General features: G+C 38.2%; 2 protein-coding genes, 1 long non-coding RNA gene and 3 other non-coding genes across 6 annotated transcripts; 3 read left to right on the forward strand and 3 right to left on the reverse strand.

The window, feature by feature from the left end:
* Positions 1-1835: 1835 nt before the first annotated feature.
* On the reverse strand, positions 1836-3231 carry LOC125491913 (serine/threonine-protein kinase ppk23-like). Its single transcript, XM_048633989.2, has 4 exons — positions 3116-3231; positions 2555-2689; positions 2351-2411; positions 1836-2035 (listed from the first exon to the last, which is right to left on the reverse strand). The coding sequence occupies exons 1-4, from the start codon at positions 3217-3219 to the stop codon at positions 1955-1957; spliced, it is 381 nt and encodes a 126-aa protein (XP_048489946.2). The 5' UTR covers positions 3220-3231; the 3' UTR covers positions 1836-1954.
* Positions 3232-14892: 11661 nt separating this feature from the next.
* On the reverse strand, positions 14893-15782 carry LOC130589533 (uncharacterized). Its single transcript, XM_057390807.1, has 2 exons — positions 15439-15782; positions 14893-15352 (listed from the first exon to the last, which is right to left on the reverse strand). The coding sequence occupies exons 1-2, from the start codon at positions 15780-15782 to the stop codon at positions 14893-14895; spliced, it is 804 nt and encodes a 267-aa protein (XP_057246790.1).
* Positions 15783-16458: 676 nt separating this feature from the next.
* LOC125492203 (small nucleolar RNA R71) lies at positions 16459-16564 on the forward strand. The gene has a single exon (XR_007268647.2). It is a non-coding gene; the product is annotated as a small nucleolar RNA R71 (small nucleolar RNA).
* A 5424-nt stretch (positions 16565-21988) lies between these two features.
* LOC104899201 (uncharacterized) lies at positions 21989-24478 on the reverse strand. Its single transcript, XR_790920.3, has 2 exons — positions 23439-24478; positions 21989-22275 (listed from the first exon to the last, which is right to left on the reverse strand). It is a non-coding gene; the product is annotated as an uncharacterized LOC104899201 (long non-coding RNA).
* A 24722-nt stretch (positions 24479-49200) lies between these two features.
* On the forward strand, positions 49201-49307 carry LOC125492147 (small nucleolar RNA R71). Its single transcript, XR_007268592.1, has one exon. It is a non-coding gene; the product is annotated as a small nucleolar RNA R71 (small nucleolar RNA).
* A 21704-nt stretch (positions 49308-71011) lies between these two features.
* LOC125492196 (small nucleolar RNA R71) lies at positions 71012-71117 on the forward strand. Its single transcript, XR_007268640.1, has one exon. It is a non-coding gene; the product is annotated as a small nucleolar RNA R71 (small nucleolar RNA).
* Positions 71118-72089: the final 972 nt, after the last annotated feature.

The raw sequence follows: 72089 nt of genomic DNA on the forward strand, positions 1-72089 counted from the left end.
GGAGATTTTTGTCTTTCTATGTAAAGTGCATCATTGATGCTTTGTTTTTGGTTAAATATGTATACGATTATTCTGTATTACAATACATCGTTCAAAGTTTATTAATTTAATATGGTATAGGGGTTAAACTCATTTGAGTTTCGAGTAGTTATAAGCCTATATTAAATCGAGTTGACGTAGAGAACCTTTTGTATGCTTTTACTGTAGTTGGTATATAAACATGCTAATTAAACAAAAAAGTTCCCGTGCATTTTTGCACGGGTCCAAAAACTATATGTCGCTATTTCCCGAGTCACGAGCAAAAAAGAACTTAAAATTCTTATTTGTGATAAAGAGAATAATGTGTGCAAAACAACCACAAATGTTGTTTATAAGGAAGTGTTCCAAAATGTATAATTTCATACACATTTTTGTAATATTTGTTAATATAACTTTTACTTATTCTTACATTAGAAAATTAGTTATCTGCTATTCGTTTAATTGAAAATTTTGTCTTATTAAGCAAATCACTTCCCGTGCATTTTTGCACGGGTCCTAACACTATGACTCTGTACCACTATTTTTAACCTCTTGATAATTTTCTTTTCTTTTCTTGCATTCACAAACCACTAATTTATATTGAATGTCAATGTGTCATTTTGTGAATCAGGAGGAGATTTTGCAGAAACAAGAGTACCTATAGCATAAACAACTTGAAAATATAAACTTCTGATTATTTATTTTTTTTGGTGTTTTTTGGATCAAAGCTGCTATTTCTAATTTTTGGAAATGAAGATGTTGATACTTAGGCTATGTTCAGTTCACCTTATTTTTGCTTATTTCAGATCTAATCAGATCAGATCAGAAAAAATAAGTTCAGATCAGATCAGACCAGACCAGATCAGATCAGATTAGTTTAGAACATATCATACTTATATTTAAAAACCCATTATTATTAAATATCTTTCACTACATATTAATAAAAATTATAATAATTGAATATTAATAAAGTACTCATTGAGACGAATCAAACAAGACCCCACATGACTATATTTTTTCTTATATATTGAGAAAAATCTAACAAATTATCTCTAATTGTAAATAGTGTCAAGATTCGAAGTGAGAAAGATAAAAAAATACAAAGGGAGTATTATTATTTACTAGTACATTTGTTCAAAAGAATTATTGTTGTTGTTGTTGTTGTTGTACTTATTAATTATTAATATTGGTAATTATTATTAATCTTGTTGTTACCATTATACATGTCATTGTTATTATTATATTAAGTTATTTTGTTGTTATTAAATCTACTAGAAAAAGAGTGTTTTCTCAACGCTTTTCCTCAATATTCTAGACGGAAAAAAGTGTTGAGAAATTGATTCTCAACGCAATGTAAAAGCGTCGAGATTTCACGCGTGGAGAATTCTCGACGCTTTCTTGCGTTGATATTCTCAACGCGAAAACGCGTCAAGTTATGACTTATGACGCTATTTTGTGTTGAGTTTCTCAACGCTTTTCTGCGTGTCGAAATATGCTTATGACTTGTGATGTTGTTTTGTGTTGAGTTTCTCAACGCTTTTCTGCGTCTCACAATATGCTCTAGACACATTCCAGTGTCAAGATTATTTTACCTCCACAAATAAATTTTTGGAGCCAAAAGAACTCTTAACACGAAAAAGTGTAGAGATTTTAGCCTAGAAAAAACATCTAATAATAATAGCCACTATTTAATTGTATGGATCAAATATAATATATTATAAGCAATTTTCCAATAAAAAAATATTTAGGTAGAACTGACCAATATATAATAATATTAATATCTGCCTTAATTAACAAATGATTAATTAAATACACAGTAAAATATTGAGTTCGATCACAAATAAAATAAGTCAATTAGATAATGTCTACTATCAACTTCTTCAAACCTTACAAAACAAAAAAATAACAAAAGAAATATATCTTTTACAGGGCATTTTCAAAGCATTAATAGCTTTATGAGTTGTACTAATTTGATGGATCCTTGGCTTCGTTCTTTTCCTTCACCATCATCTTGAACCTTGAAAAAAAAACAAAGAATAATGACATAAGTAATCTTAATTATATAATTGATGTGATATATTATAGTGTGAGAGCCAATTATAAAAGATGTAAAAAAGTTAGTTAATGACAAAAGATATAATTAATGTTATATATTATAGTGATATATTATAGTGAGAGCCAATTATAAAATTAATTATAAACTTGATTTTAAGCTGCTCGTGCCGCTTTTCCAAGTTGAGACACTTGCTACACTCGCAATGGAAGTTTTAGTTAATATTGTAGAAGTAAGATGTCTCACACGTTATAATATTGAATTGAAAATGAGAAGTACCTGTCCTTTGAGTGGGAACCGATACTGAACCAATGGTTTCCATTCAGAACGAGTATGTCCACTAGGCACAATATCATAAGAAAATCCATAACTAAATGAGATACAGGAGCAATTAACAACTAGAACTAGCCCTATCTGTATGAAATTTATCAAACAGTTCTGATCATATTTTGAAGTACATAACTTCTTGATGGATGGATGTACCTTGTCAAGCTGATCAAATTCCGATTTTCCATTAAAGAGAGGCTCCTTTGATAGAAGCTCAACCATAATGCAACCAAGTGACCACATATCAATGGCGGTTGAATACTCTTTTGCCCCAACAAAAGCTCCGGCGCTCTGCAAAGTAATATAAGAGGAATAAATGAAGTGTTAACCCTTGGACAAATCGATTATCACCCATCCCTGAACATCTAAAAAGCGCACAAATTTACTGAATTGGACATAAACAATATGCTCGGAGCACAAAACAAATTCTCAGAAAAATGGCTGAGTTAACAGTTTTAAGAGAGTGACAATATAAATTGTATCATAATCAATGGACACAGATACTAGAGAACAAAAATCGGGATACTACAGTCCAATGCAAGTTTTCCATAGACAGGTCAGCTAAATAAGAGAAATAGGACATGCATAGGAAATTCCAAAATTCAAAAGATAGAACATGAAACAAACAAAAATAAAAGAATAATTAACTAAATAAAAGATAAGCTATACAAATTGACAAATATAAGTACTCACAAGAAGTGGAATTTTGCTGCTCACCTGTACCAAAGTGTGACAACCAAATGAGTATATGGCTTCAATGGACTTCCATATTGACGAGCCAACCCAAATTCACATATCTTCAACTTACCCTGGTTGTTCATAAGCAAATTTGATGTCTTTAAATCACGATCAAGAACCCAATTATCAGGTATAACAAAAGTACCTACAAAATGAATGAGGAAACGGAGTCCATCAGAATAGCTAGTGACTGCAAGTATGCTATGATGTAATCAAACAAAAGGAGATGATCAATCACAACTAACAATATAATTGCAATGCAATGCAGGGATCTCCTAGGATAGTTGTCAACAAACCAGCTAATGCTTTAGTTTGACTAGAAAGAAAAGATGAGGAATGCACAACAAGAATTCACCCTTTTAGTCCTGTTTAACTGCATTAGAGAAACAACATAAACATTTGAGTTGATGAAGCAACATTATTGCAAGCCAAATATCATTAGTTATAATGCAGTTATTGATGCCTATGGTTCAAATGGCTGTTTAGCTGGGGCTGTAGAAGTGTTACGTGAAATGGAATGGGAAGGAATTCAGCCTAATGTTGTCTCAATATCTACTCTTCTGGCAGCTTGCGACCGTTGTTGTGAAAAAGTGAAAATTAATTCAATACTTTCAGTGGCTGACAAGCGAGGCATTGAATTGAATCTGGTTGCATATAACACGACAATTGGAAGCTATATGAATGTTGGGGAATTTGATGAGGCATTAGTTCTGTATAAAGCTATGAAGAAAAAGAATGTCAAAGCTGATTCTGTTACATACAACGTATTGATAACTGGCTGTTGTAAGATGTCCAAGTATGACCAGGCTATTGATTTTCTTGACGAAATGACGAATTTGAACATTCCTGTCACCAAAGAGGTGTACTCTTCTGCTATCACAGCCTATAGTATGCAGGCAAGGGCCTACTTGTTATCTTCTGTTTGCATTTGGTTTGTCAGGATTATTTTAACACCTTCTCAACCCCCCCTCCCCAACCCTTGCTCTATGTGTTCCTTTCAGGGACGAGTAGTAGAGGCAGGTTAACCAAACAGATATTAAATGAACTACAATACTCACTAGCATTTGAACCAAAAGAAGTCATGGAAGCACATATGGCAAACATTTCAGTTTGGGCAGATTCAAGTTCAGTCAATATGATTAAGGAATAGTGAATATGCTAAGAAGGATATGTAGTAACAATTAAGAGTAGTTCCACCAAACTCTTCAACTTTGTTCCCCCCTTGAATTTCTATTCCCTAACCAAATGAAATTGATTTATCTGGTTTTAAAAGCTATTCAGTTAAAATGGCATGGTTACAACTGATTTATCTTTCCTCTCTTTTCGTTTTCAGTTCCACCAAGCTATTTGATGGTTGAACTAGACCATCTGTTCAGTCGTCAATTTCCCAAACAAAACTGATTTATCTGGTTTTAGAAGCAAATTAATAAGGAACGCTGCAACACCTAGGAAAAAGCTTGAAAGAAGTTTGTTTACTCATTAAGATCATACATTCGTTTTTGACAGCACCCTAATCCATCAATACATCCAATACTGACACCAATACATCCATGCACCCTAATATTTATTCACTGTCTCATGTCCCTGCCATTCTTTTCCCTATAATTCCATAGGCTCCACATCTTTGAATCTATCTCTTAGACTTGTCCTTCATCTCCCTCATCCTTTTCTCCTTTGGCTTTTTGTTACTTTCTATTTGATTATTAGAACGAATCACACTTCTACCCAGTACATTGCACTCGTTACAGTTGGAAGGATATCGAAATAAAACTTTTGCTGTATATTCTATCGGTTGTGACCAAGACAAGATTGTAAAATTTATCATTAAATTTACGGCATTGATGTTATTGGTAGGAGGATTCAATAATATACGAAAAGATGGTAGTATATAACTAATAAGTGATCTATTTCTTTTTTGAAATTTATTTGAAACTAATATATGAAAGCAACTATTTCAGGATATACTATTTTAACTACACATATAGATGATAGGTGCTCACAAAAACCCGACCTGCTGGCCTGTATTAAAAAATCCAGGTAATATAACTTTTTTTCCATTTTTAGCGCACCGGGTACCTAACCTAGATAAAAGTAGTGTAAACCGGGTTGGGCCGATTTCTAAAATATACGGTACCCGAGAACCTGATTTTAGATTTTATTTGCTTTAGGATCTTTTTTCCCAGTTTGCTTCATCTAATACAATGAGTCAGTGGTACATGTATCCTCACAGTTCACAGTTGACACTTTTTGAGTTATATGTATCTTCACACAATACTTAAACATCAAATTCTTTTGGGGTTTCGAGGTTCAGTTAGTAACTCTACAGGATCTGATCATCACATTCCAAATCAATCAGTAGCAATGTGCAGCCTGAATTATGAGTTAAAAAAAGAACTCAAAGGTAAATCTTACACAGACCTATGACAGACATAGAACCAGATACAAAGAATCAATCTTTGATAGGCTTTTAAATGTGCAACAGAGCAATGTGAGATAACAAAGAAACAACTGACTGTGGACAAACTTAACTACACTTGAAATTACAGTATGCTTAGTAGCTTACACTCTAAAACTCTTCCTTTGCTTCACAGATATAGAATGATCATTATGCTGCTCTACAGTGAAGTTTGACAAGAGCTCTTTGATAAGTGGACTTTAGGTTCACTTATTTGCATTTAGTTTAGATCATTTAGATTCATTTTAGGCCATTTAGTTTCCTTTTTTCTTTCCCTTTTCCATCTTTTCTCTTACTCTCATGTTTAGCATTTAGTTTTAGTTCATTTGCATACTATTAGGTTGCATATAGGTCATTTCATTTGCATGTGCATTCTACCCCCCTCCCCCCCTAATGTGTTTTTGGAGTGCTTTGAAGCAGAGATATGCAAGGAAGAAGCTCCAAACAGAGGAGCGGGCGCTCCTGAGGAATAGGAGCGGGCGCTCCGTCGTCGTATGAGGCTGGCAGAAAGTTGGAGCGGCCCTGGAGCGGTGCAGGAGCGGGCGCTCCAAGCACTGGAGCGGGCGCTCCGTATTGTCAGGAGCGGGCGCTCCAATGCCCAGATCCCGATTCTTTTTGTTTCGTGTTTTACAACTTTGCCCTTATTTCTACGGGGTATGAAACCAATTTTTGGGAGAATTCTTAAGAGAGTTTTACTTTTGTAAAAAATTAATTAGTTCTAATGAGGGAGAGTTTCTAGAGAGAGAAGTAGAACCTAGAGAGAGAAACTATATCTAAACTTTTGAATGTGGGTTATTTAAGCTATTTCAATGGAGTTTTTGCATTTGAATATCATCCATCTTTGAGTATTCCTTCTATCTTTTCTCTTATCTGCTTTTATGTTTGTTTTATCTTGCTTTGGTATTGATTAGTAGTAATTAGTTGATGATTAGCTTATTAGATATGATTTTCACCATTATTGTTTCACCATTGTTGCTTCAAGCTTTTTATTTATCCCTTTCTATGGCTAGTGAGTAGATTAGTAGCTAGGGGAAGGGGATGACCTTGCTAACCATGAGTTGGCCTTAAAAGTCAAGCTTGGGGGTGTACTTTTGGTGAGATTGTGTTGTCTAACTAATTTGATTGCCTTGTTTATTTGATTGATCACCATTTGAACTTGTTGTGGAAATCTAAGGTGAAGGATTGAGAAATGAAATCTTAGATAGACCTTTAGCTAGATTATAGGTTGGCTTCACCATGAGAATAGGTGTTTGACTCCCTAGGACCTCGTTTGGATCGCTATGAGTTGTGGAAATACTTGATTAATCGATTTTACCTATTCTTATGGTAAAATCGGTTAATCAAGTATTTCCACAACTCATAGCGATCCAAACGAGGTCCTAGGGAGTCAAACACCTATTCTCATGGTGAAGCCAACCTATAATCTAGCTAAAGGTCTATCTAAGATTTCATTTCTCAATCCTTCACCTTAGATTTCCACAACAAGTTCAAATGGTGATCAATCAAATAAACAAGGCAATCAAATTAGTTAGACAACACAATCTCACCAAAAGTACACCCCCAAGCTTGACTTTTAAGGCCAACTCATGGTTAGCAAGGTCATCCCCTTCCCCTAGCTACTAATCTACTCACTAGCCATAGAAAGGGATAAATAAAAAGCTTGAAGCAACAATGGTGAAACAATAATGGTGAAAATCATATCTAATAAGCTAATCATCAACTAATTACTACTAATCAATACCAAAGCAAGATAAAACAAACATAAAAGCAGATAAGAGAAAAGATAGAAGGAATACTCAAAGATGGATGATATTCAAATGCAAAAACTCCATTGAAATAGCTTAAATAACCCACATTCAAAAGTTTAGATATAGTTTCTCTCTCTAGGTTCTACTTCTCTCTCTAGAAACTCTCCCTCATTAGAACTAATTAATTTTTTACAAAAGTAAAACTCTCTTAAGAATTCTCCAAAATTGGTTTCATACCCCGTAGAAATAAGGGCAAAGTTGTAAAACACGAAACAAAAAGAATCGGGATCTGGGCATTGGAGCGCCCGCTCCTGACAATACGGAGCGCCCGCTCCAGTGCTTGGAGCGCCGCTCCTGCACCGCTCCAGGGCCGCTCCAACTTTCTGCCAGCCTCATTCGACGACGGAGCGCCCGCTCCTATTCCTCAGGAGCGCCCGCTCCTCTGTTTGGAGCTTCTTCCTTGCATATCTCTGCTTCAAAGCACTCCAAAAACACATTAGGTGGGGGGAGGGGGGTAGAATGCACATGCAAATGAAATGACCTATATGCAACCTAATAGTATGCAAATGAACTAAAACTAAATGCTAAACATGAGAGTAAGAGAAAAGATGGAAAAGGGAAAGAAAAAGGAAACTAAATGGCCTAAAATGAATCTAAATGATCTAAACTAAATGCAAATAAGTGAACCTAAAGTCCACTTATCAAATTCCCCCAAGCTTGCCAATTGCTTGTCCTCAAGCAATCAATAATCTCAAGGAAACCAATGCATGAATGAAAACTATAAAGGGCATCACAAAATTAAGGTTCTCGTCTTATAAGAGGTGTCAAGGCAAAGGGAAATCTCGACCAATTTTCGAAGCTTTTAGCCGTCCTTCCTTATCCACAAGTTAGGGGTCAAAGAGGTGGTCTAAGCTAGCGTGCAAAGAAAATGATTGTCTTAGATGACCCTCAACTACCACACAAGCCTTGATTGATTTTAAGTGAAACCTTTCCCTACAAAATGGAAAAACTCACTCAACCTTGTACCAATCGCGCCCCCAAGCTCACAAGATCCCCCAAGCTAGCCTATTTATTCACTTGAATTTTTTTTTTTTTTTTTTTTTTCTTTTTTTTTTTTTTGTTTTTTTTTTTTTTGTTGCAAGGGCCCTAGACTACCTCCTCACGCGGTCTACCTCCACTCGATAGTCATGTTTCTGAGGCACGGTACCGAGCACTTCGATAAGAGACGCGATAAGAGGGTAAGGTAGCTCATACCCAAGGCATTGGAGCATCTCTAGGGCCAAAGCATGATATAGGCTACTAGCCTTGTGGGCTCTTATGCACCACTTATTGATCCAATTGGCCAAAGGGCTCTTTTTTTTTTTTTTTTTTTCTTTTTAAGGCTACTAGCCTTCCATTTGATTGAGCTAGAAAGGTTCTCAAGGTAGCCAAAAGGCGCATCCAAGGTCAAAGGAGAGAGTAAAGACTTTTTATAGGGAAAAAGTGGCATTAATTCACACTAAGGCGAGTCTCGGACAATCGAGGGTCTATTAGTACCAAGACCTAGGCATCCAAGCTTAAAGCACCCCTAATACTCCTAACGAGCACATAAGACACTCAAACTAAATCACCTCTACTCAAAAGTCAAGTTCCCAACCTCTTACCTCTAGATTCATATCATAGAGTTATTCCTTAATTAGGTGATGCAAAAAAAATCTTTTTGATGTTCTCTTTTTCCCTTATAAGCTACATGTAAGGCTATCATGCCATGCAACTATACTACATGCAAGTCTAAGACCTAAAGAAAGTGAGAAGAAAATAAAAAACGTAAAGTAAAAAGATATGTACCAAGCAACCAAGAGAGTAGAAAAAGGAAAAAGTTATATACATGTAATATACAAGAAGATCAGTCAACCATGGTCGTTCTCATCGAATTCCTCAAGGCAATAAACATTGAAGCACACTCTCCTATCATGCCTCGTAAACCCGACCTAGCAATGCATCCTCTCTAAGACGTGCACCCAAAAAGACACCCCAAACCCTTAAAAAGAAGCCACATCCCGCGAGCATAATTAAATAAAAACACCCCCAAACAATTAAGGCACCGTCCTCGGTGCAATCATTCAAAAGAAGTAAAGGGGGAGCGGGGCAAAAGGAACTAGTCCTCGTCCATGTGAGATGGACCGGCTTCCGGAGGGGGGCCATGAGGCTCCCAACCGCCCGTGTAGCCCGGCGGCCAAGCGCCGTAGGGGTGGGGATAGGCGGGATCACCCATGGGGTTGGAACCCCCGGGTGCTCGCCAATCATAGGGTGGGGCGCGTTGGGGCCAATACGGGTATGTGGGTTGGCGTTCATTCCATCCCGGTATTGGCCCATGCTGAGGAGGCCAATTTGGAAAGTTGACATAAGGGTCAACATTTCCACTCTGCACATGGTGATGGTACATAGCATCAGTTTGTACCATCATACCACTCAAGTCTTCTCGCATGCCTTGGATCGTATTCATCATACGATCCTGGTTGAGAGCAAGACTGTGGTAGGCCCCCTCATAGTCAAAAGAGCAGGATGACACTGAGGCACGCCGGCTGGAACTCGGCTCCTCTTGATGGGGAGGAGGGCCTAAGTTGCCGCGCGCGGGCTGGGCGTCCGCGACGGGGGGCTCGAAAGGGATGAGAAGAATCTCACCATCCTCCCCCTCGCGATCAAGGGTGGTCACCGCTGGGTTTGGGAGGTAACAGTGATGACGACCCCTTACCTTCCAAACAAACCGCTCGGGATCGGGGGTAAAGTCAATCCACCCGGCGGCTCTAATATAGTGCAAATCAAGAAAGGGGTTGTCATCAACTGGAGTCAACAAAGAGAGTTGCTCCCCAAACCCAAGAGCGGAGGCAATGATAGTAATCATCCCCCCACAGTGAATATCGGATTTGAATAATTCCCCACGGCGTATAGCAAGACACCGTTGGAGAAATAGAAATCCGAAATTCAGCTTGCCCCCACTTTCGTCAGGGTGATGGGAGGCAATGTAGAGTGCACTCACCTCCTCCGATGCTACCTTACTTGGTTCTTTTTTTGAGTAAATGGAGGTAACAAGGAGGCGGTGAATGTATCTAAGAATGGGGGAATGCATATGAGAGGAATATCCCGTCTTCGGATCAAAAGGGGCGTATCCAGCAATGTCACGCCAAAATACGTCCCTTTGATAGAAGGTGGGGAATTGCCAAGTCTCGGGATTGCGAATGGCGTTTGAGGCATCACATTGGAAAATTTCATTAAGCCTCGCCAAAGAGATGCATTGGGGTTGATTGAACAATTGGAAGGAGATTTCATACTCCCCCTCATGTCCCTCAACCTCACGTCTCTCGAGAGAGGCTAAGAATTCCAATGTGAGGCGCTCATACGTCAAGGCGCTAAAAGTGTGAAAGCGTTCCATGCCTAAAGCAAACAAGGCACGCCTTACGTCAATTCTTATCCCTAGACTTTCAAGGGTGTCGATGTGGAAAAACTTGGAAGCCTTGATCTTCCGGTGCTTAAGTTCGTCATAACAACGTTTATGTTCGGGTTTGACGAACTTAAGAGCCGGAAGGGTGCCCTTGGTGCTCGCTTGGGAGGTTGAGCCATGATCTTTTTTACTTTTTTTACGCGAACGAAACATACTTGGAGTTTAAGGAGAATAGCTCAACCAAGTGATAGTTTCTTTTAAAAAATCAAAAGACACGAGCTCGACCCAACAAGTGAACACAAAAATAAGGGCACCGATGAAGACAAGAATCAAAGTAAAAATAAAAAAAAATGAAAAGAGACTATATAAATAAAATAAAATAAAAATTGATATAAAAACAAAAGGAACTAGAAAGATGAAAGGAGTAAGTAACTACCACACAAAAATTTGAAAAAAAATCCAAAAATCAGAGAAAAAAAAACAAAATCTATCTAAATCTACCAGCTAAATCCACAAGAAACACCACAATCATCATATATATTCTATGTATTGTCAAATCTAGAAGAAAAATGAAGGTTAGGGTTAAGATTTACCTCCCTCTTTAAGAGGGGTGAAGAAACTCCCAATTGCGAGCAATGTAGGCGATTTCAAGCTTCAAATTGTGCTCCTTACCCTTTTTTCTTCAAGAATTCTTCCCCAAACTTCAACTTTTAAGTGATGAATAAGTTTCGAGTTTGGGGCTTTTTGACGAAAATGGGTTTCTTGTGTAGAGGAGAAGAAAATATGAAGGTTTTGTGAAGGAGGTGAGTGAAAATATTGAGAGATGAAAGAGATATGGAGATTTGAAGTTGGAGTTTTAATGGAGGTTGGAGAGAGAAAATAGGGGTTGAGTGAAATGTGAGTGAGAGAGAGAAGGGAAATGTGAGTGAGAGGGAAGGGGTAGGGCCCGATGGAAAACAAGGGGAGCCGGAAAAAAAATTCGGGCTCAATGGAGCGCCCGCTCCGGCTAAAATGGAGCGCCCGCTCCGAGCCTGGAGCGGGACGCTCTTACACCGCTCCATGCGGGAACACCGTTTTTACCTCAAACGGTCCACTCCACCTAGACTTAAGTTTCCCCGGAAAGAGTCTTAGCCTAGAGTTGAAGAGAAGGACCTTGTCTCCTACCTTGAACTCTCTCTTCATTATCCTTCGATCATGCCAAGCCTTAGTTCTCTCCTTGTAAATCCTAGCATTTTCATAGGCATCCCGCCTAAGCTCTTCGAGCTCATGAACATCCAAAAGTCTTCTTTCCCCGGATGACTTGAGATCAAAATTCAAAAGCTTGATGGCCCAATATGCTTTATGCTCTAACTCAACTGGCAAGTGGCATGATTTGCCATACACAAGCTTGTAAGGGGTTGTGCCAATTGGCGTCTTAAAAGCTGTCCTATAGGCCCATAAAGCATCATCGAGCTTTAATGACCAATCCTTGCGAGATCGGTTCACGGTTTTCTCCAAGATGAGCTTCACCTCCCTATTTGACACTTCCGTTTGGCCACTACATTGTGGATGATAGGAGAGTCCCATTTTATGATGCACCCCATATTTGGAGAGGAGTGCTTGGAAACTCTTTTTGACGAAATGGGATCCCCTATCACTAATCACGGCCCTTGGAACCCCAAACCTCGGGAATATCACGGACTTGAAAAGCTTGGTAACTACCTTAGCATCGTTGGTGGGAGAGGCGATTGCTTCCACCCATTTGGAGACATAATCAACCGCCACTAAAATATAGGAGTTACCAAGTGAAGAAGGGAAAGGTCCCATGAAATCCACCCCCCAAACATCAAAGATCTCCAACTCTAGAATGTTAGTGAGGGCAATTCATGCCTTTTTGAGATGTTGCCAACCCTTTGACACCGATCGCAAGCTTTAACAAAGCTCCAAACATCCTTGAACATTGTGGGCCACCACAATCCACATGATAAGATCTTGGCAACGGTCTTGTCGGAGCCCATATGTCCTCCAAAAGGGGATGAATGACATTTCTCCATCACACTTGCTATCTCATCATCGGGAAGGCATCTCCGGTATAAACCGTCCTCCCCCCGTTTGAACAAAAGTGGGTCCTCCCACGCATAAAACTTAGAATCATGGAGAAACCGCCTTCGTTGTTGATATGTAAACTCAAAAGGAATAATCCCACAAGCCAAGTAATTCGCCATGTCGGCAAACCATGGAGTATCAAGAGCTTTGATGGAGTATAGATATCATCTTTAAACTATCATCAATGGGAAGCTCATGGTAGGGGAGTCTTCAACAAAGGTAAGCGTGAAAGGTGGTCGGCCACCAAGTTTTCCGTTCCCTTCTTATCCTTAATCTCAATATCAAATTCTTGGAGGAGCAAGATCCATCTAATCAATCGCGGCTTCGCATCTTTCTTGGACATAAGATATTTGATTGCCGAGTGGTCCGTGTACACTACCACTTTGGAGCACACAAGATAAGGCCGAAACTTATCGAAGGCAAACACAACCGCTAACAACTCTTTCTCCGTTGTGGCGTAGTTCTTTTGAGCCGAATCAAGTGTCTTGCTCGCATAGTGGACACATGAAGCTTCCCTCTTTTCGTTGCCCTAAAACGGCTCCCACTGCATAATCACTAGCATCACACATTAGTTCAAAAGGCAAGCTCCAATCCGGAGCTTGCACAATGGGGGCGGAAATAAGGGCATGCTTTAAAGTCTCAAAAGCGTTCATGCAAGCATCATCAAAAACAAACTCGTTATCTTTTTGCAAGAGGCTAGATAGGGGCCTAGCAATCTTAGAGAAGTCTTTTATGAACCGGCGATAGAAACCGGCATGACCTAAAAAAGAACGCACTCCCTTCACCGTAGTAGGTTGGGGTAACTTCTCTATGACCTCAATCTTGGCCCTATCTACCTCAATTCCCTTGTGGGAGATCTTGTGTCCCAACACGATGCCATCCTCAACCATGAAGTGACATTTCTCCCAAATTAAGCACTAGATCATCTTTTGACATCTTTGAAGCACATTTTTCAAGTTCTTGAGACAATCGTCAAAAGATGAACCTACCACGGAGAAGTCATCCATGAATACCTCAATGGTATCTTCCAACATGTCCGAAAAGATGGCGGCCATACATCTTTGGAATGTAGAGGGCGCATTGCACAAGCCAAATGGCATCCTTCGATAAGCAAAGGTACCAAATGGACAAGTGAATGTAGTCCTTTCTTGGTCATCGGGGTGGATGGGAATTTGAAAGAACCCCGAATAACCATCAAGGAAACAAAAATGGGAATGACCCGCCAACCTTTCCAACATTTGATCTATAAAAGGGATGGGGAAATGATCTTTCCGGGTGGCCTTATTCAATCTCCGTAATCAATGCACATACGCCACCCGGTCACCGATCTAGTAGAGATTAGTCTCCCTTTTCATTGGTGATGACGGTCATGCCTCCCTTTTTAGGGACCACATGGACGGGACTAACCCACCGGCTATCGGAGATAGGGTAGATTATTCCCGCCTCAAGGAGTTTCAAGACCTCCTTTTCACTCCTTTTTGGAATTCAACCTTCTTTGAGGCTCAATAGAAGAAGCATGATCGTCATCAAGATGAATTCTATGCATGCACAAGGTAGGACTTAGCCCCTTGAGATCTTCAATGCTATACCAATGGCACTTCTATGTTCCCGAAGGACATCAAGAAGTTGAGTAAGTTGAGTGCCTTCAAGCATAGCATTGACCATCACCGGGTAAGTCTCACCCTCACCAAGAAATGCATATTTTAAAGAAGGGGGAAGGGGTTTCAACTCTACCTTGGGAGGAGGCTTAGAACTCTCCTCCTTAGGTGAAGGCACCTCAAGGGCTTCGATCTTCTCCTTGGTACAATAGGTTGGAGAGGTATCCATGGCAAGCTTGAAGTTCTTCCCTTCCTCATTATCCTCCAAATCCTCGCCCAAAAGTACATCTTCCAAAGGGTCCTTCTTATTCCTCATACCCTTCAAACTCAAGACCTCCTCATCAAAACTATCTACTCTCTTCACTTCTTCCATGATTGGAGACTTCATTGATGCTTGAAAGCAAACTCCATGCTTTCATCTCCTACCCTTAATGTAAGCACATCACGTTTCATATCAACAAGAACCCCAGCCGTTTTAAGAAAGGCCTCCCAAGTATAAGAGGGACTTGGGAGTCTTCCTCCATCTCCATAACCACAAAGTCACATGGGATGAAGACCCTTCCAACTTGGACCGGCACATCCTCCAACTCTCCAATAGGAACCTTCACCGATCTATCGGCGAGTTGAATGACCCTCCTTGTAGGCTTGAGTTCAAAATTAAGTTGCTTAGCTATGGACAAGGGCATCAAACTACACTCGCCCCAAATCCGCCAAGGCCCTCTTGGGCTCCAAGTCCCAATCTTCAAAGGAATAGAAAATGACCCCGGATCTTCAAGCTTCTTGGGGAGCTTGTTTTGAAGTACGGCACTAACTTCGGCGGTCAAAGCAATAGTAGCACTTTCCTCGAGCTTGGTCTTATTGGAGAGGAGCTCCTTAAGAAACTTGGCATAAGTGGCATTTGAGACATGGCTTGGAGGAAAGGGATATGCACTTGAAGTCCTTTCATGACTTCCAAGAACTTCATGAATTTGTCATTGAGTTGTTTCTTAGCTAACCTTTGAGGAAAAGGAACCGGAGGCACATAAGTCTTGGGTGTCGCTTGACTAGCCTCGTTGCGTTGCTCATGAACTTCTTTCTCTTGACTCGGTACAACATCACTTTCATCCTCTACTATTACCTCTTCAAGAAGCTTCTCAACCTCACCTTCACTCCCTTCTTTCTCAACTTCCGGGCTTTCATTCACCTCACTAGGCATCTTAGGCCCCTCATAATTTGCTCCGGATCTCAAAGTAATGGCCTTGGCATGCTCGTGAATCACGGGTTGGCTTGGAAATTTAGTAGAGGGGGAAGTGGTGTTGCTTACTTGTTGGGCAATTTGAGCAAGTTGGGTCTCAATCATTTTGTTATGAGCTTGCATTTGTTGTAAGGAAGAGTGAATATCCCCAAATTTCTTATCATTATCGGTATTGGTCTTGGTTTGTTGGGCAAGGAAAAGTTGAAGTGTAGACTCAAGTGATGAAGGCTTTGGTTGGTTAGGCTCAAAGGGTGGTCTTTGTTGTGGTTGGTTGAAACGCGGGTGGTCGGAAGTTGGATGTGTAGTTGTTGTGATTTTGTGGTGGAGGGTGTTTCCATGATCCTTGAGAGGGGTTGTTCCACCTCCCTTGGTTGTTGAAGTTTGTAGGCCCCTTGCCTTGCACCAACCCATGCAACATGTTCCGTAGATCCTCCACAATAAGAGCTTGCATGATCGGTACCCCCACAAATTTCACAAGAGAAAGCTTGGGAAGGTGGTTGGCTTGGGGATGCCAAGTTCACCTTCTCGAGTTTCTTAGCTAGAGTGTCTAGCTTGGCATGGATATGATCCATAGCATCTACATCATACTTCCCTTTGCCACTAGCCTTCTTGCTTGTAGACCTTGTGTTTCCCCAAGAGTAATGCCTCACAACCTCCTCTATGGTGGGCTCAATGTTATCAACCGGAGTTTGGTGAGTTGACCCCCCGCTCCGGAATCAAGACTAGCTCTAGTCATAGGAAGCAACCCATCATAGAAGCTTTGCATCAACATCCATTGACTATACCATGGTGCGGACACGATCTTCGGAGGTCTTTGAACCTATCCCATGCCTCATTCAAACTCTCATCCTCATCTTGTATGAAATTAGAGATCTTCCTCCTAGCCTCGGAAGTCTTCTCTTGAGAATAAAACTCATCAACAAAAGCCGCCGTCACTTGCGCCCAAGTAGTCAAGGAATCGGGAGGAAGAGATTGTAACCACTTCTTGGCCTTCCCCGTGAGAGAGAAGTGAAAAAGATTAAGTCTCACGAACTCTTGATTAACATTATTTTGCTTGACCGTGGCACAAAGCTCAAGAAAGTTCGCTAAATGGTCAAGTGGACACTCATGAGAAAATCCTCCATAAGGCTCTTGCTTGATCATTCTAATCAAATGTGGAGAGAACTCAAAGTTAGCGGTAGTTGCCGGCCTTCGTATCCCACTTTTGAGCTCAAATGCTTCGGGGTGACCATAGTCCCTCAAAGCTCTTGGAGGGGGTGGACCCTCCGCCATGATACTAGAAGTAGAAGAACTAGATTGATCTTCCTCAAATACCTCCCCCGGTTGCTCCTCACTAGTAGCTAGCACCCTTGGTTCCCGAAAAATCCTCCTCAACGCCCGTAGAGTGCCCTCAAGATTGTGGTCGATTGGAAGCAAATGATCACTTCGTAACCTTCTTGACATGCAAACACAAAAGCTAAAGGGAGATATTAGCAACACAAAGGTTTACCACCAAGTAGCAAGCAACCAATCGGTAACCAAAGAAATATAAAAATGGAAAAAGGGAGGGGAGTAGAGTTAACTTAGACTCAAAAATCACAATTCAATGCAATGTAATCCGTTGCTTCCCCGGCAACGGCGCCAAATTTGACACGGTCGTTGCACGTGCCAAATTAAATACTTGGCACGTGCAACGACCGTGTCACTCTTTCACATCCTTGGCAATCACAGCAATGATTGAGACACAATAAGGGTACGCGGAGCTAAGGTCGAAATTTTGGCTTAATTTCGTTCTAAAATTTCTTTTCAAATGAAAATTTCAGGTCCAATCATCCCTCGTGCCAATAGCTGCATCTAGAGAAGATAGAAGAGTTTGATGTCTATCATCCAACCTTCACAATTGGACTATAGAACATAACTTTAGCTTCTTTCTACCAATAACGACTCAAAATGTCTTTAAATCAAAGCTATACATGCTACTGCAGCATTAATTTTTCAATGCAGAACAACGTGAGATAATTAACAAAGAAACAAAAGAACTGACTGTGGACAAACTTAACTACAATTGAAATTATAGGTTAGTGTTTTCTTTACAGAAAATTGTAAGAACTTCAGGAATCCCAAATTTATATATATATTTATATGAAATTGGAGGATTTTGACCTCCTTTTAGCAAATTCGATGAAATAACACAACCCCAAATACAAATCTAGTGCAAATACAACCTAGAAAACAAAAAGTAGCATAAATTCACAGAAAGCCCATTGAATGTCAACGAAATTCCCAAGAATTTCACTAAGGTGGTTAGTGGACAAAAGAAGATATTGAAATTAGGGAATTTACGACTTCGTCGGAACTAATTGAATGAGAGTTGGGATTAATCTGGAACTTTTTTCGTTTCATAAACAACAAAATATGAAGAATTTGCTCAAAAGCACTGACCTTGAGTAATTTGCAGAAGAAAATCAACCGAGTATGGAGTTTGCGTCAATTAGCCGCTTGAATTTACGGAATGTGTCACCTGTAATTTGCAGAATTTGCTCAAAACATTAACCTTGAATATGAAGAATTCGCTCAAAATTAAAAGCATTAACCTTGAATATGAAGATCAATTTGCTCACCCTATTTAGCAAATTCAAGCACGGTGCGAACTGAGATTACGGTTGAGAATTGCTTGCTCACACTCGAGTATTCCAGTACTTAGGTGGTTACTGGTTTCCGCCTAATACGCGGTTAAGAGAGATAATGTTTTCAATAAAAAAATTAAAAATAGAGCGGTTTAGATTGACATGCATGTGATGGGCACGTGGTAATCAATTCTCGACGCTTTTATGTGATGAGAAATACCGCAACACACAAAAGCGTTGAGAAAATGCGCAATTATTAATTATATTTAACGCTTAAGTAAAGTGTTGAGACAATTGTGTTGAGAAAGTACTCTATTTCTAGTAGTTAGCCACGTGTTAAGAACATAAGATTGACGCAAAAATAAGAAATATATAAAATATGATATCTCAAATTCATGACAACGAAACTACTAAGTTTGGATTACATTTCAAAATAAGCTAAGTGTGAGATACAAATTATAAATTTAGATTCGGTATACCTATTCCTACCGAATTCCAAATCTCTCTAGCTATTTGAAGTTGCACGATATTTTATTTATTTTTTGCTCAAGTCATAGTTGTTTGTATATCTTATTTTATTTTATATGGAAAAAAAGAGTTGAATTTGCCGACTTCTCAAGTGTGAAACTTTTTTTAAGGGAAAATGTGAAACATTGTATAAGTGCTCTTATAAAATAATGACTTGAGTTATATAATTATTTTTAGTAATAATAATTATGATTATAATAATTATTGTTGTTCTTATAATAATGATAATAATTATTAATAATAAAAGTTGTGTAAAAGTTGTAATAGAAATAAAATGATAATAATAGTAATACTATAAAGAAGATCTTATAATGTACTCCATCTGTTTATTTTTATCATTCTCACTTTCCTATGTGCGTCTCCCAATGCACCTCTTTGACCTTAAATATCTTTCATTATATATTAGTAAAAATTGTAACGATTGAATATTAATAATGTACTAATTGAGACGAATCAAATAAGACTCCACATGACTATGTTTTTTCTTATAAATTGTGAAACAATTAGAAGATTCTCTTCAGGTATGAATAGTGTCAAGATTCTAAGTGAGAAAGATAAAAAAAAACCAGAGGGAGTATTGCATAATAATGATTTACAAAGTAATAATATAATAGTAATAATATATTTTATAAAAGATAAGATCTTGTAAATCAGATCAGATCAGATCAGTTCAGATCAAATCAGATCAGATCAGTTCAGATCAGATCAGATCAGATCAGATCAGAAAAAATAAGTTCAGATCAGATCAGAAAAAATAAGTTCAGATCAGATCAGATCAGATAAGTTCAGATCAGAAAATTTCAGGTGAACTAAACATAGCCTAAAGTTACATTTAATTTTACATTGATATTGTAAAATGCTTTATATTTTGAAATAACTTTTTGTATCTAAAACGCCTTGTAATTTGTAAAAGAGAGAGTAACAAAACTCAAATATTTTTTTATACTTGCCATGTTAAGATGTACACAAATATCAAGGAGATGAAAGATGAAAGGATCATTTGTACAAATATACTAAGGCTATGTTCAGTTCACCTTATTTTTGCTTATTTTAGATCTAATCAGATCAGATCAGAAAAAATAAGTTCAGATCAGATCAGAAAAAATAAGGTCAGATCAGATCAGATCAGACCAGATCAGATCAAATCAGATCATGCTTATATTTAAAAACTCATTGTTATTATTAAATATCTTTCATTATATATTAGTAAAAATTATAATAATTGAATATTAATAAAGTAGTCATTGAGACGAATCAAACAAGACCCCACATGACTATATTTTTTCTTATATATTGAGAAAAATCTAAAAGATTCTCTCTAATTGTGAATAGTTTCAAGATTTTAAGTGAGAAAGATAAAAAAATACAAAGAGAGTATTATTATTTACTATTACATTTGTTCAAAAGAATTATTATTGTTGTTGTTGTTGTACTCATTAATTATTAATATTGGTAATTATTATTAATTTTGTTGTTACCATTATAAATGTTATTGTTATCATTATATTAGTTATTTTGTTGTTATTAAATAATAGAAAATTAAAAGCCACGTGTTAAGAACATAAGATTGACGCAAAAATAAGAAATATATAAAATATGATATCTCAAATTCATGACAACGAAACTATTAAGTTCGTATTATATTTCAAAATAAGCTAAGTGTGAGATACAAATTATAAATTTAGATTCAGTATACCTCTTCCTACCGAATTCCAAATCTCTATAGCTATTTGAAGTTGCACGATATTTATTTCTTTTTTGCTCAAGTCATAGTCGTTTGCATATCTTATTTTATTTTATATAGAAAAAAAGTGTGGAGTTTGCCGACTTCTCAAGTGTGAAACATTTTTTTTAAGGAAAAGTGTGAAACATTGTGTAAGTGCTCTTATGAATTAATGACTTGAGTTATATAATTATTTTTAGTAATAATAATAATTATTATGATTATAATTATTATTGTTGTTCTTATAATAATGATAATAATAAGAATTATTATTATTAATAATAAAAGTTGTATAAAAATTGTCATAGAAATAAAATGATAATAATAGTAATAATATAAAGAAGATCTTATAATGTATTGCATAATAACGATTTACAAAGTCATAATATAATAGTAATGATATATTTTATAAAAGATAAGATATTGTAAATCAGATCAGATCAGAAAAAATAAGTTCAGATCAGATCAGATCAGATCAGATCAGAAAAAATAAGTTCAGATCAGATCAGATAAGTTCAGATCAGAAAATTTCAGGTGAACTAAACATAGCCTTAACTATGCGTTGATTGGAATATGCAACATCTGTATCTTCATCTTTTGGAAAATATTTTAATTATTGCCCTTTTTAAGTGGGTGATTTATATTTTGCTTTAGTTGTTGACTTTTTTATCTAATAAAATATGATTGTTAACTATAATATTATATATAACGTCTGTTAATTTCAGGTCCTAATTAATAACTTTTTAAAGTTTAGATCCTTAATAATAATATATACTAATATATTAAAAGGCGTGTCTAAACCAGAAACGGTGCCACGTGGCACTCTTCCTAAAGGAGTTTTACTCCATGTAATCCATAACAATAAAAAAATTAAAAATTGCATAATGTAAAATTTGATCCCGAAACCTCAAGAACATACACTAAAAATTTTAACCACTAGCAAATAATAATTAGTGTTATTGTCTTAAATTATAATATTAATAAATGAAAATTTTGCTTACCCGAGGCATTGCCCGAGCCTAATAACTAATTAAGTCTAAAATTCAGGTCGTTGTATTGATCTTAACTCAATTATTTAAGATAATCGCCTTAATTTTCCACTCTTAATAAAATTTTTTAATAATCAATAATCTTTAGATAATCTACTTTCTATCTTTAATATTCTAACCTTCTATTTTTACTTTTTTTACAAATTAGGGACCTATGTTAAAACAAGAGTCCCAAATCTTCAGAACACAACCTTGATAATTACCACCTATGTTCGAACACAGGCTAACATACCATTTTTCAAATAGACTTGTGCACCAAAAAGAATTTATTCTAAGCACTTCATCATTCCCGCCGGACAAATGAAAGTATTGCCACGATTTCCTTCTCTTTGCCATCTCAAGAAAGCACAACTACTGGTGCTTAACAATAGCATAGAATTATTTGAAGAGCACACACGCAAAGAATGAACAGCGAAAGCAAAGTGCGAGCTCTATATATATAAGCAAAGTAGTACTACATCATACATATGATATATGTGTTTTTTTGATGAGCTAGCTAGGAGAGCTAGCCTAAGAGCATTTATCGGTGCACATGCATCTCCGGCGAAAGCCGTGACAATCGCCTCCATTATATCCCTCCGAAATGCAAACCGATCGGCAATTAGCATCCCTGGCACACGGTCCCTTGTACGTCCGGCTCGGTACTTTCTTGCATCTTCCAAATAAAGCTTCTGCTACTCTTGGCCCATCCTCTTTTCCCGCATCACATAACAATTAACATAAAATGACAAATGTAAAACGTCAACTGTATCATTCCAAGGAAAATGATTTTTTGGAGTTAAAGATTTAAAAGAAAGCTTAACAACTAAAACACTAAATAATAATAGCAAACCGCTGAAACCTATTGAACCAAACTCCAAGATAGTACGTGGATCCTCTTATAAGGAACTAGCACCAGGTTTATTGTTGATTTTATTTTCTATGAAAAGTTATATAAATAATCCATCAGCCTCCTTGACCAAAATGTATAGTGTCTATGTAAAGAGGGGGACCCTTTATCCCAATTTTAAATATTGGGCCATCTTTTAGGAACATTTTAAATAGAAAAATGGGATAAACAAAATGTCAAAAAAGATGTATATGATATGGTATTATATAACTATATTCGCACTTGAAACTTGAAAGGCCGGAATCAGTTGTCTTACTTTGAAACAACACTATACCGCAAAATCTCATTTGTGATCCTCTCCCAACACTATTAGTTATTTTAACCCCTAAAATATAACAGCTTATCATTTAAAGATACCTAAAATGTAGTCAAATACTGTCGGGCATCTTATCATTTAATACATTTACAAAAACTAGACCTGTATTTGAAGCTAAGTAAAAGATTGCTCATTGATTATAATTCTTTTTTTTTTAGGGGACTCATTGATTTAAATTTTAGTAATACCGCAAAAAGGTCCAAGAACACAGCTAATAATATACTCCCTCCATTTCCTGAAGATCTTCCCACTTACTATTCCTACAGATACCAAGAAAAATCAAGTTGTGTGGGGGCATAGTGTGAGTAAAGTAGGAGAAAGAAATGGGTTAAGATAAATAAACAAATAAAAAGGGGTTAAAGTAGGAGAAAAAAAGGAATAAAATTGAATTAATAATGTAATGGTGGACCATATGATAGTGACATGAGAGGGTAAATAGGCAAAATAAATAAGGAATAAAGCAAAAGAAGGAAGATCTTTTGGAAACATCCTTAAACGAAAAGAGGGAAGATCTTTAGGAAACGGAGGGAGTAAGAGTACAGGGAGTATAAAAATAACTTAACAGCCAAACCAAAATTAAAGAAAATAAATTTAGTTGAATCTACAATGGCGTACTCCATATTCTATTTCAAGGTGGTAAAGAGGAAAACCTGTAGCGAACGCAAGCAGGAGCATAAGTAGGATAACAGCAAATGGCTTCATTGACTGCCTCATATTTGAGGTAATTCAAGGATTTTGAGTTGAGCTTTAAACAAGATTTGGAATATTGAATTTAAGTTTGATCTCTTCTTAGGTAATCTTTGAGGTTATTTATAACTGTTGAAGATGTTGCGGGTCATGGGTAATTAACATATGTAAGGCAATCCGAATGCATGAAAGTACACGTGCTAGATATCGCTCATGAGTCATGCTTATATTACATTATTATATATGCGTATTTGTTTATGTGAGGCTACCGATATAGATTACGCTATAAGCTAAGATTTTTAATTTTTTCTTTAGTATTTGAATTTTTTGTTTAAGCAGCAAAGAGCAGAAATATAATTTACGTTAAAAGTTTGATGTAATAATGATAACCTTATCTTTTGAAAATATAAAATTCAATTAGATCTTTTACTAGACACGATCCACTAGTCTATACACATCATTGGTGTTGAGAGTAATTATACTCGAAGTTATTGCTTATGCCAATGTGGTAGAATATGAGCCTTCCTGCATGTAACAGTGACGTATCGAGGATTTTACCTACGTGGATTTGGAATTAGTGGGACATTAAATCAAAAAAAAAAAAATCAATTTAAATTGTTTGAAAATAAAATACATCTATTCAAATTCGAAATTACAACCAAAAAATACAAAAATAATTTCTTAAATTACAAGAAAAAAACTAAAAAATCATTCTAAAAATTCAAAGTTATCTTCAATAACCAATAACAACACCCAAAATCCAAATTAAACTTTAATAACAATAACAAATTCACACAACAAAGTTGAAACTTGAGAGTCTCAATTAATCTCATAGCAATGAGGCAATCAATAATTTTAATTCGTTCAAGCATTCCATTAATTTAATTTGTAAATAACCATCTATCCAGGCATATAATTGATTACAAATTACTAAATGAATTGGTTAATGAAAGTTTAAGCAAAGAAATTACAAACTAGTCAATTACGTAAGTAAATTCGAGTCCAAGACAGAAGAGGAGAAATGAGCAATGCTACGTGCGAGAATCGAAACGCGAGTTGCGAGTTGCGAGTTTGTGACTGTGAACTGTCGAACTGTCGGAATGCGAGCAATGCTTACCGGCGTCCGAAACTCGGAGTGCGAGAGGAGAAAGGCGAGTGGTGATGTGTGCGGTGTGCACTCAGGCGAGTTGACGAGTTCTAAAACCTAGGTTTTGTGACTTGTGAGAACTGAGAAGAGAGAGAGAGAATTGGGGAAAGTCAGAAAAGGGGGGAATAAAATCAGATTTCCAAAAAGGAAAAACGAGGGGAGAAGGTTCGAACTCGCGACTCGTGTGGACTATGGTTGGGCACTTAATGTTTCCACGCAGAACCACTGAGCTATCCTTGTTCTAACTTAATTCCTACACGCTCTCTTTGTTTCAAGCCATTTTCATTTTATTTTTTGTCAGAATTTTTCCTTGTTTTTTTCCAAAATTCTGTGGGTTTAGTTGAACCCACTAAACCCACGCTAGATTCTCCCCTGCATGTAACCAACTTGAAGTAGATCTTAATTGCCTTGTATTAGAGGAATATCAGTGTATATAGGAAGCTAAGTATGGTAAATATTCTGTGTAACTAGTTTAATGATAAGTCATATTTATATATAGTTTTTAGGTTCATTTAGGTTGCATTTTAGAGCATTTAGTTTCATATTTAGTTTCATTATTGCATTATATTCTTAAGTTGTATTTTTCTATTTCTATTCGGTATGTTTTCTTGTTTTTGATGAATTTCAGGCATTGAGAACGTATTTGGATTATGATTGACTAAACTTGAGGATTAGGAGCACTTGGAAAGGAGTTACAATGCATAAGGATTGTATGGATATGTCATAGTACGAGTTTGAGCAAAAACGAAGCGGAAAATAATTAGAAGAAATGTGAAAAAGAGTCACGTCTACTCTTCTGATCATAACTTTTTATGTGATTCTTAGAATCGAGTAACTCCACCAGATTTGGAAACTAGACTTGAATATCTTTCCAACGATAGGTGGCACGCCCCCGGGAGACTTCTATTCAAGGAGTTATGCCTTTCGGAAAATTACACTGTTTCTGCTGGAATCTGCCACGTGTACGCGCGGATCACTAATCCGCCTATTAATGATTTATTTAAGACTTTCCTTATCTTGTAAATTATTTTCCAAGTCATATTAGGTTATTGAATATTTATTTAGATAGGTTTTCATTCTTTCTCTCTCCTCCTCTCCTCTACTTATTTTATTTTTTTAGGTTTTAGGTTTTAGTTTTCTCTCCTCTCTTTCTCTCTAGTTTTTAGTGTAAATCCTAGTTATTATTCTTCTTCATTAATTCATGAATTCTATTATTCTTTCATTGATTTTTTAATTATGTTTTCTTTTATAGTTTTAGATTTCATTATTTATTTCATGATAGAGTAGTTTCTTTTATCTATGGTTAAGTTGAAACCTAGTATGATTTAATTCATGATTGTTTCTTTAAATTCTCATATTAATTATTAATCATTCTTGTTTAATTGATTGTGCATATGCCAATACTAGATTAAGGATAACTAGTATTGTTATGATTCCATTGTCTTGATCACAACGGGAGTTGGATTTTGACGGATTTGAGTATTTCAATTAAGGATATGAAGTTCTCCACGGGAGTAGGTAGAATGAATTGTTAGGAAGTTAAAGTGTTGTGTTTAATGTCTTTAATTTGCATGATTCTACGGGAGTAGGCTTGAATGCATATTAGAGAAGCCATAGATACTCGGGAGAGGTTTATGGTACTTTATAGGGTGTACTTTTCCTTGTGAACATTTAATTGATTAGTTTGGGGTAGAAATTATTCATGTATTGTCATGCTAGTGGTGATGCTTAATTCTAGATGTTTTAATTAATTGATTATACCTTGTGTGTTTCTAGTAATTGTCATAGTTTAGCATTAGTCTTAGTTCAACATCCTTTTCATCATCGTTTGTCACTTGTTTAGTTAGATTGAGTCAAGATACCTAGTGTTTGATACTGTTTGTCCCTGTGGATTCGACCCTGACTTGCCCTGCTACATAATTAGGAGGTTAGTTAGGAAATTACTTTTGTTAGGTGCGCGACACGCCTACCAAATTTTGGCGCCGTTGCCGGGGAGACGGTATTGTTTTAGTTAGTTTTTATTGTTGGTGAGACAATATTGTATATATTTTTTTTCCCTTTTTGTGAATATTTTCATTTATTTTAATTTTTTTTTTGTATCATGGAGTCATGCTATTTTGATGAAGGGGATAATTATTTTGCTAGGAAACATAGTAATAATTTTTGGAATTCTCATGTTTATAGTTTTGATGCATCATATCAAAATCCTCCCAATTTTTGCATGAGTTCTCCTGAATTACCTCATATGTTAGTGAACCCCATATACATGTTAGTAATTCTAGAGCAATTTTTTCTTTTCCTCAGTATGAGATTGAAGTGTTTTGGAAGTATTATCATAGACTTGGTGATTTTATTGGTCCTAATCATGGAATTGAACTGTGGGATATCTGTCTAGTGATTTATGAGGGGTTAAATGAAGAAACTAGGATGGTGGTAGAATCTATGTGTAATGGAGGATTTCTATTCCAATCGCCTGATTATTTTTGGGATTTAATTGAGTGGTTGGCTAGGGATACTTATGAGTGGGAGATGTCTTTATCAGCTAGAGTCATTCCTCTACCCCCAACTTACATGTCACCACCCCCTTATTGTTCTAATTGTCAGTCTACTTCTCATGATTTTTCTTCGTGTGATGTGACATTAATAGATGGTTTTGACCCCTCTTCCCAATTTGAATGTCAATCTGCTCAGAATTCTAGCCCCAATCCGTTTATTTATGATGATAATGAGGGGTGGATAATAAATGAGAGCTATTGGGATGATGAAAAGATTGAAAGAATAACTAATGTGATGGATGTTTTGCTAGAGGAAGAAGTCATGGTTGAAATTTCCTCTTTGGAGGAAAGTCAAGTTGAGTGTGAGGTGATTTATGAGTCTTTATCAGTATCACCTATTGTTTTTGAGTCTCCTGTTCCATTCTCTGAGAAACTTGATATTATATCTTCTTCCCCTATATTATATCCTCCATCGTTCCTTCTTTCTCCCCTTTTGAATGACTTTCATGATAATGTAAATAATGTACAGTTAGTTTCTTTTCCTTCTTTTGAGTCATGTAAAAAGACTAACAATTTTTCTTTTACTTCTTCTTGTAAATATAATTATTCCTTTGAATTTTCTTTTAGTAGTTTTAGTAATTTTTTAGTACTAATATTTTTCATTTTTCATTTTCAGTGTTATATAATATGTTCTGAGATGTTTGCAGGAACATATGATAAGCTTCTTCGAGCATTGAACTACTATAAGTGGTCTACTAATCTTAAATGGTCATGCAAGACCTTAAATTTTCGCTTTTCGGGAGGCAACCCGAGTTTTAACTTAGTTTATTTCTTCTTTTCTTTCCTTTTTATTTTTTTTCATCCTTTGTGTGTGACTTTTGGTGTGTTGTTGGTTCTTGTGATTGTAGGTGGAAATTGAAATTGAAAAGAATTTTACAGAAAACAAAAAAAAAAAAGAAATTGAGGAGAAGACGCAGCAGTACGTCGAGAGAGAAAGAGGAGCGACAGCCTGCCTCACAACCTTCCCTTCTCCGACGAACTGTCGTCCTCACCGGAGCACCAACGCCGGCGCACTACCACCGGAGTTATCGCCGGAGTTATTCCGCGCGGATCTCCTTCCTCCTCTTGATCCCACACCGGTCGCGCAGCATCGCACCACCACCGCAGCGAGCATCCCTGTCATCCTCTCTTTCGAACACTCCTCTTTGTCATCCTCTGCTTCACTCCGTTCCAGACCCGCCGGCCTCCTGCTCGCCGCCAAAACGGCGCTAGTCGCGACCCACACCACCACCACCTGTCCGTCTACCTACGCACCACCTGCTCCGACCGCCTACCACCGTCCATACGGCCTGCCTTCTCATGGCACTACCGCACCTTCTTAGGGCCTGTTTGGTTTACTGAACTGGAATGGAATGGTATGGATGTCCATACCAGGATGGTATGGATGTCCATACCAGGATGGTATGGATGTCCATACCAGGATGGTATGGATCCAAAACCCCAGACTAGTTTCAAACTGTTTGGTTCAATCCTGTAATGGATTCAATGTCCATTTCTACTGTTTGGTTCAATTTTGGAATGGATTATGCATCCAAGTAGCCATATCTATATAGTGTCCAAAATCCATAAATTTATATATATAAAAAAAGACAGAAATTAAAAAAACAAACATAAATTTAGAAACCTGTCACTTTGTGTTTTTTTCTATCGAAAAAATCTACAGTAATAAATTTGAGTTACCCCTCAAAAAAAATAAAAAAAAAATTGAGTTAGATTACAATTTACGTCAATGTGTGATGTATGTATCCCAACAACTCTGAAATTGCACCAAAAACTTCCAAGTCCCAATTTGTCTAACATTCTTCCTGAACTACACGAAACAAATCTCCCAATTTATGAGTTGTGAGAGAGTCGCCGGCGCAACAAAAAAAATTCAGTCACTTTCAATACCCCTTTTCACTTGTGAGTTGTGTGTGAGAGAGTAAGAGAGAAAGAGGAGTGCACCGTAGCGCAGCGGCGGTGAGACGGCGGCAAGGAGTCGCCGGCGAAATGGGCAGCAACCGGAGTGGGCTTCTCTTGTTTAGGGTTTAACCTCTCTCTCCCTTCCACACAAATTAGGGTTTGAAACTTGAGGGGAATGGAGTTAGAAACTTAGGGGGGGAGGGGAGATTGGGATTCTAGGGGGATGGGGTGGAGATAGATACCCTTGGCTATGAAATTCTACCCTAAATATGCCCAACCAAACAATGGAATGGATGTCATTCCATTCCATTCCATTCCATTAAAAATACTCCAACCAAACACCCCCTTATTTTTTTCTTTCTTTCATCTTCGTTTTCTGTTCTTTTGTATTATTCATTTAATCTGTTTCTTTTTTTTTCTTTTTCTTCTTTTCTTTTTATTTTCAATTTTCTTTTATTATTTTTTTCCTCCCATGAGTTTCTAATTTTTTTTTATCAATGATTGTTATAGGATTCTATTCAGAAGGCCCCAAATTGATTCAAGTTCACCTTCGTGAAGCATTACGACATAATTTTTGAGAATATCTGAGTCTTCTCCCAATTAATTGGGTCGTACGCATCTTTTCCCACCTATAATTGTTGTTAATGTTCATCTCAGATTTTTGCTTGGATTTTTGTTTTGATGCCATCTTGTTGAGAATCTTGTACATTAATTGATTATTAGTTTGTCGGATTTTCGGGATTCGTGTATATTTTTTATGGCGTTGTGGCTTTTGGTGGGCGACTTTGGTGATTTGGTGATCTAGGGGTTGGTTTTCGTTTCTTTTCTGAACTGGTTTATGCAGTGAGGACACTGCATATTCTAGCTTGGGGGAGGAATATTCTATCTTTTATTGCTTTTTAGTGTAGATTTCATTGCTTTCGTAGGATGTTGCATGGTTTGTACTGCTTATTAGGAGTGGGAGTTTACGTGTAACCAAAAAAATTGTACTGCTTTCTTAGTTGCATTAGCATATTTCATCTCATATTAGATTTATCTCATTTAGTTGCATCTATGGGACTACTGCTAAAACTTGTTGAGAACCTTGTTGATATTTTACTACATTTGGAAGTGTCACTCATCTTGTTCATGTACTTCATAGCACGATTGTTTCGCAACTGATTGTTTGTGGTAAGATTGATTGATCTCTTTCAGGCTCGATTTAACAATACTATGCAGACACCTTAACCTAAGTGAGCTTTTGTGCCTATAAACTGACGTATCTGTGTCAGTTCTGTTCTTTCATGTGTGATTAGTTCTCGTTGTTGCATTGATCTTGACTTTGACTTGGTACTCCTTAATATTTGACAGTGCATACATTTGATATGATTGAGGCGTTTCATTTGATGATCTTAGCTCCAAAGCTATTCTTATTTTCATATTATCCTTCTTCTAGCCCGCTGAGCCTTTTTGACTTTGTTTGATTGATACCTACATTACAAGCCATTGACCTCATTTGATTCTTGTCCCAAGCCTAGCTTGGGGGAGCGAGTATTAGTTTTGGTTTAGTTTGTATTGAATTAAAGTGCTCTATTTGTGGTTTAGAAGGATGGAAAATTATGTTTAGTGAGCTTGGAAATTGAAATGAAAGTTTGAAAAAAAAAAGTGAAAAATGAAATGAAAAAGAAGTGAAAAAAAAGAGTTGTGAATAAAGTGAAATAAAAAGGGTTATGATTGAGTTTCTTAAGTGAAAAAGGTTGTTGATTAGATTTGGAGATTGTTGGTGTTGCATGGAGTTGTTATGACCTTTTATGGTCATGTTTTCAGTTATATGATGCTCCCCTTCTTGGTTTTTCCACCACAATTCCCAAATTATTTCCATACCTTTAACCTCAGCCCCATTACAACCCTTAAAAGTCCTCTTGATCATTATGTATTGTATTGTTGAGTATTAAGTGAGTCAAAAAGTCAAAGTTAAAGAGTATTTGTTTCATCTGAGTCGACTGATTTAGGTTGAGAGTCATTATTTAACCCTTAAACACATAAGAGATTTGAGTGCACATAACTATAGTGAGGTCTGTCATGTTTGTTAAATCCACTTGGGGGGATGGTTTGTGGTATGATTGGAGAGTCGATTGCGATACATGATATGCTATGCGGCTTTGTTCGAGATTGTTTCGATGCTTGGTTTTGTAGTGATTATATCTCTTGTGTTTTCAATTGAGTGTTTAGCCCTGTTGTAGTCCTATATTGTAGGTTGTCTAACTTTTCCGATGTCTATGTCTTATTGCTTGAGGACAAGCAATGGTTTAGCTTGGGGGAGTTTGATAAGTCATATATATATATATAGTTTTTAGGTGCATTTAGGTTGCATTTTAGAGCATTTAGTTTCATATTTAGTTTCATTATTGCATTATATTCTTAAGTTATTTTTCTATTCTATTCGGTATGTTTTCTTGTTTTGATGAATTTCAGGCATTGAGAACGTATTTGGATATATTGCTAAACTTGAGGATTAGGAGCACTTGGAAAGGAGTTAAAATGCATAAGGATTGTATGGATATGTCATAGTACGAGTTTGAGCAAAAACGAAGCGGAAAATCATTAGAAGAAATGTGAAAAAGAGTCACGTCTACTCTTCTGATCATAACTTTTGATGTGATTCTTAGAATCGAGTAATTCCACCATATTTGGAAACTAGACTTGAATATCTTTCCAACGATAGGTGGCACACCCCGGGGAGACTTCTATTCAAGGAGTTATGCCTTTCGGAAAATTGCATTGTTTCTGCTGGAATCTGCCACGTGTACGCGCGGATCACTAATCCGCCTATTAATGATTTATTTAAGACTTTCCTTATCTTGTAAATTATTTTCCAAGTCATATTAGGTTATTGAATATTATTTATTTAGATAGGTTTTCATTCTTTCTCTCTCCTCCTCCCTCTCACGTTATTTTATTTTTTTAGGTTTTAGGTTTTAGTTTTCTCTCCTCTCTTTCTCTCTAGTTTTTAGTGTAAACCCTAGTTTTTATTCTTCTTCATTAATTCATGAATTCTATTAGTTTCTTTCATTGATTTCTTTAATTATGTTTTCTTTTATAGTTTTAGATTTCATGATAGAGTAGTTTCTTTTATCTATGGTTAAGTTGAACCCTAGTATGATTTAATTTATGATTGTTTCTTTAAATTCTCATATTAATTATTAATTGTTCTTGCTTAATTGATTGTGCATATGCCAATACTAGATTAGGGATAACTAGTATTGTTATGATTCCGTTGTCTTGATCACAACGGGAGTTGGATTTTGACGGATTTGAGTATTTCAATTAAGGATATGAAGTTCTCCACGGGAGTAGGTAGAATGAATTGTTAGGAACTTAAAGTGTCGTGTTTAATGTCTTTAATTTGCATGATTCCACAGGAGTAGGCTTGAATGCATATTAGAGAAGCCATAGATACTCGGGAGAGGTTTATGGTACTTTATAGGGTGTACTTTTCCTTGTGAACATTTAATTGATTAGTTTGGGGTAGAATTTATTTTGTATTACTTCGTGCTAGTGGGGATACTTAATTGTAGTGTCTTTTATTTATATATTGATTAGTATAGTTATTTCGACGATCACTGTTATTAATCTCCTTTAGTCTTACCATTATTTAAGGACTAATCATAGAACAACTTTCTCTCTGTGGGATCGACTCTGACTTACCCTACTACATAGTTTGGAGGATTATTTAGGTTATTTATTTTTGTTAGGTGCGCGATACGCCTATCATTTAAAGTCCTTGTAAAAATGCACGTGATGCTAATTGTTTTAGTTTATTTAAAAGAAAGTTAAAAAATATGAATTTGATATAAATAAAACAAAAAATTCACATATAATTACAAATAAAACAAATAATTCACATATAATTTAAAAAAATGCAGTTATCGTATAATATAAAACAAAATAAATGATCAATACAATTGTGAGTGATTATATGAATACATTGAAAGAAAAACTAAGCAAATAAATTAATGGTTTTCATAATACTTCTTACACATTCTGAAATATTTCCTTATACACTATATTTGTGGTAACACTTGAGTTTCCACACTCTTTATCACATATTAAAATCTTCAAACCCTTTTCGCTTGTAACCTTTGATACAAAACCGCATAATTGTCCGTGGCTGAATAATTCCAGAGTGATATATAATCCTAAGTGAGTTAGAGACTATTTCTTGTCTTTTATTTATCGGCATTGCAAAACTTACAACCAATGAAAACTGCCTTCTCTTTGGATTTTAATCGTGAACTTTATTGCATTTGATGGTGTAAGTGTCATCATGGGAATGAAAAATGTGTCCCGCACAATAATGTCGGGTACAACAACACGCAACCTCAATGATGCAATTGGCAAGATGCTTGACGACTAACCTAGTACCATTGTTCCCTGGCATACAATCTTATATTATGATTTGGCAACGTCCCATACTTGATCGTATTTAGAAATTCAATAGAGTACATCACATGAACTCCAAAATTCTCTTGCTCGACTAAAATTGCATATGAACTTAGATAAGTTCAATCATCACCAAGCAAGTAAGACAATACGTGTTCATTAACCATGTTAGAAATTTCATTAGTTGGACCAAGAATAGCTCTTTCCTAAAAATATTTTTATTCCCATATGTAATCCTCTAGGTCAAGATATGTACTCTCGGGTATCGTAAAAATATGGTCATCTCTTGCACATATCAATATCTCATGAGGAATTTCTACACCGGCTTCACCGTAATTTGGCTCACCAACTTTGCCTTCTCCATTGTTTAGAATCCACTCTGAGAACTCCGTAATTTCATCCACATTCGAGTTATCGGACCTTTTCTTAGGAGTATATTTTCCGTTAATCTTAGCACTCTAATCTTTAATCTTTTTAGCTTTGCTTGTTCAAATGCACACATCTGTTCATCAATTTTTCGTAATATACCTAAAAAATTAAATCAATTCAAGTATATCTTATACAACATTATTAATTCATACGAAGTACTAAGATTTCAAAAAAAAAAAAGAAGATAAAATTATACTAAAATTTTCAAACTTTGGACCTTGAAATGAATGTGAATGGATATTCTAGAGAAGGAAGAAATACTTTTTACTTATTACCATCAATGTCAATAACTATAGTCAATGCTTTTAGACTTTGAGAACTCTGTGAGAACAACTCTATCTACATTTCAGAACTACTAACTTGTGATTTATACTTTATGATCTTGGATTTAGAGTAATTAAATTTAGCTTATGACCCATATGTTGTACAACTATGATTCTACGAAATTGGATTTGATATCTGAATTTTTTTCAATCCTTTAAATTGACAATATGAAATAATGTTTACATATTACCATCAATGTCATTGACTATAATAAGTGCTTTCAGACTTTGAAAACTCTATGAGAATAATTCTATTTAAATTTCAAAACTAATAGCTTGTGATTTAGATGTTACAATTGTGTTTTGAGAATAATTAAAATGAAATTATGACTTGTACGTTGTATAATTATGATTTTTTTTCTTCTCACCCTTTCTCTCTTGGTATCTTGCACTATTGTTGCACTACGCCTTACCAACATCCACCAGCCACCACTGAGTGTCTGCTACATTGCAACCTATAATCTACATTTACCCTTTTTTCTTTCACTATTGATTATTTTCTATTGATTTTGAAATTTGTTGATGGGTTTTAGTTAATTTGCAAGGAATTAAGTTATAATACTGAATTTTGACCGACATAAGTAGAAAATTATAGCTAATCAGTAGTCAATTTGCAAGGAAGTTAGTCATACTACTGAATTTTGACCGACATAACTTATCTTATCTTATCTGAGCTTAACTTATTATTGAACTTGTCATATCTTATATATATATGAACTGATATTATCTTATTTAAACTTATTTTATCTCATCTTATTTGAACTTATGTATACTTTACTTTACTTATATTTTATACATAAGCTAAATTAATATTCCATTACCTTTATGTATAACATATATGGTACACATTAGGAGTACATAGAACTATGTAATCCCAAGAAACAATCTCAATATATTTTTCATTTTTTCTGAGTGGGGCCAGATAAATTAAATGAATTGGGAGTAAATAGTTCTATATACTCCAAGGTATACCTTATAATACGTGCCTTATTTCATGTTATTATCTTTACACTACGATTTAAGAAATTATCATAAGCTCTTAAAAAAAATATAATACAAATCTCGTGTACAACATGAAAACGGTCAAAAAGTTAGTCCAATATAATGCGAAAAGTTTCTTAAAGAAAATTTGTATGACTCCTCGAATGGAATTCTAAGGTTCTGATCATAAAAGCTATCCTTGGTTGCCTTTTAAAATGTTGCGTAAAGAATCGTGCATTTAGCTCCTTAGATGCAAGCTAATCATAGACTAATATGTTAATTATTGATTTGCGCTATAGATTTGATTATGCAATCTTAGTCAATAATCACGTTTATTAACACACCTATTATCACACCTTATTTAGTTATGAGTGTATAATTTACTTTTTTGTTTTTGTATATTTATTATGTGTCGCATATCTAAGTACTATTTCCATTTTTCTGTTGATATAGTTATTGAAATCATGCCTACTATCTTACATATGAATATTTATCAAATCCTAGTTATAGTCTATATACCATTTTATTTTATAAACATAATTTATTACTTCCTAAATTTATGACTACTATTAACTTATTTAGACATTAAGTGAATCAAATATTTAGATTTCCACTATATCTTATTATTATGTAAGATTTCGTCCAGTTCAAAAGTTAAGTAGCATATTAATACAAAAAATAAAATTAAGTCTAAATCTAATGACAAAATTAATAATTATAAAACTAAAAAAACAACATTAAAGGAAAAACAAAAGAAAAATTAAAGTTCTTTAAGAACATTTCACAAACATAAAAAATGATAGGATTAGAAAGACTTTTCTTTTAACTTTTACTCCCTCATATACTCAAATAACTCTTCGTTTCCAATTTTGACACTATTAATACGTAAAGAAATCCTTCTGAATTTTCTCCAATAAATAAGAAAAAACATAATCATGTACGATCTTCTTCCTTCGTCTCATTGCATCCATATTGAAAAAGTCACAATCTTTCATCTCTTTCCATCTTCGATAAGTAATTCATAGATATTTTAAACTCATGATGGATAGCTTCTTCTAAACCAATGTTAGATATAACCAATACATTGATATTTCTCTCAGTATCCCTTTTGTAATCATTAGGACAAAGGCAACTATAGTGGATTGAACAAAGATAATCATATTTCGTGATGAAAGTAACATTCGTATGTAAAACAATTTTGTTTGAACAATAATATTAAAAAAAATGCTTCCAATAGGAAATATTACATCTTCATCCATGAGAAACATTTCAAGACTATTTGTTTCGTGACAATTATAAAAATTGGGTTTCTCCTACATGTGAATCAATTGTGAACGTAACATATTCATCTTAAATGTTTTTAAAATTTCACTAATCTTGATACACTAACATTATATTGTTTGTTTAAGTAGTAAGACATATTTGATATTCGGAAACTAATCTATAAAATTTTTCTTTGTTTTAGCTAGATTGATTCTCTTTTTTATGCCGTCACTTTTTTATCCTTTTTATTGAATTTTTTTCAAGTAAATTCACAATCTAGGAATATTCAAAAACTAATCAACTAATCTTCTTTGTTTTGGCTACATTGATTCTCTCTCTTATGTCGTCACATGATTATTATTTTTTTTGTATATTTTCTATTGCAAAATTTTCATGTAAGTTCACATTTTATGAATAACGATTTACATATGATATTTTATTATTAAAAAAGATTATCCTGAAAAATTTGCTTAAATTGTAGTTGCAAGCAATGATGTGCATAACTCCTTGTCTATAATTTTGCGTTTGATGTGTGCTAATTGATTTGCTCTTTGATAATAAAGCAGTTCTACTATGATCACCTTTTCGTTGTGCCTCCTTTTGATTTGTTCTAATTTGATCTCTATCATTCATATCTAAATAACCTTTTGAGTTTTGATTTGGATCAATGATTGAACATCCATGTCAATATTTTATCCATCCGCACTACCATACAAATCTCATAGGTTCAGCACAAAAAAGAAAATGTATATATCTTTGTCCTTTTGTGTTATATTTTTTAACTAACAAAATTTCTCATATTAAAATTTTTTTGTTCTCATTAATATAGAGCATAATGTTTATTACGACAAATCAAGAATCTGACTCTTATTCTAGCTTTTTCAAAAGAAATATTTATGATTTTATTTTTTACATGATAAATTTTTTTATAAGTGTATTGTACTCGTGTTCTCATGCATATGATAGTAGTTTATTGGACCTTATCTGAAATCACCCATACTATATGGACTAAAATTAAGGTGAACAAAATAGGGCCTAGTATCACTCAGCTTTTATTGATTATTTGAAAATAATCATTATCTTTTTTTTTTTTGATATGTAAGTAATTAGTTTCAGGAAACTTTAATTAGCATTATCACCCATGTATAATTGAAAACAAAAAAAGTAGTGTACATATAAAAAATATATACATATGAAAGCATAATTTGTTGTAATTCATATAATTCTTAAGTATCTCCTTATTTATTTAGTGCCTCTAAATTATTCACTAATTCAATTGGAAACAAAAAGTAATATACATACAAGTAATATATACGTGAAAGCAGAGTTTGTTGTAATTCAAAAAAAATTTAGGTAGCTCCATATTTATCCTGTAAATATATTCACTATTTCCGTTCTTTTTCTTACAACAACACATATCAACTTTGTTGAGCGGTTATATATTATCTACTAACTATATATACTTGATAAGAGGTTTTTAGTGTGTCGTTAAGACACCAAAAATCGCTTTTCAAACAATATTTATAAAACCTAAACAAGCAATTACTAAGAACGTAGTAAAGGCAAGTCAAGGGTCGATCCACAGGGCAAATGGGATTAATTAAGGTCTTTTGAGTCTAGATTACCTAATTGAAAGATTTTTGGGGGTGTTAAAATAATTTGGTAACAACTATGACTGGCTAATATCAAACAAGAATAACACGAGATAAAATATCAAATAGGAAGATACTAGAGTTAAGGTTACTAGTACGAATTAAAACGGAGCAACGATCATCAATACAATTGTGAAGCAAAGGAGACGATTATGAAAGGTTTAGTTTTCCTATAAAATACTCGAGTCCTCTCTCGAATGGTCTTCGAGAATGACCGCTTCATCAATCAACTAAATCCTCTCTCGAATGGTCTTTAATCAATTGATTAAGGGATCCAATGAATTCTGAAAACCCCTAATAAAGGATCCCCTTAATTTCTATCCAATATGTTGGTCTGGAAATTAAGTTGATTCTTGGAGATGCTAAAATATTTCAAAATTAAATTTAAGAATATTTGAATTCAAAATATCAAAGTATAAATGTGATCAATATCTATCTCAAGGCTTCAAAACACCAAGATAAACGCATAAACATCTTTAGAACATCACAATCACATTAACAATACGTTTAAACCCTAATTCATACTTTCACCCTAACCCTAAATAAGAAATTACTCACTAATCATGAATTTTAAGCAATTAAATATGAAATCTATGACTAATCTAGGGATAAACATGATTATAGATAATTAATCTAATAAGAATAACAATTATGAAACTATAATAAAGGATATCATAATAAGGAAGAACAAGAACAAGAATGAAACCAGGGAATAAAAACTGAAACTTTGAAATTAAATTGAACGGAAAGTACCTTCAATGTTGTAGGAATCACAACATTTATTCTAGGAATCTCAAATCTACCAACAAGCTCAAAGTTTTTCACTTTAATATGAACCCTAATGATAGTCTCCAGTTTAGAATAATAACGCCTTAAAAAAAACTAAAACAAAACTATCGTTTTTAAGTTGCGTCGAGTTTTCTTTATTTTGCGGATTCGAATGGTGCGGGGGCACCAAAATCATATGCGGGCGCACAATTCCTTGTGCCTCAAATCTAGCATTAAGCACCAAATGGTGCGGATGCACCTCATAGCTGGTGTGGGCGCACCAAGGTAGTGCGGGAGCACCTCATAGATGGTGTGGGCGCTCCAAGGTGGTGCGGGTGCACCATGCCTACTAACCCTTTCGCATCACAAAGTCCCGTTGGTGCGGGCGCAGCAAGCTATGCGGCGCCTAGAAAGTGGTGCGAGCGCACATCAATCCCTGCTCTATTTCTCCAACTCATTCCTTATGCCGTATCTCACAACTCTCGACCACGGAAAAGGCCATACATGCAATCAAAACACGGAAAAACACGGTGAAAGCAAATGTACTAGAGATCCAGTCAAAATTGACCAAAAATCTAGCAAAATCTCACTATGATCAATAATGATCAAGTGAAAGAAATAGAGATGGAAATAAGGAAGAAAGAGGGAAGAAAATGGAAGAAAGACGATCAAATCAAATCGAATGGAGGTCATAAAGTGCGTTAGAAACGCACTTATCAAACTCCTCCAAGCTTAGCATTTTGCTTGTCCTCAAGTAAACCAAGAATGAGAAAGAAGAAAGAGAAGAGGTGAAACAGAGTAAAAAGAAAAACCATGCAACAAACTAACCTAAATGCTCTATAAGAAAAGCTACAAACATGGCATGCAAGCTAAAGGAGTTCATAACAAGATTTAGGAGACCAACCAAACACAAGAGGGAAGATGATTAGGAAGCACAAGAGTGACTAAAGGGATCCAATCCACCGATCAACAGAGTCTCCTTGAAAATAGGCTTTCTAAGAGTGATTTCTCACTCCTCTCCACTTCCAGGTCCTAAGTTTGACTCCTCCCTAGTGATGCTCAACCACAATAGCTCGCCTCTACCACATTTGATGACCCTCATCATGACTTGCACAAAATCTCACCCGCTACTACTTAATCGACCAAGGCCAATCTAGAAGTGAAAAGGGACTTTATTAAGGTTGTAACGGGGGTAGGTTAAAGGTGTGGATGACACTTTTGGGATGTGGTGCAAAAAGGGTAAGTAGAGTACAAACCAGGGGTAAAAAATCCCCCAAGCTAGTCCTAACACCAATCTCAAATCGAAATCTCACACATAACTTTGATTCTCCCTTTGATTTTCACTTTTTTGAACATTTATTTTGACATTTTGAATATATTTTGCATTTTTCTCATCAATTTGGTCTCTCTTTCTTTTCTTTTTATAGAAATCCAAATGAAACCATGAGAGCTTTCTTTCCTTCATTTCTTTGTCCTTTCCTTTTTTTCACAATTTTCTACAAATTTTGCAATCATACATGCACATTAACTTACTTTCAACCAAAGACTTAGTATCAAAATAGCTCCACTCAACACAAACTAAACATGTACTCCACTTTGGGGAAAGTTTGGCCATGACTTATTATGAGAGTTAAACAACAATAAGATAGAAAGGTTCATATGGGTTGAGAAGTGGATAATTATGCTGGTATAAAAGCTTTTTGGCTTTTGAGCTTCTATTTCTAGCAAATTAATTAAACGCCCTAAATTATTCTTCTATATGCTCAGTCTTATGCAATCATGGGGAGCTAAAATGCAAGTCACAAGTTAGGCGATCAACGGAGAGGGTTGTAAATGAATCTTACGAGGTTCTTGGCCCTCCTTCGGGGTTCATCGCACAAGGGACAAAGCAATTTAATCAACCAACTTGCCTGATTTGAAAAAGACTCTACCAAAAGTTATCATTCTCATGGATCACTCAAAGTCATAACAAGGCTTCTAGAACCATCAAGTCTAATCTAGAGAAGGTCTTCCAATCAAGCTATGAACAATCTTAGCCACAAAGCATGCATGCAACCAAGCTACCCTATATGCAGAAAATAAAGGAAAAGAAAAAAAGAAAAAAAAATGTTTTTTTTTATATATATATATTTATGCAAAGCAAAACTACCAAAAACAAACTAGAAACAAACTACCAAAAACAAGCTATACAAAGGTGAATTAGAATAAATAGGGTGGGGGCTTAAGACCAATAAGATATGATAATCACCAACTTATACCTAAGGCCGATAGAATCCTACATCACTAACCACCTATGACACCAAACTCTCAAAAACGTAGGCATACATGCAAAGCCCACAAGCTTAAGCGAAACTTCGTGCTCAGTGTTGCAAAAGGAGGGGGAGGGGTTCATGAAAAGCACCTAGTAGTTCCCACCATCGCCCCAATGGGGAGGGGGGCTAGAAGGGATGTACGCACCTGAATACCCGTCGGGCATGTAAGATGGGTAGTGGGGGTAGGGGCGTAAAGGAGGCTCCTCACATGGCCCCTCGTGAGGGCCGAAGGTAGGAGAGTATTAGGGGTGCTTAAGGAAGGGTGGCTCATGTCCGGAGCGGACATTGGTGAGATGAGTTCGCCAAGCAACCCTAGACAAATGATCAAGGTCAGTGCGGATATCGGCAAGGGTTAAATTGACCGCATGGTGATTGGCCTCATAAGAGTCCTGCATCTGGGCTATGGCCGTCATGACGGAGGCCATATCAAAAGACTAGGAGGAGGAAGGTTATGCTCTCTCACTCACAAGAGTGCAGTGGTCGGGCCTTGGAACCCTTGGTACCCTGCCCACAGTGCTGGACTAAAGGTAGGCCATATGAGATCAGTCTTAAGGGTCGATAGGGGGAGGGGGAAGCCGCCATCAATTATCACAATCTGCGCGGGGGGGGGGGGGGGGGGGGGTCTAGATGAACTCATTTTTTCATGTAAAAATAGGGTCCTCCCAAGCCAAATGCAGCGAGTCGTCGTATAACGACGCATAAATTTCATTTGCTATAGGGCCGCACCATCCAATAAGTTGGACTGACCAATAAAGGCACACTTTCCTCCAAGCGAGCCAGGTCCTCATCAAACTCGAGGTAAGACGCTATCCAGGTGACCATTCCACCACAAAACAACCTCCCCGGATACTGTAGTACCCCCAAACCTCTTGCAAGTTGTTAAGGAAGACTGCCGCAAAATTAATTCAGGCTGCAGGGTAGGCCCCATGAGTTGTCAACCAAAGAACCAAAAACTCTTCCTTCATCAATTGCCCGACTTTCTACTTTGGAAAGATGGTATAAACCAACATCCTACGGAAGTAGCGGAGAGTGGAATGGATTATCTATGAAGCTTTTGAAGAGTTCGTCCGAAACAGAGTGGTGCCATCGGTAATTTTGGCTCACCACTCCTGTAATGTACCCTTGTCAAATGGTTCTTGAGGGGGCATCACAAGGGGCACTGGAGTCCATCCCAAATGTGTCACATAACTTGTCAAAGGATAGTGTTTTGACTTGATTGAAAAGATGAGCTTGGATTGTCAGAACACCCCTGTCCGAATCCCTACTTATGTTGAACATACTCAAGGACTCAAGAGTAAGTTGATCATAAGTGGGCTTACGAACGTTAAGGAATTCTGACAACTCTAGATTAGATGCCATCTGCCTTACTATCGAGTCAATATTAAGGTGATTATAGATACAAGGGTGATAGAACTTCGTGGAACGAAGTGTACGATCGGTAAGCCGCGTAAAGATCTGACAGTCTGCTGCATTCGGGAATTTGACAGGATAGATGGGTGGGCGATTAGAGCTAGAAGAGGGTGCTTGTAAGGAGGACCCTCTTTTAGCTCTCTTGGACTGGGAGGGTGATCCTTCGCCCCTTTTCCTTCCCATGGTGGTGTTTTTTTAAAAATGAGTTGAAAAAAGAAACATCAATTTATTTTCAAATGGGGAAGAATAAGGAGTGGTCTTGTTCAATGGCACAAATCAAGATTCTTGGCAAGCAACTCACCACACAAAGAAACACACCAAAATAAAAAATAACCTAAAAAGAAAAACTACTAGCAAACAAAACCCACAATCAATAGCAACAATATTGCTAACAATCAAGAACTAGAAACTACTCCAAAAAGTGCAACCATTCACAAAGCTACTCAATTCACAAAATCAACAATCCAAAACATATTTTTCAATAATATCTCAACAACAATCTTCAAATAATGCAATGTAGTTCATAAAAATTCTAAAGACTATGAAATTCTCACAAAGAACATATAATTCCACTAGTTCATCACAATATCAATAACAATTTCAGGCAACTTTCATGAACAATCCAAAACTAGAGGAAAAACAAGCATGCAATCAAAAAGAAAACAAACTTGTAGTCTAAAGAACAATATTATAGATGAAATACAAGAATAGAAAGAGATTACCAACTTGAAGATGAAAATCCCCAAATTTGAAACCCTAGGAATCCAAATCTTTGAAAATCCCGAAATTGATGCACTTTATTGTTGTAAAGATGAAAGAGATGAAGTTTTTGGTGAGAGGGTGGTTGGAAATAGCCGGAAAAGTAGGGTGGTCGCCGGATCTGGAGTGGTTAAAGTGAGGGAAAGTGAGTGAGGGAGGAGAGGGTGTTCGAAGATTTGAGAAGGGTTGAGAGAATGACCGAAAAATAGAACACAAAATCGTGGTTTAGAGCCCAACCAGGTTTGGTGCGGGCGCACCTCGCAAGTGGTGCGGGCGCACCTCGCAAGTGGTGCGGGCGCACCTCGCAAGTGGTGCGGGCGCACCTCGCAAGTGGTGCGGGCGCACCTCGCAAGTGGTGAGGGCGCACCTCGCAAGTGGTGCGGGCGCACCTCGCAAGTGGTGCGGGCGCACCTCGCAAGTGGTGCGGGCGCACCTCGCAAGTGGTGCGGGCGCACCAAACTTTTTGCCAGACTAAAGAGTCTACAGAAAGTTTGGTGCAGGCGCACCAAACTCGCTGCCAGACTTTATAATTTGGGAAAAAGTTGGTGCGGGCGCACCTCTCAGAGGTGCGAGCGCACCAAAGTTTCTATCAGAGTTCTAAATATGCGGAAAATTTGGTGTGGCCGCACTAAAGTCCCTGACTTTTGCTGAATTTTTTTTTGGGTAACTTGGTGCAGGCGCACCATTCTTAATTTTCAAAAAAAATTTGGAACGGTGTGGACGCCCCTAACTGCCCAGTAATTTCGTTTTTGTATAACTCAACTTTTCATATAAATCAAATTTCTCTTGAGCTCAATTTAGCGCTCACGGAAAGCTGGTAAAGCAAAAATCAAACTAAAAACTAAAAATAGAATAAAAGAAAAGAAGAAGAGGAACGGGGTTGCCTCCTGTGTAGCGCTTGTTTTAAGTCATTATCTTGACTAAAAGAATACGTTCTTTAACAGATGCGCACGGGTGAGCCAACGATCAAACAACCAACATAACCAATGTCGTGATTACCGTGGTAAAATTTCAATCTTTGACCGTTCACCAAAAATGGACCATTCTCCCCCAAAATCTCAGAAGTTCCATAAGGTGTAGTCTTCAACACTTGAAAAGGCCCCGACCACTTGGACTTTAATTTTCCGGGAAAGAATTTTAGCCTTGAGTTAAACAAGAAGACTTTGTCTCCAATCTGGAATTCTCGTTGTTGAATTTGGTGATCGTGCCATTTCTTTGTTTGCTCCTTGTACAATGTCGAGCTCACATATGCATCAAACCGGAGTTCCTCAAGCTCAATTAGTTTTTCTTTTCGAGCATCTCCCGCCAAATGAAGATCCATGTTGAGCTCTTTGATTGCCCACCAAGCTTTATGCTCGAGTTCAACCAGCAAATGGCATGCGTTGCCATACACGAGGCGGTAAGGAGTGATTCCTATCGGCGTCTTGAAAGCCCTGCGAAGAGCATCATCAAGCTTCAACGACCAATCCTTTATTGTCTTATTTACCACTCTATTCGGAACATTCTTTACTTCTCAATTGGAGGCTTCAACTTGGCCTTGGGTTTGGGGATGATAAGGAAGACCGACTTTGTGATTTACCCCGTACTTATTTAAAAGTGCTTCTAGTTGGTTCTTGGCAAAGTGTGAACTGCCATCACTTATCAATACTCGGGGCACTCCAAACCATGGGATGATGATCTTCTTAAGGAGCTTGGTCACAACCTTGTGGTCATTGGTGGGGGAAGCAACGGCTTCAACCCATTTATTTACGTAGTCAAGCGCAACAAGGATGTACATATTGCTAAAAGAAGGGATAAATGAACCCATGAAGTTAACTCTCCAAACATCAAATAACGCAACCTCGAGAATGTTTTGTTAAGGCATCTCATGTCTTTTCGTAATGCCACCGCTCCTTTGACATTTATCATAGCTCAAAACAAACTCACGAGCGTCATTTTTTTAGTGAAGGCCAAAAGATACCACATTGGAGCTCCTTAGAAATAGTCTTGCTCGCTCCACCGTGCCTTCCACATGCCAAGGCGTGGTAATGATTCAACACCGAGGTTATCTCATGATTGGGCACACATCTTCTAAACACCCCATCGGCGCACTTCTTAAACAAGATAGGGTCATCCCAATAGAACCTCGAAGCTTCTTTGAAAAATCGCTTCCATTGTTGAGAATTTAAACCATGAGGTTCAATCCCACAAGCCAAATAGTTCGCATAGTCCGCGAACCATGGAATCTCATTATTCAGAATGTTGAAAAATGCTACTTCTCTCAAATCTTCTTCAATAGGGGTATCGTCAGGATCTAAGACCTTCTCATAAAGAGGGAGGCGATAAAGATGATTAGCTACCACATTTTCTGTCCCCTTTTTCTCCTTCATCTCAAAGTCAAACTCTTGAACAAGCAACACCCACCTAATGAGTCAAGGCTTTGCATCTTTCTTACTCATCAAGTAACGAACTGCAGAATGATCCGTATACACAACAACCTTATTGTAGGTCAAGTAAGATCGGAATTGAAAAAACAAAGACTAAGGCCAACATCTCCTTCTCCTTAGTTGCATAATTCTTGTTGAGCATCAGCCATGGTCCTACTTGCATAGGCTATCACATGTAGCCTTCCTTCCTTGCATTTTCCAAGAACAACGCCCACTGCAAAATCACTAGCATCACACATTAGTTCAAAAGGCAAGCTCCAATTCGGAGCTTGCACAATGGGGGCAGAAGTGAGGGCCTTTTTCAAAGTTTCAAAACCCTTAATACAAGACTCATCAAACTCAAAATCTACATCCTTTTGAAGTATATTCGTCAATTGTTTGGCTATTTGAGAAAAATCCTTGATGAAACGCCGGTAAAAACCCGCATGTCCAAGGAAAGCATGAACTTTCATCACCGAGTTCAGTGGCGGAAGCTTCTCAATAACCAAAACCTTTGACGGATCCACTTCAATGCCCTTCTTTGACACTTTATCCCCAAGAACAATGTCTTCCTCGACCATAAAGTGACACTTCTCCTAATTCAGGACAAGATTCATCTCTTGACACCTTTTCAGTACACATTCAAGATTAACTAGACATTTGTCAAAAACGAACCACACACACTAAAATCGTCCATGAACACCTCAATATAATCCTCTAGCATGTTAGAGAAGATTGTCGTCAAACACCTTTGGAAAGTAGATGGGGCATTACATAGACCAAAGGGCATCCTTCGATATGCGAATGTTCCATACGGACAAGTAAAGGTGGTTTATCCTGGTCATCTAGATGAAAAGGGATTTGAAAGAATCTGGAATAATCGTAGAGAAAGAAAAATTGTGAATGACGAGCAAGCCTCTCCAACATTTGGTCAATGAAGGGGAGAGGGAAATGGTCCTTGCGGGTGAATTTGTTTAACTTCCTATAATCAATACAAACCCTCCACCTGGTAACAATTCTAGTGGAAATAATTTCTCCTTTCTCATTCTCAACAATAGTCATGCCTCATTTTTTAGGAACCACGTGAATTGGGCTAAACACTTTCTATTGGAGATAGCGTATATGATTCCTGTGTCACGCAATTCCATGATCTCTTTTTTCACAACCTCTTTGAGGTTAGGATTGAGCCTTCTCTGATGCTCTATGGATGAGGCATTACTATCGATGAGATGTATACGATGCATAGCAAGAGAAGGGCTTATCCCCTTAAGGTCATCAATTAAGTATCCAATGACATCTTCATATTTTTGTAGTATCTGAATAAAATTTTGATATAGAGATGTCATCAAGACTCAAATTGACAATAACGTGATAAGTACATGTATCGTCAAGAAAAACATATTTAAGAGAAGAGGGAAGGGGTTTGTACTCTACCTTGGGAGGAGGCTTCAGACACTCCTCTTTGTGAATGAATGTAGCTAGAATCTCAAATGCTTCATCTTGAGTCTCCTCAATGGTAGTGTTAAGAAGCATGGTGAATTCTTTCACCTCTTCCATGTACAAGCTCGGGGATTCGGTAAGAGAAGCATACAACTCATCCCCAGTGTAAACCACATTTGCAGCATCCTCTATCTCATTCTCCCCTAGATTTACCCGGTAAATTATCTCTATCATAGGCCTCTTCAAAGTGTTTAAAAATTCTAATACAACGCGCTCATTAGCTACCTCAACGATGATTGTATCATTTTTGCAATTTATCACGACGCCCAATGTCTTTAGATCCTCTCTTCCCAGAATAAGAGGAGTCTCCGGATCTTCCTCAATATCCATCACTACAAAATCACAGGGCACAAACACATGCCCAACTTGAATTGGTACCTTCTCCAACCCACCATGGGGGACTCTCACAGCGTGGTCCGCCAATTGAATCATTTTCCACGTCGGATGAAGAGGAAAGTTAAGGTGCTTAGCAATAGACAATGGCATCAAACTCACACTCGCTCCTAAGTCGGCCAATGCACCCTTAGACTCTAGATCACCTATCTTCATCGGCAAGGTGAAACTCTCGGGGTCTCTTTGCTTCTTGGGCATAACACGTTGCACAAGAGCACTTACTTGGTAGGGCGAGACGATAAGCTCATCTTCAAGCTTCTGTTTGTTGGAGAGGATCTCCTTCAAAAACATAGCATAGGCCGGCATTTCAGACATAGCCTCAAGGAATGGAATGTTGATTTAAAGGCTCTTCATCACATTGAGGAATTTAGTGAACTTGTCACTCAATTTTCTCTCTATCAATCATTGAGGATAAGGGACCGGAGGCACAAAGGTCTTAATTGGTGGAGGTGATGGCAATGGATTTTTATCACCAACTTGGACTTGTGGCTCTTCTCTTTCCACATTCTCTTCTTTCTCACCTTCCTTAACTTCATCTTCTTTCTCAACAACCTTAACTTCTTCTTCCTTCTCTAACTCCTCATTAGGCATCTTGGGACCCTCATAACTTGTTCCCGACCACAAATGGATGGCTTTGGGTTGATGGAGGTTGGGGTTAGGGATGGGTTGGCCCGAAAGTTGATTCGTGGGAGTAGAGGGGTTTTTCCCGACTACTTGGGCAATTAGGGTTTCAAGCATTTTGTTATGGGATTGTAGCTCTTGAAACCTTTGCACATGGTTTTGAAGAATTTGGCTCATGGATTGGAGTTGTTGGAGAATTTGGAGAGAGGTTGGATCGAGAGATGGAGTGGGTTCTGGATTATGTTTTGGGAATGGGGGGTTAGAGGGAGGTTTTTGGGTATTGGCTCTTTGATGTGCGACTTTGTAAACATTAGACCCTTGTTAGGATGAACCACCTTAATTATAGTTTTGGTTATACCCTTAAACATACCCTTGGGGTCGAGCTTTGTTGTACCCTTGTTGAAGTTGATTCCATCCTTGTTTAGGTTGGTTGAAACCTTTGGTGTAGTTTTGTTGAGGTTATTTCCAACCCCCTTGTTGATTGCTTCTATACCCTTGGTTCTTTATCACCACGACATGCTCCGAATAGGTACCTCGACAATCAGAAGTATTATGGTTAGTACGACCACAAATATCACAAGAAAAAGAATTTACCTGTGAAGGATTAGATGATGCGAGGTTGATCTTAGAGAGGTTCTTGCTAAGTTCATCCATCTTAGCTTGAATTTGATCCGTGGGATCTAATTCAAACATCCAACTCTTCTTAGGTTTAGCACTTCTTCGTCGTCCACCCCATGAATAGTTCTTAATTACTTCCCTAATAGTGGACTTAAGTTGACCTTGCGGAATCTTAGAAAGTTGAGCTCCCGCTCCAACATCAAGGTTGGCACGTGATATAGGATCAAGGCCATCATAGAAAAATCGCATGAGGAGATTTTTGTTGAACTCATGGTGAGGGAATGAACGCATCATCTCCTTGAATCACACCCAAGTTTCCGTAAGTGTCTCATCATTCACTTGCTCAAATGAGGAGATCTTCCTCCTTATGTCTGCCGTCTTCCACTCTGGAAACCACACTAAAAAAGAAAATAAAAGAAAATTCAACTAAGCAAAGCTAAACTAAAGCAAACTTCAATTAAAAGAACAATCTCCCCGGCAATGGCGCCATTTTGATAAGAGGTTTTTAGTGTATTGTTAAGGCACCAAAAATCGCTTTTCAAACAATATTTATAAGACCTAAACAATCACTTACTAAGAATGTAGTAAAGACAAGTCAAGGGTCGATCCACAGAGAAAATGGGATTAGTTAATGTCTTTCGAGTCTAGATTACCTAATTGAAGGGTTTTAGGGGGTTTTAAAATGATATGGTAACAACTAAGACTAGCTAATATCAAATAAAACACGAGATAAAATATAAAATAGGAAGATACTAGAGTTAAGTTTACTAGTATGGATTAAAGTGGAGCAACGATCATTAATGCAATTGTGAAACAAAATAGAGGGATATGCAAGATTAAGTTTTCCTCTAAAATACTCGAGTCCTCTCTCGAATGGTCCTCGAGAATGATCGCTTAATCAATCAACTAAATCCTCTCTCAAATGGTATTTAATCAATTGATTAAGTGGTCTAATGAATTCGAAAAATCCCTAATAAAGGATTCCCTTGATTTCTACCCAATATCTTGGCCTAGAAATTAAGTTGATTATTGGGGATCATTAAAGATTTCAAAATTCGATTTAAGAACATTTGAATTCCAAATACCAAAGTATAAATGTGATTAATATCTATCCTAAGGCTTCAAAACACGAAGATCAATGCATTTACATCTTTAGAACATCACAAGCACATTAACAATATGAATAAACCCTAATTCATACTTTCACCCTAACCCTAAATAAGAAACTACTCACTAATCATGGATTCTAAGCAATTAAATATGAACTCTATGACTAATCTAGGGCTAAACATGATTAAGAGATAATTAATCTAATAACAATAACAATTATAAAACTATTATAAAGGAGATCTAATAATAAGGAAGACTAAGAACAATAATGAAAAAAGGGAATAAAAACTGAAACTTTGAAATTAAATTATATGAAAAGTACCTTTGATGTTATAGGAATCACAAAATTTCATCTAGGAATCTCAAGTCTAGCAACAAACTCAATGTTTTTCTCTCAAATATGAACCCGAATGATGTCTCTAGTCTAGAATAATAACGCCTAAAAAAAACTAAAATAATATTATTGTTTTTAAGTTGCCTCGAGTTTTTTTCTTTTGCGGATTCGAATGGTGCAAACACACCATTCCTTCTGCCTCAAATCTAGCATCAAGCGCCAAATGGTGCGGGCGCACTTTATAGCTAGCGTGGGCACACCAAGGTGTTGCGGGTGCACCTCATATCAGGCACACCAAATTCCCATTAGTGCGCGTGCACCACTTAGGCGTGCGGGCACACCAAGTTGTGCGGGCGCCTAGGAAGTGGTGCGAGAGCACATCAATCCTCGCTCAACTTCTCCAACTCATTCGTTATGCCATATTTCCCAACTCTCAACCTCAGAAGAGGTCATACATGCAATCAAAGCACGGAAAAACACGGTGAAAGAAAATGTACTAGAGATCCAGTCAAAATTGGCCGAAAATCTAGCAAAATGTTACTATGATCAACAATGATCAAGTGAAAGAAATATAAAGGGAAACAAGGATGAAAGAGGGAAGAAAAGGGAATAAAGAGGATCAAATCAAACCAAAACGAGGTAATAAAGTGCATTAGAAACGCACTTATCAATACACTCTACTATATCTATTGTTGGGAGTTTTATTTAATAGATTATTTGGAGTGACACAATGATTGTTGGGAGTTTAAGTTAAGAAAGCATAACTAAAGATCGGGGTATTGATAGAATTAGTATGTTGTATACACGCTAACTCTCACTCGAAACATCTATCAGTGATGGGTCATTTCTTATCGATTTTTCATGAGGAAAAAAGCCACTGTTTAGATTATTACATTTTTAACTATATAGCTACATAAACTATGTACCTGAACAATGTCTAACTACATTAGTCGTTTGTTTAAACAATGTTTAATTAAGTCACTACCACTAAAAAAAAATCTACTCTTCTATGCACTAAATTAGATAACACGATTGACCTCTAACAATGATGAGTCATAGACTGAATTATTTGGCTCTTCTCATTTCATCTTCATTCTTGTTTCTCATAGTTTTTCAAACACAAATCTAAATAACCTATAACTTTATTTAGCAATTTTTTTTTCAAATTAATATATCACCATTTTATTTACAAACAATTGAAGTGTATGAGGACCACTCAATATTATACAATTACTATCATTTATAGAATATACTTATTTTTTTGAGAATGGAGTATTATTTTTTGTCTTTGTATCGATGTCAATTTTACTTTCTCTTAACCAAAAGAATTAAAGTATAATTGTCTACTCTTAATTTTTTCTAGAATGGTCAAAGTATAGGTTATCACTATATAAATGCGTCTACCCTGTTATCTTGGTCTCTGTTGTGCTTTTCGAGTATAAAAGACTTTATCTTTTCACACGCTAATATATAGTCTATACCCATTGTTGTATGATTGTCTTTTTCTAATTATTTGTTTATATTGGTTATTTAAGTACAAAGTTGCTGTTGAAAAATTTTGCTTGTGAAATTGGGAAAAGGGATATCGAGGTGATCACAAAGCTTGGTAATATTTGTTGGACAAAAATTAATTAAAAGTTGGATCACTAATTTACATTGACATTTGACCGTGTATTATATTCAGTTTTTGCACGTTACTCTTAATTTACCATACATTTGTCTCAAGCATCTAAAAAGTTTAAAACAACTATAAGCTATACAATGCCTTATTAATAATTGTTTAAACTTCTTTTAATTCATCATCCAAAGGCATTTACTATAGTATAACTTAATGTTAAAATTTTAAAGCCTTTAGATGATACGGTAAGGATGAAAAAAATGTATAGAAAAATATTTTAGATTTGTACCGGGGCAAATTGCACACAAAACAATTGTTTATAAAATTAGAATTGTTCTGGTATGGAATAAATGTTGGGGAGTGAACCGGTATCCTTCGTATGTATGAGCCGGTTTGGTGTCCCGCAAAACATAGTACATAAACTAACCTCAAGGATTGATCCGAGGAACACCCCTCCGATGCCTATGTCAGTAATGGGTAATAACCGGTATATCTCAAATAGAGTATAATAATATATGTCAATGTACCTTATGACTTAGATCAATGAGGTATTTATAGGAGCCGACAATGTCCTTGCTAATATAGGACTCTGCTCCTATTGGTTGGATACAATTTTATCCTATTCCAATACATATCCTTAGCCCCATAGGCAGATTAGATAGTAGCTGGATCAGGCCCGGACCCATGTGAAAATAGCCCAGGCTAGGAGTACCGTCAAGGTATCCTGATAAAACTGGCATGACGTAGTCAATGGCACAGTAACAAATGTAGTGACCATGACGGTCGCTAGCGGTTCCTGAGAACCAGTATGAAACTTAGTCAGCCCCCATACAACTAGCCCCCAAGCCGATAGGCCTGGTACAGGCGTATCCTGCTTAATGAAGGATAAACCGTCACGAATATATCCGTTGGGGATTTGCGGGATTACCAATTGTTACCTTGGTTCTCACGAAATGGTGTCAGAGATTTACTAGTAACTGCTTCACATTTATGTAAATTCCTCACACCACGTGGCATGATCAAATACATGAAGACGAAGAGTCGCCAGATCCAAGCCGTGAATTTTTCTTATAAATAGGCTATGGATGCCTCCTGCTGCTCATTTTCACATCACTTGCATTCTGAGATTGCAATCTTTTCTCTCTCTAAACTGCCATCATTCCTACCGCGAATAATTCTTGGATTTTCCTACCGACTGGAATCAACGTTCGTTTACAAGTTCACATTCCTTCAACCCTTTGCATGTATTTTCCACAAATCTTCTCCTATCTTTCATACTGTTCTAAATTATAAACATGTCTTCCAATTATGATTCATAAAACAACTCGGGAAGTCCTTCATCTATGACCGATAGTGACTTGAATTTCGATATCATATCTTCTAGTCATGTAGCCTCTTTAAATTCGCCGGTAGTGGACACCCCTAGAGAATATAGGACCAAGAGTAATCATTATTGTAGTACTTTCGATTAGATCAATAAGGAGCCGGCAGTACATGCCTCCCCTCTTACGGCTATAACGACACTTGGGAACACCATAAGGGTGCCTGTTTACGACCAATATGGGACCATGGTGTGGCTCGCTGAACGTTCCCCACTACTCCTCCCCCCAATGAACCCTCGTCTTCTAGGCCATCATGAGCGGTAGAAGAGGGTGCGGCAGTAGCAAGGGCGTCTAGGGTAGAGAAAAAGGTGTCGTCCGTAGATTCGGACGAGGTAGATAGTGTGTTACGAGCCCTTATGTCTGTTGGGGAGTCGGCCACTATAGAAGCTGAGGAGGTTGAAGAACCCCAGAGGTCAATCCTGAAGAGGATGAGGAGGATGCTTTAGCCGACCTATACATGTCGTCCAATTAGGCCGGTAGTGCGGCCTCTCTACAGGTCGATGCTGCTGATTGGGTAGAAATATGCAGAGTGAATATATTTTGTATTAAGGGGCCGGTATACTTTGCCTTCCCTGAGGACTATGAATCAATGTTACCGGCCGCTAGCAGCCGAGTAATGGATTTTCCTCTGGGACATGTTTCGATATACGCAGATATCCTAGACTTCGGACTCCGCTTTCCCTTGGACCCGATTATCGTTAAGATCTTCTAGGCCTGGAATATCTGTTTGGCCCAATTAACACCGTTAGGATGGCGGAACGAAGTGCCAAAGGAGTAGGTCTTCCTTTATTTTCGTCTTCCTTTTATCTGAGCCAGGCTGCTTGGGGCTAGTATTGCTTTTAGTTTCCTAGGAGCTAATCAAATATTCATCAATATATACATCTTTCTTCTATTTAGAAAACTCTCGTGTCGGTTCAATTTTTGTTATATTTATGGCTTCGTTGCTCATTTACATTTAGCAATTATTAAAGTATATCCTTAGCCCGACAAATCCGCGTAGGTCATTTACCGGCTAGATACTTGTTTCATACGTATGACTAATTCCTGCCATACTGAGTATTTCCTTGCATTATGAATTAATCCGGTAGATCCGCTAAGGTCATTGATTGGCTAATTACTTGCCTTGCTATGTTGCTCCTGACGGCAGATCCGCTTAGGTCGTTGACCGTAAGGGAACTCATTTTTCTTTAGAAGGTTATCCTTGGACGACAGATCCTAGAAGGTCATTGACTGCCAAGGCCCTTGATTTTCTAAAGGAAAGTTTCAATTAACGATAGATCCGCGTAGTTTATTAAATAACCCGACTCTTCCTGGTGCATCCAGAATTATTGCCTAAAAAAATTAGATAATGCAACTACTGGCAACAATGCCCATTTGGTAAATAAATAAAACTTACTGGCAATAATTCCTTATAGCTAACTAGATAGTTCCTATCACTACTAGACGTAGTACTTCTTTAGGACGCTGGCGTTCCAGCTGCTTTTCAACAACTTGCTTAATATGTCTTCTAGCCGGTATGCTCCAGAAAGATTTCCTCCTTTATTCAGTAAGGTCCTTCCTAATTGGCTGTGAGCTTATCGTTTGCATGTGCTTTGCTGGTAGCCGTCATGCTTCTGAGTATTAGGTCTCCCTTCTCTATCGGTCAGCTTCGCACTCGCTTATTGTAAGCTTTACTGATCCGGTCTTTATACGCTACTGACCTGAGTTTTGCACTGAGCCTTACGTCCGGTAGGAGGTCAAGGTCTTCTCTGTGTAACTTGTTGTTCAGCTCAGGGTCGTAGTTCAAGATCCGCCAGTTGGGTAGTCCGACTTCGACCTGCAATAGTTCTTCTGCCCCGAATGCTAACTTGAAAGGCATTTCTCCTGTAGCTTCCTTCTCAGTGGTCCTGTTGACCACAACATTGCTGGAACCATATCTTTCCAAGCACCTTTCAAATCGCCCAATTTCTTTTTTTAGTGCAGTCAAGATCTGCTTATTGGCTGCCTCTGCTTGGTCGTTACTTTGAAGGTGGCATACTGACGAGTATGCGAACTTGATACCGTATGGGCTCAAGAAGGTCTTGATGGAGCCGCAATCAAACTGGACGCCATGGTCCATGAAAATTCCCATGGGAATCCCTAACCGTGTGATCAAATTCTGCCAGATGAACTTCTTTACCTGTTTGGTCATTATCTTCGCAGTCGGTTTCACCTCAATCCATTTTGTGAAGTAGTCAATACCCACAATCAGGAATTTCCTCCCCAGATGCCGGTGTGAATGGCCTTATAATATCCATCCCCCATTAGGCAAAAAGAGATTTGCTTAAGGATCGATTGTAGATTATTTACCGGCTAGTGAATCACTCGGCAAACCTTTACCACTTGTCACACTTTTTCACGTTGGCCTGTGCATTTGCCAACATTGTGGGCTAGTAGAATCCCGCTCTGAGTGCTTTTAGTGCCAAGGTTTTTTTGCCAATATGGTTTTCGCACACTCCCTCATGTATCTCTTTGATAATTTTTGTGGCCTCATGGGCCGTTACGCATCTTAGGAGTGGAAGAGAGAGACCCTTTATGTATAGCTGCCCTTAGAAAATGCAGTACTATACATGGACTGCCTGCGAAGCTTCTTGATCGCTGTCTTGTCTTCTGGTAAACTATCCGTCAGTTTATAGGTCGTTATATCATCATACCACTCCTTCCCCTAACTGATTGTGTTTATCGTCGGTGGGGGCAGCATCAATGCTTCTTTCTGGTAGTATTTCTATCATCACGCTGCGCTTCATGTTACTTGTGCTCAACTAGACAACATGGGCAGGGCATCGGCCACCATATTCTCTGTCCTTGGTACCAGCTTTACTTCGAAGCTCTGTAATCCTGTCGGTTATGTGTTTGACCCTACTCAAGTACTTTTGCATGACGGGTTCTCTGGCTTCGTACGTGCCTTCTATCTGGCTGGATACTAGTTGGTAGTCCGTTAAAGTGAATATTCTACTAGCTCCCGCCGCTATACTCAAGCTGATACCGGGCAGGGCTGCTTGATATTCTGCCTCGTTGTTGGACGCTTTAAAGTCGAAATAAACGGTGCACTTAAACATTTCCCCTTCTGAAGACGTCATTACTACCTCGGTCTCGACGCCTATTTGGGCCGCAAAGCTGTCAACTGCTATCTGCCAAGTACCGCCTAGTTTAGATGTGTCTTCGTACGTCGTTTCGACAATGAAGTCCGCCAATGCTTGGGCCTCAGTAGTCGTGCGAGGTCGATACTCAATGTCGAATTCCGACAACGCTATTGCCTGTTTGAGTAGCCTGCCGGTTGTATCCAGCTTGTGAAGAGCCTTCTCCAAGGGCTGATTGGTGAGCACCTGGATGGTGTGAGAGTCGAAATATGGCATTAGCTTTCGCGCCGCTATGAGCACGGTATACACCATTTTCTCGACTCGATCATACCTCTGTTCTGCCCCAACCAGGATGTAACTGACGAAATAGATGGGGCTTTGCTGCCCCAGCTTCTCCACCAATAACACAACACCCACCCTCTTCTCAGATACCGAGACGTATAATTGTAGGTTATCCCCTAACTCCGGTTGGGTGATGGTCGGCAGCCTTTTGAAGTGCTCCTTGACTTCTTCGAAAACTTGCTTTTGTTCGTCCCCCCATTCAAACTTCTTGATTTGTCGCCTGACCTTGAAGAACGGTAGGGCTTTCTCTGCGGACTTGGAGACAAATCCGGTCAGGGCCGCCATTCTCCCTGTCAGCTTCTGTATATCCCGGATACCCTTTCGTTCCGGAAGCTCTCTAATTGCCTTGACCTTATCAGTGTCTACGTCTATCCCCCTCTCACTAATGATGAGGCCGAGGAACTTGCCGGATCGAACCCCAAATAGACACTTCTTGGGATTGAGCTTCATATGGTGCTTGCAGAGGGCCGGAAAAGTATCGTCCAGGTTGACGACATGGGACTCCTCAGTAAGGCTTTTCACAATGCTATCATCTACGTATACTTCCCCATTCCGGCCTTTCTGGTGCTCAAAGATCTTATCCACCAGCTTCTGGTAAGTAGCGCTGGCATTCTTTAAACCGAACGACATACCATTGTAAGCATAAACCCCTGCATTGGTGATGAATGTCGCCTTGCTCCTGTCAGATTCTAGCAAGCTAATTTGGTGGTACCCAGAGAAGGCATCCATGAAGTTGAGCAAAGCATGACCGCTAGTGGAGTCTACCAGCTGGTCAATTTTGGGTAATGGGGAGCAGTCTTTGGGGCATGCTTTCTTGAGGTCGGTGAAATCTACGCACATTCGCCAAGACCCGTTAGCCTTCTTGACCATTACCACGTTTGCCAGCCATTCCGGGTAGTCGCATGGCTCGATAAAATTGGCCGCTAGTAGCTTATCAACCTCTTCCTTGATAGCAGCGTTCTTTTCCGAAGAAAATTTTGTTTTCTTTTGTTTTACCGGCCTTACGTCCTCATTGACGTTCAGACGGTGGACCATGAATGCTGGGTCAATTCCCGGCATTTCATCTGCTCAGAAGGAAAAGATGTCAGCTTAGTTGCGTAGGAGGCTTATCAAGTTGAGCTTGACGTCATCTGCCAGGTCGACCCCAATCTTTACCGTTCTCTCTGGTCTATCCATCTCCAAGCTGATTTCTTCTGTCTCGCCCTCTAGGCTAGGTCTCGGCAGGTCTGCCGGCCTGCCCTCGAAGTTCTCCATTGAAGATCTTTCCTGTCTTTCTTCTCAGTCCGACACCTTTTTCTCTCTGTGGTGGTGTCTCTGCTGGTCGCTTATGATTGGAATTCTTTAGAGCTGTCACGTAACATGCTCTGGCTGACTCTTGATTCCCCTTTATTTTCTCCGGTTTTCCTGTGTTTGACGTATAAATCATCGTCAAATGGTAGGTGGACACCACCGCCTGTGCCTCGTGGATTAACGGTCGCCCAATGATGGCGTGATATGCAGCTGGGACGTCGAGTACATTAAATTCCACCACCAGGTCCCTTCGGGACAACAGATTCCCCCGTAAACCCGATCACAGGATACGAGACCGGTTTCAGACATGATACCCCCAGACCCTTTTTCTCAAATGTGTCCATATAGAGAATGTTCGCGGAGCTACCACCATCCACCAGTATGCGATGAACCATCGCTGTTGAAATCTGTAAAGATACTACCAAGGGATCATCATGAGGATAAATGGTAGCCTTAACGTCCTTTGACGTGAATGCCACCGACAGCATGCTCGGGGACGCTGGCCATTGTCCTGTATTGTTGTAGTTTACTTGGTGCCTGACCTCCTTCAGGCTAGCCTTGGCACCATGTATGCTTCCCCCGTCGCCACTCCTCCTGAGATAACATTAATCTCAGTGATCCGCTCTTTTACCAATTTTAATTGTCGTCTTCATCCTCTCTGGGTGGGGACTTTCGACCCGTTCTTGCTTGGTACTTCTTGAAGTAGCCTCTTTGTACCAAGTTTTCGATGCCGTCTTTTTAAATCTTTACAGTCGTTTGTGATATGACCGTAATCCCCGTGGCAATCGCACCACTTTGACTTGTCCCGACCTTTGTAGAACATCTTCTTGGGCCTTTGCCACTTGTCGTGTTTCTTGTGGAGTTCGTAGATCTCCGCCCTAGACATTTTCAAAGGTGTATAATTGCGATAACGGTCAGATCGCCCATCCTGACCCTTCTTTATCGAATTATTTTCTTCTTTTCCTCCAGAATTATTCGGCTTCTTATCCTTTGGGTACTTGTCATTATCTTTCTCCTTTCCATATCCTTTCAACCGTTTGGCAGCTGCTGCCTTATCAAATTCCTCTCTGCAGATAAAGTCATTTGCCTTTCCCAGAACTTCTATAAGGCATTCCCTTCTCTTAACCTCATCATCAGAGCTAAGACTGCTTTGCTACAGACTAGGGATAGTGACAGCTTCTGAATTCAAAGCGTCATATGCAATCCCTCAGGCTTTCTGATTCTCCCTGCTTGATGAACATCAGGTCGCAAGTAATTTTCTCCCTACGCTTGTTGCTGACGAAGTGTGTAATAAACGTGGAAGTGAGCTGGCGGAAATCAAAAATAGTTGTCGGTGGTATGCTTTTGAACCATGTATGGCCTAGTCCGGACAACGTAGAAGGAAAAACCTTACACAATACCGAGTCGGTATCAGTGTACAACAGCATGTGTCCTTCGTACGCCGAGATGTGATCCTCCGGGTTTGTCTTGCTGTCATACTTACATGTCGGCATCTTAATTATCTCAATAGGCTCTTGGAATATAGCCGTTGAGAAGGGAGAATTAAAAAGGGATACCGGTGCCCTTCGTCGGTACTCGCTCTCTCTCCTGAGCAGAGTTGATGGTTGGATCTCAGTGAAGCGATCCTCTTCTTCATCTCTTCCTCCCAGTGGCTCCGTAGGGGTTCTGGAATTCTCCACCTGATCCTGGTCATTTCGGCCTTGGTCACTGGTATAGGGAGGATCTCGGCACTCGGGGTGTTGTTAAGGCCCAAGGATCCCCTCCAAATTACAATTTATAAAAGACCTCAACACAACCCACGAACAAGTAGCAAGGGTAAGCAAGGGATCAAACCCAAGGGATAACCGGCAGTGAACACAAATTTCGGACTATTAGAGGATGAGTCTCGGTTAGAGATGGCAATGGATCTTGGTCACGTCCCAGATCCGTGGATCCAGATCTGTTTTGAAGGATCTGGATCTTAGCATTTTGGACCCTTGCGGATCTGGGTCGAATCCAGATCCCACACAAAAAATACAGATTTGGATCTTATGGAGAGATCCAGATCCGACCCGTAGATCTGTTTTTATAGTTTGAATATTTTAATTTTTAATTAGTAACTTAAGGCTAATGTTTATCTCATTCTCATACAAGATTGAATATTTTAAAATGTTGGGATGTTGCTATATTATAGTTTGGTGAATGTTATAATAATTATATCATTTAGTGATAAAATATTGGCAATTATTTGTACAACTTTTGGGAAAACAGTTAAATCTAGATCTAGATCCGTAGAACCGTGGATCTAATGAATCTGGGTATTGCCTTTTGAGATCCGTAGGATCTGGTCCGGATCTGGGTCTCGGCTCAAAAAACGATCCGGATCTGGTACTACCAACAACCGGTTCATATAGGCCCGTTGCCATCCCTAGTCTCAGTTACAAATAGGATTATGGGTTGTATTAAACTAGGTCACGCAATTAACTTATAATGAGAATACAACATGATGAAAATAGGTCTTGGTGATGATGCTCCAATCTAAGTTCATATGAGATAGTCAATGGAGAACTAGTTAATTGAGGTATGGATGTGATGACGTGATCTATGTGCTATAACTAATCACCTTCTCAAGCAAATTAGTACTATATTTGACTAAGCAACTCCTACTCTCGTGGTAATTACTCAATTCAATATGCGTAAGCACATCAAGTTCACATGAATCTTGACTCAGACCTAATCTCTTAGTGAATTCAAGACAAGTGAGTTTAGTGAGCTGAACATCCTAAATTCACCTCTCGATTACAATTAGGATACCTTAGAATAGTTTCAATGGTGATCAAGCAAAGAGACCCACAATCAAATTACACTAAAACTCAATTTTCACATTAACATTCCCATCAACATATTCCAATCAACTATTCATAGTCACAAGGAGAGGTTTTCACCCCCAAGTCCTAAAATGGGACTACTCACTACTCATGACAAACAACATAAATTGGATGAACTACATGCAACTAACATGCAAGTAGTCTTGGATAAACCGGCATGCAAGTAGAAATCGACTAGAGAAATTGGATGAACTAAAGAAACTTAAAACATGCAACTACTTGGATTGAAATCAAGTGCAAAAAGTACAAGACTTACGGATTACAAGAAATAATTGTCGAGTTTAAAGATTAAAATCCACTACGAGTGCATAAATTAATTAAGATCCACAAGAGTTGAAGTTGTCTCCCCTTCTCTCTCTTGTTTATCTCCTTGTTTCAAAGCTAAAAACTAAAGCTAAAGAAGTAGAATTAGTCCCCCTTTTACATTCTCCCCCCCTTTTGCTTTTATATGGCCCTCAAAATAAAATATTAAATCGTGGCAGAGAAAGCAAAGTGTTGGCCACAGCGCAGGGGAGCGCCCGCTCCTTCACAGAGGGCTCGCTTTGGAGGATCTTGGGGAGCGCTCGCTCCAGCATGGAGCGCTCGCTCCAGCATGGAGTGCTCGCTCCTAGCAACCTGCAGTCCATCCAAAACATCTGCCCAAGTTGAGCTGGAGCTCCAGTGAGGCGCACTAGCTCTGAGCTTGAAGCAGCAAAATCAGCTCCAGCATGGTGAGAATACCCCAACTAAAGCCATGAGCCACCTCCATAACCTGCGAAACGGCACAAACAACACCAAAACGCAACGACAAACTACTCTAGGATAGCAAAAATACTCAAGGACACAAAATTACGAAAAATGAACTAAAAACTAACGAAAATGACTCGACCAAAGCTTAAAAGGAGCCTAAAAGACGACCTTAGATGAGCGAAAAAGCTCATCCATCAACGCCTCCACGCTTGAGGTTTTCTTGCCCTTAAGCAAACATGAGGAAAGAGGACACAAAACTCAAAAATAAAAATGCATGAGAAACATTCCCAATCTAGCTCATAGCTCAATCCTAAGCCCCATTGAACGCGAGAACACTCGTGATTGAAAAAGGGGGTAATGGTGTAATAAATGGGCGAGAGAGGAGCGGGGAAACCAAGTTGGGACCAATCAAACCACTCATCAATTGCTCCACCCTCAAGGTCTGACCACCACTATTAAGGTCTGAACACATGTTCCCAACATAACCGTCTTAAGGGCCTATGAATGCGACTAGAAAGTCAAGGGGACTTCTCACGGCTTGTAATGTTGGCTAGGTTAGGGGGTGGGAAAAGTTTGGGAAACTGGTGCTACATAGGTCCTAGTGGAGTTGGAGAGATAAGGAAAGTAGAGAGAACCGAGACACCAATCCACTTGTTAAGATAGGATCACAACTCAAAAACTGCGGGGCGGGAGGCAAACACTAACAAACTAGCAAAATTATTCTATTTACAAAAATGAGTTTATTCAATACAAACAACTACTCAAAGTTAGGAAACGAACATAAGAGTAAGAGTTGAAGGTGTTTCCTATTTTCTTCTTTCCCTTTTTTTTTTGGAATTTCGAAAAAATTGTTTTAATATATTTTTTTCTATTTTCATATGATTTTTCTCTCCCTTTATCTTTTGAATTACCCTTAAGTTGGAGTAATAGGAAAATAGTATTGAAAAGCAATAAAATGACATAAGACCTACAAAAATGCCATCAAGCAAATTGAATCATCAATCCACAAGGAACTAGTATCAAATATCCTAATCTCTCGAAAATGAACTCCACTAGTGGGAATTCTTTGGCATGTGACTAGAGATGTAGGCTTCAAAGTGAAGGGAGAACAAAGGCTAAGAGGGGCCAAAAGTCGGGAAAAATTGATGAAAGGTTCGGCTATTTGGCTATGTTCTTCCCAGTGATTCATGGTGTGGAATACATATGTGAATAAGGAGACCCTAACACGTCCAAACTATAGAAAGGGACCCATACGAGACTTACGGGGTTCTGGCAAGTTTTTCAAGCATCACAACTAGGAATTGCACCATGCCAACCCCTCCCCCAATCTTACCATATAACACCGAGAACCATCACGCATCAAAGCGGGGAATGGGAATTGCGAACAAGACATGAACTAATTAGGATGTTAATCATGCACAAGACTCAAATTAAGTACCAAGACTCGATCTAAGGGGACGCAAAGACACTACAACTAGCACTAATGACACAAATACATCAAATACTAATGAAAGAGAAAAATACATAACAAAAACAAAAGACTAAAAATATGAAAAAAAAAAAAGGAAAGAAAGTAAGAAAAAATAAGGAAAATAAAAAGAACTCCAATAAAAAGAAAACAAAGAAAAACAAATGAACAAAGATTAGTAGGTTAGTGCATTCAAAAGAAAAACAAGTAACTACCAAAGTTGATTTGGATTAGCGGGAATTTGAATTTTAAGGTGATTTGGATTTTAAGGTGATTCGGATTTTCAAATGGGAGAGAGCACACATCCGAGAGGCTAAGCAAAAAAGAAAGAGAACACACAACCAAAACCAACCACAACCTCATGCATTCACCTTCTATCAAAATCTCAAACAACCACCACCCAAGAAAATAAAACCGAACACATATAAAGAACCTCACTTACCCCCCAAGCTTAGGTGAGCACCATCCTCGGCGCTCTAACATGTAATCTAGTAGTCCTCGAACCCCAGTGGACCATGAGGCTCCCATCTACCCGTATATCTTATTGGAAAGTCGGGCGTGTCTGGGTTATACCCCCGTGTATTTGAGTCGGGGGTGTAAGGATATGCGGGGTCACCCAAAGGGTTCATCCGCCCTAGGTTTTGTCAATCATACCCGTATTGGGTGTTAGGCGGGAAATAGGGGTGCCCATATTGGTTTAGGGGTCCTGATTGGGGAGGTTGGTAGGGGTAGTTGAGGTAAGGAGGTTCGGGTACGATGTTAGTGTTCAATTCAATCCGTTCCAATCGACTACGGATGTCACGGATGGTATCATTAATATCAACGGGACGCACGAAGAAGAGGAAGGTGCTCCTACCTCAAATAGTCCAACAGATTGGGCCATAGTTGCCCTAGCCCTAACCCCTCGAAACTCATTAATCTCATCATCATGCTCGAGATTCCCCATTGGAAACATCCACTTATGCCAAGTACTACCGGGGGAACCTTCACAAGAGGTTAGGCTAGAGTTGGGCAATTAACAATAGTGTACCCCATAGACCCTCCAGCTTGTCTTCTTTATTCGTGTTGCGAATGAAGCCAAAGGTTCTAAGGGAATCTATGTGCAATGAGGGGTTGTGGTCAACTGGGTCACACGCGTCTACGAGGTCCTTGAACCCTAGCTCAATTGCAACCCACGTCACCATCCCCCCCATATGAATATCTCCTTTGGTGTTAAGAATTTTTTTACAACATTCAAGAAAAAGCCAACCAAAGTTCAATTCATATTGGTAGGGGGGATAGTGGGCTGCATGCAATGTTGCTAGTTCTTCTACATTGATCTTGTGGAAGTCTCCCTTCGGTGAGAGAATGTAATGAAAAAGTCTTGAAAGCACCCGAAGGGAGGGACTTATGACATGGTTTGGGTATCCATTTCGGGACACATAAGAGCTTTTGTTGGTGATTTTTTTCCACCACAAAGTGGCATTGAAAGTTTGTTCCGGGCCACTAGGAGTAAGGCGTATTGCCTTTTTATCCCACCCAAGGATCTCATTCAATCTCATAAGGGAGATATTTTGTTGTCGGTTGAAAATGCGAAATGAGATTTGGGTTTCGGGAGGCAAGATGGCTTCCTCGAAAGTGAAAACAATTTGTAAGGTGGAAAGAAATTCCAAGGATAGCTTCTTAATTATTTTGGGTTGTTCGGTTTTTAACTTTACCCAACCAATTCTACTCAATAAAGTGTCCATGTCTCGATGAATACCCAAACTTCTACATATCCTTTGGTCATAAAATCGAGTTGAAACTACATTCCTTGACTCTAGGGGTATTATAGATGTGTTGGAATGGACGGGGGGGATGACATGGTTGGGGACTTCGAATTCTGGTTCGGGTGAAGCACGGGAACTGGAAGGCCTACTAGTGTTTCGCGCTCTCTTATTTCCAGCCACAACAATGGAGACAAAGGTAAGAACAAAAAATCAAACAATCAAGACAAGAGCCCACAACTACTAAGCCAAAATGACTTTCGTTCCTAACAACAATCAACAAATCAAAGTAGGAATGTAGTATAACCCAATTTATCATAAAATCACCCCATAAGAAAAAAAAAACAAGCAATCAAAGATTGAAAATTCACACGTCTCAATCTAGGGTTTGAGTAAAATAAAAAGGGGTTTTGAAAAAATCGTTACCCTTGATGCGTGAACTCCCTTTTTCAGCTAGAATTGAGCCTTCCTTTTGTATTTGAGCACTTTGCTTGCTTGAATTTGGTCCCTTTTTTATGAAAATCCTTGTCGTAACCTTGATTTGGTGGTTTTGTGAAGCTTGAAGAGAGAGAGAAAGAATGGAGGTATTTAATGGTGGTTAGAGGTTAGGGATAAAGATTTGTGGTTGTGAGAGATTTGAGTGAGTTTGAGGGAATTCTTGAGTGTTTTAGGGAGGGTTAGAGAGATAGAGAGAGAGAGTGAAGAGCACAAGACAAGAGTTTGAAAGAAATGAGCGAGGTAGTGAGTTTTACCGTGTTTAAATAAGGCTAAGAATCGACAGTGCTGAAGGGAGCGCTCGCTCCTCAAAGGAGCGGTCACTCAGTTTTGGCAGGGTTAAAATTTTTTCGAGCAGGCCCCAGAGCGCTCGCTCATTGCTGCTGAGAGCACTCACTCTTCTCGTGAGCGTTTGATCGGATCTTCCAGGCTAAATTTATTTGGTGGGTTGCGAAGGAGCGCTCGCTCTTATCTAGAGTGCTCGCTCATATTCGGCAGTGCACTGTTCTGCTTCTCCTTATTTCTTTCTTTCTTCTTCTCTAAATCTCCCAACTCGAGTCAATCATGCTTTGAGCTCAAATTTCCCCAAGCTTAGCTCATTTTGTCTCACTAATCTACAATATATCACAAATATAACATTATTATAATATACAAACTATCCACAACAAAACTCAATTGTTCTGAAAACTGACAACAAAATATGAAGTTAAAACACACGAATACTTGGGTTGCCTCCGAAGAAGCGCTTATTTTACGTCATTAGCTTGAAGGTCTTGAGAATCTTCAATGATGAGAAGAGGATTAGTCATACTCCTTGAGATCAATGCTATCAACTTTTGGAATGATCTCTCCAAAATAAAGCTTGAGCCTTTGACCGTTGACCTTGAAAGCCCCCATTCTTTCACTCCAAATAAGAACGGACCACTCCACCTTGACTTGAGTTTGTCCGAAAAGAGTTTAAGTCTTTAACTGAACAAAAGAACTCGATCACCAACATTGAAGTCTCTTCTCAAAATATGCTTAGCATGCCATTCTTTTGTTCTTTCCTTGTAAATGTGAGAGCTCTCATAAGCGTCCCTTCTTAACTCTTCCAATGCATGTAGGTCAAGCATTCGTTTTTCACCGGCCGAACTGAGGTCAAAATTCAAAGCCGTGATAGCCCAATATGCTCTATGCTCAAGCTCAACCAGCAAATGGCATGACTTACCATAGACAAGCTTATAAGGTGTAGTGCCGATAGGAGTCTTGTAGGTCGTTCTATAAGCCTATATAGCATCATCAAGCTTACTTGACCAATCCTTTCTTGCTCGATCAACGATTTTTCTCAAGTATCATCTTTATTTCCTAGTTTAAGACTTCCGCTTGACCACTCGTTTGCGGGTGATACGCAAGAGCAACTTTATGTCGGGCCCCATACTTCTCTAAAAGTGCCTTGAAGGACCTATTTGCGAAATGTGATCCCTCATCACTAATGATTTCTCTTGGAAACCCAAACCTTGGAAACATCGCCATATTTAACATTTTCATTACAACCTTGGCATCGTTGGTAGGAGATGTCAAAGCTTCCACCCATTTCAAAACATAATTGCATCCCACTAGAATGTATCTATTTTCAAATGAGCTAGGGAAAGGTCCCATGAATTCCATGCCCCAAACATCAAATACTTCCAATTCAAGAATTGTGCTGATAGGCATTTCATTCCGCCTTCTAATGTTACTCGATCTTTGATAAGCATCACATCTTTTAACAATCATCCACACATCTCTAAACAAGGTAGGCCACCATAACCACTCTCTAAGATCTTTGCCACTGTTTTGGCGACACCCATATGCCCACCACAACGGGAAGAATGGCACATGTTAATCACATTTCCAACCTCATCTTCCGAAATCCATCTACAGTAGATACTATTCGGACCTCTTTTGAAGAGCAAAGGATCTTCCCAAATATAGTTTTGGACATCTCTCAAAAACCTTCGTCTTTGTTGGAGATCCAAGTTCGGAGGTATCAAGTTACAAGCAAGGTAGTTAGCATAGTCGGCAAACCAAGAACCGAATCCTTTACTATTGCGACTAGCTTTTCATCTGGAATTAAGTCATCAATCTTGGGCTCAACTACTTCCATACATTCTAACGGAAGCCTAGACAAGTGATCGGCCACCAAGTTCTCCACACCCTTTTTATCCTTGAGTTCAATGTCGAACTCTTGTAACAATAGGATCCAATGGATAAGCCTTGGCTTAGCTTCTTTCTTTGACATTAAATACTTCAATTCCGAGTGATCGATGAATATAGTGATTTTCAACCCCAGTAAGTAAGGACGAAACTTTTCAATTGCATAGACCACGACCAATAGCTCTTTCTCGATTGTGGAGTAGTTCTTTTGTGCATCATCTAAAGTCATGCTTACGTAGTAGATTGCATGAAGCTTGTTCTCCTTCCTTTGGCCTAGAATGGCCCCCACCACAACATCCGAAGCACCACACATTAGCTCAAAAGGGAGCTCTCAATTAGGTGGTTGCATTATTAGGGCCGAAACAAGCACATATTTCAACCTATCAAAAGCTTGTAGACAATCATTAGTAAACACAAAGGGGGTATCTTTTGCTAAAAGTTGAGTCAAAGGCTTGTTCATTTGTGAAAAACCTTTAATGAAAGGCCGATAAAACCAGCATGGCCAAGAAAACTCCTTACACCCCTAACATTTGTTGGAGGTGGAAGGCGTTTGATTGTCTCAACTTTAGCGGGATCAACCTCAATTCCCCGACTAGAGATCACATGACCAAGAACAATTCCCTCCTCTACCATGAAATGAAATTTTTTCCAATTCAATACCAAGTTTATTTTTCGACATCTTTGAAGCACTTTAGACAAATTATTAAGACATACGTCAAAATAAGAACCACACACCGAGAAATCATCCATAAAAACCTCTATTTCTGACTCACGCATGTCGGAGAAGATGGCGATCATACATCTTTGGAACGTTGAAGGAGCGATACACAATCCAGATGGCATCCTTCGGTAAGCTAAGGTGCCATAAGGGCACGTAAAAGTTGTTTTCTCTTGATCTTGTGGCTGAATTGGGATTCGTAAAAATTCGGAGTACCCATCAAGGAAACAAAAGTGTATATGACTCGCCAACCTCTCTAACATTTGGTCAATGAAAGGGATTGGGAAATGGTCTTTACAGGTTGACTTGTTCAACTTTCTATAATCTATGCACATCCTCCAACCTATAATCGACCTTGTGGATACAACTTCACGGTGCACATTCTGAACTATGGTCAAGCCTCTTTTTTTGGAACTACTTGGACCAAACTTACCCATTTACTATCCGAAATAGGATAGATTATATCAGCCTTAAGTAGTTTCAAAACCTCATTTTTCACAACCTTTTTTATATTTGGATTTAATCTCGTTTGAGGTTCAATGGAGGAAGCTTGATCATCTTCAAGATAGATAGGGTGCATACAAAGCGATGGGCTTATCCCCTTAAGATCATTAAGCGAGTAGCCGAAGGCACACCTATTTTCTTTCAAAACATGTATCAAATTTTTGAATTGGGTGTCTTCTAGCTTCGCATTAACAATAACGGGAAAAGCTTTGTCATCATCGAGAAATTCCTATTTCAATGAGACGGGGAGGAGTTCTAACTCTACCTTAGGAGGAGGCGTAAAACTCCCCTCCAAATCGACATTTAGTACTTCAAACCTTCCATGTGGTGAGTGGTAGACCTCGGACTTATCGAGGAGTTTCTCATATTCTTCTTCTTATAGTGTACGCTACCTATCTCACCCCCACAAAGTCTTTGGAGAGGTTCTTCAAGCTCCATGGCTCTCTCCATCTTCCTAATCTCTTCATATAGCACATTAACTCTCATAACTTCTTCATTAAGTGGCTTTTTCATGAACCTTGAGAACCCGAACACCATTTTCTCATCTCAACTCTCAAGGTGATAGTGTTGTTATCACAATCAAAGAGCATTCTAGTCGTTTCTAAGAACGGTCTCCCTAATATCAAAGGTGTGCAAGGATCCTCGTCCATGTCCATCACCACAAAGTCACAAGGAATGGTAAACTTACCAACTTGAACCGGAACATCTATCAATTCTCCAATGGGTCTTCTAATGGTGTTGTTGGCCAATTGAATAGTTCTCCTTGATGACTCCAAAGTATGATTAAGCTTTCTAGCTAGAGCTAAGGGCATTAAACTCACTCCGGCTCAAAGATCGGCCAAAGCACTCTTTCGTTCAACATCTTCCATTTTTACCGGAATTAGAAAAGCACCTGGATCGTACTTCTTTTCCGGCATAATTCCTTGAATGATCGCACTAACATTCTGCGGAAGGTGAGAAACCGTTGCATCATCAAGTTTATCTCTATGAGTCAAGAGATTTTTTAGAAACTTTGCATAGGCCGACATCTCCTTTATAGCTTGCAAGAATGGAATGTTGACTTGGATGTCCTTCATGAGTTCAAGAAATTAAGCAAGTTTATCATTCAACTTTTTCGCCGCAACTTTTTATGGAAAAGGAATTGGCGTGAGATATTGTCGAGTCAGCGCTCCTTTACTGTTTTCTTTTTCTTCTTCCTCTTTTATTTTGTCACTCTTTTGTTTTTCATTCTCTCCTTCTTTCTTTTTATCTTCTTCACTATTTTTTTCCACAACTACTTCACTTTTTCCCTTCTCAACCTCAATTTCTTTCATAACCGGACCCTCATATCTGTTCCCCGATCTCAAGGTAACGGCATTCACTCTATCATGATTAGAAGGGTTGCTACTAGGTTGGCTCGAAAGTGAATTATTGAGATTGTTGTTGGCTAATTTGTTGGGCTTCTTAGGCAAGTTGTGTCTCCATCATTTTATTATGAGCTTGCACTTGTTGGATGGTGGAGGACACTTCTGCATTGGATTTAGTTTGTTGGGTCATGAAGGCTTCAAATGAAGTCTTTTGTGATGGGGGATGGTTATACGAGGGTTTGTGAGCTTGGAAACCGCCCCCTTAATTGAAACCAGTAGGTGGTCTCGAAGTGGCTTGAAATTGGTTGTTTGGTGGTTGAGTGAATTGGTTTTAGTTTTGGAAGGGTGCTTGTTGTGTTTGGTAGTAGGGTTTTGGTTGGTGAGATTGTTGGTTTCCTTGCTTCCACCCAAAATCTGGGTGATTTCTCCAACCGGGATTATAAGTAGGTGCGTAGGGGTCATTTCGAGCCCCTATCGCGGCTACTTGCTCCAATGTGGCCATGCATTGAGCCGCCACATGATCACAACCTCCACATGTTTCACAAGGTTGTATGACATTTATCGGGCTTGATGATGAAGACGATGCCAAGTTGATCTTGTCAAGCTTTTTCATCACAACTTCCAACTTGGACGCCAAGGCTTCATAATTGTGAACATTTATCTTACTGGCGCTCCTTGTATTTTGTTTTCAATCGAAAACACGCCAACCACTATGTCTTGCTACCTCTTCAATGGTGGCTTCCACATCATTCAAGTTAATTTTCAAAAGCCGCCCTCCCGCACCCGCATCAAGATTAGCACGCGTTATGGGATTTACGCCATCATAAAACGATCCCAAAAGCGTAGCCAAGTCATAACCAAGATGTGGGCAAGCCCATCTCAAGTCCTTGAACCTTTCCCATGCTTCACTCAATGTCTCACCATCGAGTTGAGAGAATGTAGCTATTTGACGTTTTAGCTTCGCCGTCTTCTCTTCCGAAACAAATCTCCTCAAAAAGGCCTTAGTCACTTTCGCCCATGTTGTTAGAGAATTAACGGGAAGTGACTCAAGCCATGCCAAAGCTCTACCATCAAGAGAAAAGTGAAAGAGATGAAGTCGAGTTTGCTCTTGAGTAGCATTATGCTCATTAACAATGTTGCACAACTTTACAAAGTGAGTAAGATGCTTGTAAGGACATTCACTACTTCTCCCTTCAAATTGTCTTTCCTGGATCATTCTTATCAATTAGCTTGGAACTTCGTAATTACCATCCAGAAGAGGCGGACGGTTAATACCACTTCTCTCCTCGAATCCCATTGGAACCCCATAGTCTTCAAGAGCTCTTTGTTGATTTCCGACCATTCTATAAGGATAAAAAGAAATTGTTGGAGTGCCCTAAGAAGATGAGCCCGATGTATCACTAACTCTTACTCGTGAAGATGGTGAAATAACTCGAGGTCTACCCCTTTGCCTCTTTGAAAATGGAGTATCACCTGCGAGGTTTGTGCTCATGTACAACACCAAAGCTAAGCAGAGGGTTAGTAATAACAAGGACAGACTTAACGACCCAAGCAATGAATTATGAATATGGAAATAATAAACAACCGTAACTCATAAAACAATCAATCCAAAGTTCACCTCCGTTCCGCTACCCGGCAACGGCGCCAAAATTTGATAGGCAGGATCTCGGCACTCGGGGTGTCGTTAAGGCCCAAGGATCCCCTCCAAATTATAATTTATAAAACACCTCAACCCAACCCACTAACAAGTAGCAAGGGCAAGCAAGGGATCGAACCCAAGGGAGAACCGATAGTGAACACAAATTTCGGAATATTAGAGAATGAGTCTCAGTTACAACTAGGATTGAGGGTTATATTGAACTAGGGCACGCCATTAAGTTATAATGAGAATACAATATGATGAAAGTAGGTCTTCAGATGAGGCTCCAATCTA

This window comes from Beta vulgaris, chromosome 7, assembly GCF_026745355.1.
Source record: "Beta vulgaris subsp. vulgaris cultivar EL10 chromosome 7, EL10.2, whole genome shotgun sequence".
In the NCBI taxonomy this organism is placed as follows: Eukaryota; Viridiplantae; Streptophyta; class Magnoliopsida; order Caryophyllales; family Amaranthaceae; genus Beta; species Beta vulgaris.

Excerpts from the sequence above, each read along its gene's own strand:
- LOC125491913 (XM_048633989.2), bottom strand. The coding sequence starts at position 3,219 with ATGAACAACCAGGGTAAGTTGAAGATATGTGAATTTGGGTTGGCTCGT. Across the intron at positions 2,412-2,554 it reads AATTTGATCAGCTTGACAAG|TGGACATACTCGTTCTGAAT; the intron begins GTACATCCATCC and ends TATTGTGCCTAG. Across the intron at positions 2,036-2,350 it reads GGTTCCCACTCAAAGGACAG|GTTCAAGATGATGGTGAAGG; the intron begins GTACTTCTCATT and ends TTTTTTTTCAAG.
- LOC130589533 (XM_057390807.1), bottom strand. The coding sequence starts at position 15,782 with ATGATTGAGACCCAACTTGCTCAAATTGCCCAACAAGTAAGCAACACC. Across the intron at positions 15,353-15,438 it reads CCGGTTCCTTTTCCTCAAAG|CCATGTCTCAAATGCCACTT; the intron begins GTTAGCTAAGAA and ends CTTTCCTCCAAG.